Source organism: Hordeum vulgare, chromosome 5H, assembly GCF_904849725.1.
Source record: "Hordeum vulgare subsp. vulgare chromosome 5H, MorexV3_pseudomolecules_assembly, whole genome shotgun sequence".
Classification (NCBI taxonomy): Eukaryota; Viridiplantae; Streptophyta; class Magnoliopsida; order Poales; family Poaceae; genus Hordeum; species Hordeum vulgare.
In genome coordinates, this window is record NC_058522.1 from 514,825,540 (window position 1) to 514,897,628 (window position 72,089).

Sequence of the window (72,089 nt, forward strand, 5' to 3'; positions counted from 1 at the left end):
CCAAATCATCCAACTAGCATCAACTACAAAGAGTAATCAACACTACTAGCAACCTTACAAGTACCAATCGGAGTCACGAGACGGAGATTGATTACAAGTGATGAACTAGGGTTTGGAAATGAGATGGTGCTGAGGAAGATGTTGATGGTGACGAGTCCCCTCCGATGAGAGGAGTGTTGGTGATGACGATGGCGACGATTTCCCCCCTCCGGGAGGGAAGTTTCCCCGTCAGGATCGTCCTGCCGGAGCTCTAGATTGGTTCTGCTCAAGTTCTGCCTCGTGAGGGCGGCGAATCCACGAAAAAGCTCCTCCCTGATTTTTTCCTGGACGAAACCATTCATATAGCAGAAGAGGGGGGCAAGTGGGCCAGCAGGTTTCCCACAAGCCCTCATGGCGCGGCCTGGGGGGTGACCGCTGTCACGCCCAAGATGCGACCATGTCCTCAATTTCGCACGAAGGCCTTGTTGGGGATATAAGCGCATCTCGTCGTGTCGCAAGAATGGATATCGTTACAAGTACATGTACTGAAAAGAAGAGATATATATATATATAGAATTGGCTTACACTCGCCACAAGCTACATCAGAGTCACATCAGTACATTACATAATCATCAAGAGTAAGAGCAGGGTCCGACTACGGACGAAAACAAACGAGAAAAGAAGAACGATGTCCATCCTTGCTATCCCAGGCTGCCGGCCTGGAACCCATCCTAGATCGTTGAAGAATAAGAAGAAGAAGAAGCAACTCCAAATGAACAATCAACGCGCTCACGTCAAGTAACCTTTACCTGTACCTGCAACTGGTGTTGTAGTAATCTGTGAGCCACACGGGACTCAGCAATCTCATTTCCAAAGGTATCAAAACTATCAAATCTTATTAGGTGAGGTTGCAGCAGCGGCTAAGCATATGTTTGGTGGCTAAACTTACGAGTACAAGAAATAAGAGGGGGAAGATCTACGCATAACGGACGTGAGCTACTGATGATCAAGTGAATGATCCTGAACACCTACCTACATCATACATAACCCCACCGTGTCCTCGATCAGAGAAGGAACTCACGAAAGAGACAGTCACGGTTACGCACACAGTTGGCATATTTTAATTAATTTAACTTCAAGTTATCTAGAACCAGTGTTAAACAAAGTTTCCACGTTGCCACATAACCGCGGGCACGGCTTTCCAAAAATATTTAACCCTGCAGGGGTGCTCCAACTAGTCCATCACAAATTACCACAAGACGCATAGAAATCCTCAATTACGAAGCTCGCGATCTCGTCGGATTCCCTAGTGGTGAGATTACCCAAAGCATCACCGGAATCCCGATGCACAAGATATTCCGTCAAAGGTAAAACTAATCCAGCAAGGCCGCCCGACGTGTCGACGAACCCGATAGGAGCCGCGTATCTCGTTCTCAGGACACGACGGATGAGCTAGACGTCGGGATCTCTAAACCTCTGGGTGACCAGAGGGGCGCCGGACATCGCTCAGGTGGGACCAACACTCATGAGGAGCATTGGCCCGGGGCTTGATTAAATTATCCTCGGGTTAATTACTCCCTATGCAGTTCATTAGTTATTAGGCAAATGTAGTACCAAAGTTGGGCCTTGCCAGACCAGCTTTAATCTAAAACGAATTATCAAGGGGGTCCCCATAACAACCCCGATCGTGTTAGGAGCGCTCATTTATGGAACATAACACCGGTAGCCGAAACTAAAGGGGCAAAGGTGGAACAAAACACCAGGCAAGAAAGGTCGAGCCTTCCACCTTTTACCAAGTATATAGGTGCATTAAATTAAATAGCATTAATATATGGTGATATGACAAGGGACCCATGTTATCACATGGAAGCAACTACACCTGCAACTAGCAACGCTAACAACAGGGTTAAGCAAGCACTAACATAGCCAAACATTGGTTTTTTAGGTCGAACAGGTTGAAGGTTATCATGGCATTGTTGAGAGGCTGATATTTAACATGTGGTAGGCATCGTAACATAAATGGTAGTAGCGGTAAAACTAGCATGGCAATGATAGTAATTGTATCTAGGGAAATGGTCATCTTGCCTGAGATCCCGCTTGGAAGAAGAACAACTCCGTGAAGTCGGCGAACCAACGCAGTCGAACGGGTCCTCACATTCCGACATGCTTGCGGAACTCTATCGAGACGGAGCAAACCGAAAACAACATCAACACAGATATTCACCACACGATGCACAACATGATGCACAACCTAATATGATGCATGATTAGTTCAACATGCAAGGGATGGCATGGCAATTCACCTCACACAAACACTACACATTAAATGAAGCTCGATATGCAATGCGTTGCATATCGACGAAACTCCACATTTACTTGTTTAGCTCACTCCCGGTTATTTACACGGCAATATTAAATTGTTGTTAACATGGCAAGGGGTGAAGCGGTGATCCTACAAGGCATTCTAGAGGGTTAACATGCGGAGCATAGATCGGAGCTACGTCACAAGAAACATGCAACACAAGATTATATGCCATGTATGCGTCATGCATGCGAGTTCAAACAACACGGGCAAGAAGAGAAAGAAACAGGTGTCGCCACGGCGAGAGAAAGGGAACCATGGCGGCAAGAATGGAAACGAAGCCACGGCAACATTCCTATCACGAAGCTCAACGAGAGGTCGGCGCCAACGAATAGGGAGCATGTGCGGGAACGCAAAATAAAGATGGGGTGATCCCGCTACCGGGTTCCCATGTGTCGAGGGCACGACGAAAGAGGAAGGCAACATGCAACAGGCAAATATACGGCGCAAACATACATACACCTCATACAACACATGCATTCGGTACACGACACGTTCCAACGGTATACCTTCGAAGCATGCATATCGGAGCGGTTCGGTTCGGTGAAGGAGTACAACGGTCGTCGTGGAAGTAGTTGTCGTCGTGGTAGTAGTGGTACTCGGGTCTCGTCGACGGCAGTCGTACTCTCGGCGTCGGTTCACGGGTCTTCGACATCGGTAGTTGAACACGTTCCGAAGATGGTCGGGGTCGTCGAGGATGTCGTGGTTCCCGCGAACTTGTCGGTTCCATGAAGGAGGGGTTGGTGCACGCGGCGATGGCAGGCGACACAACAACAACAGCAAACGTGCATCGGCGGCACAACGAAAAGTAGCAACATCTAGCAGCAGCAGGCTTCGACTAGCATCGGCAGCAAGCTTCTACAGCAAGCAACAGCTACGGCATGCATCGGCAACAGCTATAACTACAGGCAAGCAACAGCTTGGCAGCAGCATAGCAAGCAGCAGCGGCAACAAGGCACGGCACAGCTACAGCAGCTCAAACAGCAACAACAAGGCACCAGCGGCAGATGCAACAGCAACTCGGCAGCAGGCAAGATTCAGCTAGCAGCAAGAGCAGCGGCACAACAAACCGCAAGCAGCAATACATGGCAGCAACAACGGCATCAAGCGACATCAGGCAACAAAGCAGCAGTACATCAGGCAAGCTAGCAGCAGCGGCTACAGCTACGGCCGCGGTAGGCAAAGCAGCAGCAACATGCAGCGACACAGCAAGGCAACAGAACAGCAGGCAACAACATCTCCATGGCGGCGCGGCACTGGCGAGCGGACGACGGCCAACGAGGTTGAGGAGAGTCTCGGGACGAGGCCGGCGGGCGAAGCCGAGCACCGGCGAGCACGGCTGACGAGAATGGCGGGGGCGAGCAGCGAGGCGCGCGCGGGTGAATCGGCGGGGCACGGGCGGTGCAGGGACTCGGCATGGCGAGGGCGAGGCCGAGGGGTGACGTGGGGCAGAGGCGGCGCGCGGGGAACAACGAGGCGGATGGCGCAGGGTGCGGGGCTCCTGCCAGGACGAGGGGAGGCATGCGGGACCTGACGACCAGCTCAAGGAGAGACCATGGCGCGGCGACCGTGGCGGGCGCGGCGACGGGGAGGCGCGGGCGACGGCCTAGGGCGAGGGGATCGGGGAAGACGGCGTTGCGCGAGAGGGGGAGAAGGGGATCGGGGCAGAGAGGGAGCCACGAGGAGGACGAGGGGGAGCGTCACTAGGGCACGGGGAGCTGCCTGGGCCTTGCCGGCTGGGCCTGGGCAGGCTCCTCCTCTCTCCCATTTGTTTTTTTCCTTTTTAAAAACAGAACAACTTAAACAAAGAAAAACCTTTAACAAAAATTAAAAAAATGCTTTTGGCTCTTTTAAAAATTATACCCCAACTATAAAAATAGGTTGGGCATCTTTTAAAACGAATAAAAAATAAAACCTTTTGAAGAAATAAATAAACCCTTTTAACAAGAGAATAAAATAAAACCCCTTTTTATAAATAAAATGGGTCTCTCGTTTTAAAATAAAACAACAAGAGAAAATAAAGAAAACCCAAGGGGTTGCCCCCACCTTTTAACAAAAGGAGTTTTAAAAGAACACGATTTTTAAAAGGGGTTAAAACGGAAACTTTTACGCAACCCCAAAACAAATAAAAGAGAAGAGAGGAGGGGAGGGGAGTTACTATCGCACTAAGACTCGGAAAGCCTCGAAGCACACACGCTCAAAACACCACACGCAACAGACGATGCAAGATGCGATGCATGATGTGATGATGCAAACTAAATGACGATGCAACAAAATAAAACAACCACATGACGAAAATGGAAATAAAGGGGAATCTTCTGGGGCGTCGGGCTCGGGCTTTCACAACCGCGCCGTGCAGGCTTGTGGCCAACCCCTGGCGCCCCTCTAGCGCTTCTTTGGCCCAGTATTTTTTATAAATCCAGAAAAAAATCCTCGTTTATTTTTACGACGTTTGGAGTTGCGCAGCATAGGTATCTCAACTTTGCTCCACTTTCAGGCCAGAATTCTAGTTGCCGGCATTCTCCCTCTTCATGTAAACCTTGCAAAATAAGAGATAAAAGGCATAAGAATTGTACCGTGAAGTGAAATAACAGCCCAAGAAGCGATAAATATCAATGTGAAAACATGATGCAAAATGGACGTATCAGCTCCCCCAAGCTTAGACCTCGCTTGTCCTCAAGCAAAAGCCTAGCTCAATAAATATGTCCACATGTTTAGGGAGAGAGGTGTCGACAAAACAAGATACAAACATGCATGCATCATGATCATGATCAGAACAGCAATACCAACATATAATCTCTCATGCTAAAGTGATAATTCCTTCACAAAGTAAAGCATGGATCAAGAACCTTACCGAGAAGTAACAACCGATAGCCTTTAGTCATTGAAGCAATTGCAATTTATCACAACATCAGAAAGAGTCAAATAAGAGCTTGTAAAGCAAATCCACATACTCAATCATTCTTTCGTTCTCTACAATTGCTACAATTCACATGGTACTCATGAGATCAAAGTTTCAGCTGGACACAGAGAAAGATAGGATCTTATAGTTTTGCCTCCCAACTGCTTACCTCAAGGGTAATATCAACAATAATAATTCATGAATACTTACTTCCAAGCTGACATATGAATATAGATCTTTCCCAAGCATATGACGTTAGCCAAGATAAAGGCGAGATAAGGAATTGGTGAAGATCACCATGACTCTTTCAAGGACAAAAAGTAAAGGTACAAGATAGGCCCGTCGCACAGGGAAGCAAAGGTTGTCATGCGCTTTTGAGGTTTGGATGTGTGTCCTCTTAGTGCGGAGGAACGTCACTTTATATTGCCTCATGTGATAAAGAAATTTATTATGCAGTCTGTCGCTTTTATGTCTTCCTCGTCACAGATTCGTACAAAGCTTATTTTCCACACACTAATAGATCATACATATTAGAGATCAATTTTTATTTCTTGCACCAATGTCAACTTACTTGAGGGATCTTATTCAATCCATAGGTAGGTATGGTGGACACTCATGGCAAAACTGGGTTGATGGTTTATGAATGCACAAGTAGTATCTCTACTTAGTGCGGGAGGTTTGGCTAATATGAGGTGGAAGCAATCGTCACATGCTAAGGGATCTCTAATCATATAACATTGTTCGGAGCCAAGAAAACACATTTCGTTATGATGTCTTCCTTGTCCAACATCTACTTCTAGGCATGCAATAGTTTAGTGAGTGTTCACAATCATAGATGGTGTCAGAGATGATATATTTATATGTGAACCTCTCCTTCTTTATCACTTCCTATTAATTGCAACCATGACCAAGGTCTACATTTGCCTACCCTCAACAAGTTTCAATCCTCAATCTTTTTATATGTGAAGCCATCACTTCCCATAAGATCATTACATGATCTTTCATGCTTTTTTTCTATTCTCACTCTTTTGATCATGGCAAGAGGCAAAGCCCTTCAACAAAGACACTCTTTATTGTATGGCTCACGAGCTCGAATACATGGGGGGTGACACAAAGCAAAACTCAAGACTAAAACACTAAGACTTTTAAAATCTACTAGAGAAAGAGAAAACTGAAAAGGAAAACTAAAACAAAGGTAGAGGCAAAAGATGTGATGGTGATACGATACCGGGGCAACTCCCCCAAGCTTGGCACAAGCCAAGGGGATTGCCCATACAAATGCTCAGTTGTCTTCCTTTGGTAGTGATGGTGGTGGAGTTGTTGCAACATGGGTTTGATCCTCCGTCTTCCAAGGCATAGGTGCTCCATCATGTAAAGATGAACAAGTCTCCGGGATCCTCATATCTGTAACCAACTATATTGATTTAAATCTATACTCATACAGTTTTGGTTCTGCAGGTCATAGATCTGGGCCTGGAGTTGATTAATCCTGTCATAGAGCCTGGAGAGGTGCTTCCCGATGTCATTGGCATCAATCCTGTGCTTGTTGGTGAACTCTGTGATCATCATGTGGTTGGAGTTGAGTCCATGCTCCACCATCCCTTGGCACTTGATGACTTGTTGCTCCATTGCTTCGAGCCTCGTCTCCACGCTTCCGGTCTTCTTGGGCCCCTCAACATCACGGATGTGCAACATCCACTCACGCATCTCAATAGATTGAGGGTGTTGCAGCACTCCTGTGAGGTAGGGATTGATGACCTTCTCGAAGATCTTGTCCTTCGAAGCTTTTGGGAATTCATAGCAATCTAGATCTGCAACAGAAACAAGCTCGAAACAAAAAAACAGAGGAAATCTGCGTGATGCAGGGGTTAGACCAAACGGGAGTATATATAATGATTTTTTTTCAGACCAGAAGGAGTACCCCGCACGAAAACGGAGTTCGGGAGGCGCACGAGGTGGCCACAAGCCCTCCCGACGTGGCCAGGGGGTGGGCCACGCTGGGCAGGCTTGTCGCCTCCTCGCGCACTTTCCGGACTACTTCCAATTTTTGTATTTTTTTCAAATATTCCAAAACGGAGAAAATTTCCTACTGGAAGATTTGGATTCTGTTTTCTTACCGAATCACATACCTCTTCGGTCTCGGAGTCTGAAATAGGCTGATAAATATCCCTTATGTATTCTTCTGGAGTTATGGTATTGATAATATTGCTTTCAACATTTATGGGAGTACGTGAGATATAATGCTTGATTCTCTGCCCATTTACAACTCTCAGACAATTACCTTCCGTGTTGTTGATCTTGATAGCACCGGAACGATATACGTCCTCAACAACATGGGGACCTTCCCATTTAGAGAGTAGCTTGCCTGCAAAGAATCTTAAACGAGAGTTATATACCAAGACATAAACACCTACATTGAACTCACACTTTTGTATCCTCTTATCATGCCACCTCTTAACCTTCTCTTTGAACAACTTGGCATTCTCATATGCCTGAGTTCTCCATTCATCAAGCGAGCTAATATCAAATAACCTCTTCTCACCGGCAAGTTTGAAATCACAGTTGAGCTCTTTGATTGCCCAATAATTAAGCTTTATGCTCTAGCTCAAGAGGTAAATGACATGCTTTACCGTACACCATTTTGTACGGAGACATGCCCATGGGATTCTTATAGGCAGTTCTATAAGCCCACAGTGCATCATCGAGCTTCTTAGACCAATTCTTTCTAGAGTTGTTGACAGTCTTTTGCAGAATTAGTTTAATCTCTCTATTGCTTAGCTCTACTTGACCACTAGACTGAGGGTGGTAGGGAGATGCAATTCTATGGTTGACATTGTACTTAGCAAGCGTTTTATGGAAAGCACCATGAACAAAGTGTGAACCATCGTCGGTCATTAGATATCTAGGGACTCCAAATCTAGGGAAGATAACTTCTTTTAGCATCCTGATAGAGGTGTTGTGATCAGCACTACTAGTGGGGATAGCTTCTACCCACTTAGTGATGTAATCAACAGCAACTAGGATATGAGTATACCCATTGGATTTGGGAAAAGGTCCCATATAATCAAAGCCCCACACATCAAATGGTTCAATGACAAGTGAATAGTTCATAGGCATTTCCTGACATTTGCTAATATTACCTATTCTTTGACATTCGTCATAAGACAAGACAAACTTACGGGCATCCTTGAAGAGCGTGGGCCAATAGAAACCTGATTGCAATACCTTGTGTGCAGTTCTATCTCCCACATGGTGTCCTCCGTAGGCCTCGGAGTGACACTTCTATAGGATCTGTCCCTGTTCATGTTTAGGCACACAACGTCTAATAACGCCATCTAGTCCTTCCTTATAAAGGTGAGGACCATCGCAAAAATAGTGTCTCAAGTCAAAGAAGAATTTCTTCTTTTGCTGGTACGTGAAACTAGGTGGTATATATTTGGCAACGATATAGTTTGCATAATCAGCATACCACGGTGCACTACATGAAGCATTGATGAAATTCAATTGCTCACCGGGAAAGCTATCATCAATAGGTTGTCGGTCATCAAGAACGTTCTCCAACCTAGACAAGTTATCTGCTACTGGTTATCAGCACCCTTCCTGTCAACAACGTGCAAATAAAATTCTTGTAGCAAGAGAACCCATCTGATAAGTCTAGGTTTAGCGTCCTTCTTCTCCATGAGGTACTTAATAGCAGCATGATCAGTGTGAATAGTGACTTTGGAATCAACTATGTAAGACCTGAACTTTTCACATGCAAACACGACTGCTAAAAATTCCTTCTCCATGGTAGCATAGTTTCTTTGGGCACTGTCTAGGGTTTTACTAGCATAGTGAATGATATTCAACTTCTTATCAACTCTTTGCCCTAGAACAACACCAACAGCATAATCGCTAGCATCACACATGATCTCAAAAGGTAGGTTCCAATCAGGTGGTTGAACAATAGGTGCAGTTATCAAAGCCCTCTTAAGTATTTCGAAGGCTTCCTCACAATCATCGTCAAAAACAAAAGGAATATCCTTTTGCAAGAGATTGCTAAGAGGCCTAGAAATCTTAGAGAAGTCTTTAATGAACCTTCTATAGAAACCAACATGACCAAGGAAACTTCTTATACCTTTGATATCTATGGGGTATGGCATTTTCTCGATTGCATCAACCTTAGCCTTATCGACTTCAATGCCTCTTTCAGAAATTTTATGTCCTAAGACGATGCCTTCATTAACCATAAAGTGCCACTTCTCCCAATTCAAGACAAGATTAGTGTCTTTACATCTCTGTAAGACTCGATCAAGGTTGTTGAGGCAATCATCGAAGGAAGACCCGTAAACGGAGAAGTCATCCATGAAATCCTCAACAATCTTTTCACAAAAGTCACAGAATATAGCCATCATACATCTTTGAAAGGTGGCAGGTGCATTACATATGCCAAAAGGCATACGTCTATAAGCAAAGGTACCGAAAGGGCAGGTGAAAGTGGTTTTCTCCTGATCAGATTGTGCAACTGGTATTTGGGAGAAACCAGAATAATCGTCTAGAAAGGAGAAGTGTGTGTGTTTAGACATTCTTTCTAGCATTTGGTCGACAAAAGGCAAAGGGTAATGATCTTTCCTAGTGGCTTTATTCAATTTCCTGAAATCGATCACCATCCTATAGCCAGTAATAATCCTCTGTGGGATCAATTCATCCTTATCATTAGGGACAATGGTAATGCCTCCCTTCTTAGGGACGCAATGCACCGGACTCACCCAAATGCTATGAGCAACAAGATAGATAATACCCGCTTCCAGGAGCTTCCTCAGAGTTTTTAGTAACTTCTTTTCTTCATGCTCTGAGAGGCTAGCACTAATTATAGCAGGATATATCTCTTTTTCATCAAGATAGGCATACTTAAGAGTATCAGGCAACTGTTTAAGCTCGAACACAGGATCACCCTTTGGTGGGGGTGGATCTCCAAGCAGTTCAACAGGCAAATTATTCTTAAGGATAGGATATTGTTCTAAGACAACTCTATCTATTTCATCCCTTTCATCCATATGCATATCATTTTCATGCTCAAGAAAGTATTGCTCTAAGGGATCAGTAGGAGGCACGACAATAGAAGCTAAGGCAATAGTTTCATCCATACTAGACGACTCTTTTTCATGAGGTTGTCTACCAAACTTGGATAAATTGAACTCATGTGACACACCTTCAAAGCCAACAGTGACAGTTTGCTTCTCACAATCAATATGAGCATTGACGGTATTGAGGAAGGGTCTGCCAAATATGATGGGACAAAAGCTATCTTGTGCGATAGAAAGAACGAGGAAATCAGCATCATACTTCGTTTTACCACACAAGACTTCAACATCCCTAACAACTCCCATAGGGCAGATAGTCTCTCTATTGGCAAGCTGAATAGTGGCATCTATAGGTTCTATCTCAACAGGTGCAATCTCGTCTTTAATTTCATCGTATAAGGATTGAGGTATTGCACTAACACTAGCACCCACGTCACATAAACCATGATAACAATGATCTCCTATCTTAACAGAAACCACAGGCATGCCAACAATAGGCCTATGTTTGTCTCTAGCGTGAGGTTTAGCAATTCTAGCAGCATCTTCACAGAAGTGAATATTATGTCCCTCAACATCGTCGGACAGAAGATCTTTGATAATAGCAACACTAGGTTCAACTCTAATTTTCTCAGGGGGTGTAGGTGTTCTAATATAGCCTCTACGTATCAGAGTTGAAGCTTTAGAATGATCCTTTATCCTAATAGGGAAAGGTGGTTTCTCAATGTAGGCACTGGGAACCACAGGATCATTATAGGCAATGACTTTCTCTTCAACTGGAGTGGTTTAACTGCATTGACTTCTAAAGGAGGATGATATTTAAACCACTTCTCTTTGGGGAGATCAATATGAGCAGCAAATGATTCACACAGTGAAGCTACTATCTCAGAGTCAAGTCCATACTTAGCGCTAAAGTCACAAAAAGTATTTGTCTCAACAAAGGATTTAACGCAATCAAAAGTGAAATTCATACCTGACTCCTTACCTTCTTCAAGCTCCCATTCTTCAGAGTTGCGTTTAATTCTCTCCAATAAATTCCATTTGAAGTCAATATCTCTCTTCATAAAAGAATCGGTACAAGAAGTGTCAAGCATGGTGCGATCTTCATGAGAAAGCCGAGCATAGAAGTTCTGAATGATAATTTCTCTCGAGAGCTCATGATTGGGGCATGAATATAGCATTGATTTAAGCCTCCCCCAAGCTTGAGCGATGCTTTCTCTGTCACGAGGCCAAAAATTATAAATATAATTCCAACCACGATGTACTAAATGCATAGGATAAAACTTTTGATGAAATTCCAATTTCAACCGATTGTAGTCCCATGATCCAGTATCATCACATAGCCTATACCATGTCAACGCCTTATCCTTCAAAGATAAAGGAAATACCTGCAAGCTTAAATAAACCACAAACCTCATCTACATAGATTAGATGCAAGTCTGGATGTGATGTTCCATCTCCTGTAAAAGGATTAGCGAGCAGTTTCTCAAGCATACCCGAAGGATATTCAAAGAAAATATTTTCAGTAGTTGCAGCAGGTTGAGGAGCAACTCTTTGTGCTTCCGTTCGAGGTGAAGATACCCCGAACAAGCCCCTCAAAGGATTAGTATCCATAGTGACAAGTGACAACAAATTTCAGCACACTATATGAATGTTTCCTTACCAAGTTCCACTTACCAAAGGCGCTTCACTCCCCGACAACGGCGCCAGAAAAGAGTCTTGATGACCCACAAGTATAGGGGATCAATCGTAGTCCTTTCGATAAGTAAGAGTGTCGAACCCAACAAGGAGCAGAAGGGTCTGACAAGTGGTTTTCAGCAAGGTAAAATCTGCAGGCACTGAAATTGTCGGTAACAAGTGATTCTGTGGTGAGATGATTCGTAGAAAGCAACAAGTAACAAAAGTAGCAACGATGCAGCAAAGTGGACCAATCCCTTTTGTAGCAAGGGACAAGCCTGGACAAAGTCTTATAGGAGGAAAAACACTCCCGAGGACAGACGGGAATTTCTGTCATGCTAGTTTCATCATGTTCATATGATTCACGTTCGTTACTTTGATAGTTTGATATGTGGATGGACCGGCACTTGCGTACTGCCCTTACTTGGACAAGCATCCCACTTATGATTAACCCCTCTCGCAAGCATCCACAACTATGAAAGAAGAATTAAGACAAAGTCTAACCATAGCATTAAACTAGTGGATCCAAATCAGCCCCTTACGAAGCAACGCATAAACTAGGGTTTAAGCTTCTGTCACTCTAGCAACCCATCATCTACTTACTACTTCCCAATGCTTTCCTCTAGGCCCAAATAATGGTGAAGTGTTATGTAGTTGACGTTCACATAACACCACTAGAGGAAAAACAACATACAACATATCAAATTACCGAACGAATGCCAAATTCACATGACTACTATTAGCATGACTTATCCCATGTCCTCGGGAACAAAAGTAACTACTCATAAAGCATAATCATAATCATGATCAGAGAGGTAATGAGTAGCATCAAGGAACTGAACATAAACTCTTCCACCAAACAATCCAACTAGCATCAACTACAAAGAGTAATCAACACTACTAGAGATGAACTAGGGTTTGGAGATGAGATGGTGCTGATGAAGATGTTGATGGTGACGAGTCCCCTCCGATGAGAGGAGTCTTGGTGATGACGATGGCGATGATTTCCCCCTCCGGGAGGGAAGTTTCCCCGGCAAGATCGTCCTGCCGGAGCTCTAGATTGGTTCTGCTCAAGTTTCGCCTCGTGGCGGCGGCGAAACCACGAAAAAGCTCCTCTCTGATTTTTTTTCTGGACGAAACCCTTCATATAGCAAAAGAGGGGGGCAAGTGGGCCTGCAGGGTGCCCACAAGCCCTCATGGCGCGGCCTGGGGGATGACCGCACCGTGCACGCTTGTGGCCACCTGCACGCCCCCTCTGGCACTTCTTCGGCCCAGTATTTTTGATAAATCAGGAAAAAAATCCTCGTTGATTTGTACGGCGTTTGGAGTTGCCCAGAATAGGTATCTCAGACTTGCCCCACTTTCAGGCCAGAATTCCAGTTGCTGGTATTCTCCCTCTTCATGTAAACCTTGCAAAATAAGAGAGAAAAGGCATAAGAATTGTACCATGAAGTGAAATAACAGCCCAAGAAGCGATAAATAACAACATGAAAACATGATGCAAAATGGACGTATCAAGGTTCCTCGCCCGGGCAGGACCCATGTCTCCGGTTCGCGAGGTGGCTCTCCTCTCCCTGCTCAGATCCGCGCTCGCACTCCCCAGGGCGACCAGGACGCACGCAGGCGTCTCATCGTTCTGGCCGAGTCAGCCCTCCTGGAGGAGAATGGTCCCATCGGTCCGGCCTGCTTCAGCCCCCGGATCCGAGGGGAGCCATTCCCCCGAGGCTTCACTTTGCCTCGGAACACGCCCAAGTACAATGGCACTGCCAACCCAGAGGACTGGCTGGTCGACTACACCATAACCGTTGGCATTGCCAGGGCAACAAGAGTGTAGCGGTTCGTTACGTGCCACTCATGTTGGCCGGCTTGGCTCGGACTTGGCTTAACAGCCTTCCGGCCGGCAGCGTCAACTCCTGGGTGTACTTCGAGGAGGCGTTCGTCCGCAACTTCACTGGCACCTACAAGCGCCCTGGCCGGCCCCGCGAGCTGGCCATGTGCGTCCAGAGGCCTGACGAACCCCTTCCCTACTACATCACCCGATGGACGGAGCTCCGCAACTCCTGTGAGGGGGTGCATGAGGTACAAGTCATCCAGTACTTCATCGACGGTTGCCGAGACGGCACCCTCCTCAAGCACAAGCTCATGTGCTCCGAGCCCACCTCTCTGGCAGTGCTCATGGCCAAGGAGGACAAGTACGCCATGGCCGACTCGGCGATGCACGTCAAGGTAACCGCCTCGGACAAGGTTGTCCCCACGCCGGCTACTCCCAAGCCGGCTGGAGACAGTCGAGGCGGCTAGAACAACAACAAGCGCAAGGCGGATCAAATGGATTCGCACTCCAACAGCAAGTTGGTAGCCAGCGTGGAAGGCGAGACGTCGGCTCCCCAAGCCGGCCCTCCGCGGAAGCATTCCAACAGGAACAATGCCAACTGGCTGCCCAAGCAGTCCTTCGAGCAACTGTTTGACGCCCCCTGCAAGATACATTCTGGGGTGCAGCCGTCCAACCACACCCTTCGACAGTGCATCTTCGCGCGCCGGCTGTCGCAAGGGATGGCCAACCGGCTCCCCCACGTGTGCAGGCTGCACCTCATGCACTGGCTCCTGGTCCTGCTCCGGCTCCACCACCGCCACCTCACGACGACGGCCACCTCCACGACGACTACCCTGATCAAGACGGAGCATTCGTCGTTTTCACCAGTGAAGGCGACGACAAGCATAGCCTGCGCCAAAGACGGTGCGGGGTGAATGCTACGGTTCCGCCGGTTCCCCAGTACATGCATTGGTCTGACAAACCAATCACATGGAGCCGGGTAGATCACCCTGCGGTGATGCCCAACCTGAGATCATACGCGCTCGTCCTCGACCCCACCTTTGCCTCCAAGAGGCTCACCTGCCGGTTCTCCCGGGTGCTAGTCGACGGCGGCAATAGCATCAACATCCTCTACCTCGACACTCTCCTCAAGCTCGGGCTCAAGGAGACGGACGTCCTACCGACTAGCACTGTCTTCCATGGCATCGTGCCTGGGCAGTCCTGCTCGCTTGTCGGCAAAATCCAGCTGGACGTCCTCTTCGGTGATAAGGCTCACTTCCGCCGAGAGTCCATATGGAGCCTCCGCACCACGCCCAATCGGTCGACCGGCTTCACTCCGTTCTTGCTCGTATACGGGTCCGAGGCTATTATTCCTACGGATATCGAGTTCGACTCACCTCGGGTCACCCTATACACGGAAATGGAGGCGAAGGAGGCAAGAGAAGATGGTGTGGATCTCCTCGAAGAAGCAAGGGACTTGGCCTTGAGCCGGACGGCCATCTATCAACAGAAGCTGAGATACTACCACAGCAAGAAGATCAAGCCCCTCTCTTTCAGAGAGGGAGACTTGGTCCTCAGAAGAATCAAGCGCACTGCCGGCCAGCACAAGCTCTCATCCCCATGGGAGGGGGCCTTCATCATCAGTAGGGCGTTGCACAACAACTCTTACTACTTGATCGATGCCCAAAAGCCAAGGAAGCGGAAGAGGAATGACTCCGTCCAGGAGACGGAGCGTCCATGGAACGCGTCGTTGCTTCGCCCGTTCTACTGCTAGAAGGCAAGTATCAAACACGGAAAGAGCATGCACATATGTATCTTTCTCCCTCTTCAGGGATCCTCAATGAATGCAATAGAAAGAGCATGCCTCATGCTTCTTTTTAGAATTCATATCTAGAGTGCTCACTTTGCGACGCCGCTTGCCGGGTCCAAAAAGCTCGAAGGCTCGCTAGCCGCCCGGACGCCTTCCTTATGTTGTAGAAGAACACATAGTGTACGCTGGACCGATCCGTGGTCACCTCGTATCAGCTTGCAGACCGGCTCCGGCCGTCTGGCTAGCGAGGCGACGCCACGTAAGGCCGGATGCATGCAAAGTTCGACTACAAAAAGGTTGCCAGCTCGGGTTGGCTTGATCAATTTTACGATCTCATTCAGGTCGGCCTCTGCTGGTTTATGTCTGAATCTTTAAGTCTTCATGGCTTTGAAAAATCTAAGTCTTGTGTTCTAAGGCCAGAAACCTCGACCAGTCACAGACCGGCTCCCGGCTATCGGGCTGCCGAGGTGGAAACTTGGGAATACAGGGATTGGAGAAAAAGAAGTCAACCAGGAATCAAAAGATAAAGATATAAAACAACACGCATGGCAATACGAATATAATGCTGAATACATACATTCAAAATGCATTGGCCCACGAACGAGGTTCATTACACCCCCCCCCCCAGTGGGTGGAACTGTTGGACTGATAAGAAAATTGCAGACAACAAAGAAAAAACAGGACACCGGCTACAGGGTTGCGGCCTCATCGGTCGCCCCGGCTGCTGCTCCTGAAGTGGTGGCTTCACCACCCCCGGCTGCTCCCGAAGCGGTTGCGCCGTCTCCTTCGCGAGGGCTCCTGGCTCCATCCGCACCGGAGTCGGCGTACGCTGAACCGCTGGAGGCGGCAGCAGTATCCACACCATGGGTCGTCTCGTCGGAGCTGCCATCGGGGCCATAGGGCTGAAGGCCGTGTAGATCTTCAGGGATCACATCGCCGCCTTCATCCCGCTCTAAAACGAGCTCGTCCCAAGCGGCGTACTCAGCGATGCCGCTGGCCCTCACGCGCAGCGCCTCCTCCACAGCCTGCAGCTCCGCCTCGAGCCGTCGCGCTAAGCGACGAGCTTGCCCAAGTCCAGGTTTTGATACCAGGACTTGGCCAAGCGCAGGGCCACGTAGGCTCCGGCGCGCGCAGCCGAGGCGCGCCAGGCATCAAGACGATCTTCGCCTGCGGCAAGCCAGCGGGCGAGCCGGCTCATCGACGCTGGCTCCATGCCTTCCGGCCACAGAGCCTCCACCATCGACGAGCCTGCGACCTGGAGCCGAGCCACAGACTCGCCCAGGGCGCGCAGGCGGGCCCTGAGGCCCACTCCGATCTCCTCCACGCTCCAGCCGGAGGTAGCATCTACCTCCTGCCCAGCCGCGCGGCGCTCCTCACGGCTCACCTCGACGACCGTGTCGGATGCGCCCTGGGTCTCAGGGAAGAGGACTGAGACAGGAAAAGGGGTGCAAAACGAGTAAGAAGAGGAGATGGCCAAGAAAGCTCAAGACAAAACGGAAAAGAAAGACTCGCGATGGAAGGCGCCATCGGTCTCATGGGCGCTCTCGAGGACCTCAAGCTCCCGCACCTTGCTCGCTTGAGTAAGGCGGGCAACTTTCTCCTGGAGAGTCACCGCAGATTCCAGGGCCTTGACCAGCTGCATCTGCTTCTGGAGAAGGGCCTCCTCCTTCTCCCTCAAGGCGGCGTCCTTGAGCTTCATCTCCTCGAGATGAACCGACGCGAGGCGTTCCACGTCGGCAGAATGGGAGGCGTCCTTCTCCTGCAGCATACCACGCAGCTGCTCTAGCTCGACCCGGCTGGCCGCCTCGAGCTCCTTCTTCTCCGTCTGGAGAAGAGCCAGTTGATCCTGGAGCCGGTCGCCAGCGTCCCGCTCCACGGCGACTTCACCCAGCCAGGCTTGGAGCCCGGCAACCTGGCAATCGTCCGCCTGATGCTGAGCCCGCAGCTTGTTGTAAGCCTGCACCTAGGCATCATAAATATCCTGCAAAAAGCAAAGAAGAAGGAGGAGTAAGATTCGGCTTGGTTAAGTCATAACCAGCCCAATTCTCGGGAGCTACACCCAGTGGGTGCGCTAGCGCGCCCCCACTAAAGAAGCAAAACAAGAAAAGAGGCTCAAAGAGATTCGGCCCGGCCGATGATCGGCGAGCCCGATTCTCGGGGGCTACACCAATTGGGTGCGCTGGCGCGCCTCCACTGAAGCAAGAGGAAAAAATTCAAGACCAAGATGAGGAACTTACCCTGGTGCGCTCCTCCAAGCGCTCCAAATCACTGGCCACCATGCGAGCCGACTGCTCCACCTTGGACCGGCTGCTGGAAAACAGCGACACTAGCTCCGGGACACCGGTGAGCGCGGTGCCGGCGGGCAGTCGCACGCGCGTCGAATTGGCCGCCCGCCACGACTTCATGGGCCGTCTCCCGACCAGGCCACCAGCTCCTGGCGCAGCTGGACCGTGGTGGGGGACGATGATGGCGCTGGCTCCAGGTGCCGGCGCGGCGGCCGGCTCCGCCGATGTCACGGCCGGCGCGGCCTCCTCGATGGGAGGTGGATGGGCCGCATCCGGCGCATCCATGGTCACCTCTGGCGCATCTGGGCCGCGTCTGGCGCGTCCAGGATCAGTTCCTGGGCGTCAGGCGCCGCCTCGGCCCTCGGGGAGTCAGGGATCATCTCCAGGTCCACCGGTGCGGAAGCGTCCGGCTCGGAGGGTTGGGCCCCCTCAACCCTCGGGGCCGCCTCGCTAGCTGGCTCCTCCGTGCGAGCATGCGCGGAGGGGTCATGTCTAGACTTTGTACGCTTCTCCACCGGCTTCTCAGCCCGGCTAGGGCGAGACTGGCCCTCGGCCGTCTTCCCCGCGTCCGTGTCCCACCGGCGCTTGGACTGCTCCTCAAGCTCCCTCTAGGCAGCATCAGCTGGTGCCGAGCCGGCCCGCCTTGTTGGAATTATGCCCTAGAGGCAATAATAAATATAGTTATTATTATAATTCCTGTATCAAGATAATCGTTTATTATCCATGCTATAATTGTATTGAATGAAGACTTATATACATGTGTGGATACATAGACAAAACACTGTCCCTAGCAAGCCTCTAGTTGGCTAGCCAGTTGATCAAAGATAGTCAGTGTCTTCTGATTATAAACAAGGTGCTGTTGCTTGGTAACTGGATCACGTCATTAGGAGAATCACGTGATGGACTAGACCCAAACTAATAGACGTAGCATGTTGATCGTGTCATTTTGTTGCTACTGTTTTCTGCGTGTCAAGTATTTGTTCCTATGACCATGAGATCATATAACTCACTGACACCGAAGGAATACTTTGTGCGTATCAAACGTCGCAACGTAACTGGGTGACTATAAAGATGCTCTACAGGTATCTCCGAAGGTGTTCGTTGAGTTAGTATGGATCGAGACTAGGATTTGTCACTCCGTGTGACGGAGAGGTATCTCGGGGCCCACTCGGTAATACAACATCACATACAAGCCTTGCAAGCAATGTGACTTAGTGTAAGTTGCGGGATCTTGTATTACGGAACGAGTAAAGAGACTTGCCGGTAAACGAGATTGAAATAGGTATGCGGATACTGACGATCGAATCTCGGGCAAGTAACATACCGAAGGACAAAGGGAATGACATACGGGATTATATGAATCCTTGGCACTGAGGTTGAAACGATAAGATCTTCGTAGAATATGTAGGATCCAATATGGGCATCCAGGTCCCGCTATTGGATATTGACCGAGGAGTCTCTCGGGTCATGTCTACATAATTCTCGAACCCGCAGGGTCTGCACACTTAAGTTTCGACGTTGTTTTATGCGTATTTGAGTTATATGGTTGGTTACCGAATGTTGTTTGGAGTCCCGGATGAGATCACGGATGTCACGAGGGTTTCCGGAATGGTCCAGAAACGAATATTGATATATAGGATGACCTCATTTGATTACCGGAAGGTTTTCGAAGTTACCGAGAATGTACCGGGAATGACGAATGGGTTTCGGATGTTCACCGAGGGGGAGGGGAACCCACCCCGGGGAAGCCCATAGGCCTTGGGGTGGCGCACCAGCCCTTAGTGGGCTGGTGGGACAGCCCAATAAGGCCCTATGCGCCATAGGAAGAAAATCAAAGAGAAAAGAAAAAAAAAGGGGAGGTGGGAAAAGGGGGAAGGACTCCTCCTTCCAAACCTAGGTTGACTCGGTTTGGAAGGGGAGGGTTGCCCCCCTTGGCTTGGCCGAACTCCTTGGGGGTCCTTGGACCCCAAGGCAAGGCTCCCCCTCTTCCCCCTATATATACGGAGGTTTTAGGGCTGATTTGACACAACTTTGCCACGGCAGCCCGACCACATATCTCCACGGTTTTACCTCTAGATCGCGTTTCTGCGGAGCTCGGGCGGAGCCCTGCTGAGATAAGATCACCACCAACCTCCGGAGCGCCGTCACGCTGCCGGCGAACTCATCTACCTCCCCGTCTCTCTTGCTGGATCAAGAAGGCCGAGATCATCGTCGAGCTGTACATTTGCTGAACGCGGAGGTGCCGTCCGTTCGGCACTAGATCGTGGGACTGATCGCGGGACGGTTCGCGGGGCGGATCGAGGGACGTGAGGACGTTCCACTACATCAACCACATTCACTAACGCTTTTGCTGTGCAATCTACAAGGGTACGTAGATCGGATATCCCCTCTCGTAGATGGACATCACCATGATAGGTCTTCGTGCGCGTAGGAAATTTTTTGTTTCCCATGCGACGTTCCCCAACAGTGGCATCATGAGGTAGGTTCATGCATAGATGTCTTCTCGAGTAGAACACAAACGTTTTTGTGGGCGGTGATGTGCGTTTTTCTGCCCTCCTTAGTCTTTTCTTGATTCCGCGGTATTGTTGGATCGAAGCGGCTTGGACCGACATTACTCGTACGCTTATGAGAGACTGGTTTCATCGCTACGAGTAACCCCGTTGCTCAAAGACGACTGGCAAGTGTTAGTTTCTCCAACTTTAGTTGAATTGGATTTGATCGAGGAGGTCCTTGGATGAGGTTAAATAGCAATTCATATATCTCCGTTGTGGTGTTTGCGTAAGTAAGATGCGATCCTACTAGATACCCATGGTCACCACGTAAAACATGCAACAACAAAATTAGAGGACGTCTAACTTGTTTTTGCAGGGTATGCTTGTGATCTGATATGGCCAACGATGTGATGTGATATATTGGATGTATGAGATGATCATGTTGTAATAGATAAATTCGACTTGCACGTCGATGGTACGGCAACCGGCAGGAGCCATAGGGTTGTCTTTAAACTAACGTTTGTGCTTGCAGATGTGTTTACTATTTTGCTAGGATGTAGCTTTAGTAGTAATAGCATGAGTAGCACGACAACCCCGATGGCGACACGTTGATGGAGATCATGGTGTGGCGCCGGTGACAAGAAGATCGTGCCGGTGCTTTGGTGATGGAGATCAAGGAGCACGTAATGATGGCCATATCATGTCACTTATGAATTGCATGTGATGTTAATCCTTTTATGCACCTTATTTCGCTTAGAACGACGGTAGCATTATGAGGTGATCTCTCACTAAAATTTCAAGACGAAATTATGTTCTCCCCGACTGTGCACCGTTGCTACAGTTCGTCGTTTCGAGACACCACGTGATGATCGGGTGTGATAGACTCAACGTTCACATACAACGGGTGCAAAACAGTTGCCCACACGGAACACTCGGGTTAAGCTTGACGAGCCTAGCATGTGCAGACATGGCCTCGGAACACATGATACCGAAAGGTCGATCATGAATCATATAGATGATATGATTAGCATAGGGATGCTTACCACTGAAACTATACTCAACTCACGTGATGATCGGACTTGAGCTAGTGTAAGTGGATCATGAACCAGGATGTTAAGAACGCTTGGTTAACACGTAAGGAGGACTACTCAGTAGTTCAATGTGCATTCTTGTATGGCTTAGAACCGGGACTTCAACGTTGCTTTGAGCGTCATGGAGCATTTGAGATGTTCCAGGAGTTGAAGTTTATCTTTCAGAAGAACGCCCGGATCGAGAGGTATGAGACCTCCGATAAATTCTATGCTTGCAAGATGGAGGAGAACTCGTCTGTCAGTGAACATGTGCTCAAAATGTCTGGGTACTCAAACCGTCTAGCTGAGCTGGGGATTGAACTCCCGCAAGAGGCTATCACTGACAGAATCCTTCAATCACTGCCGCCAAGCTATAAAGGATTTGTGTTGAACTACAACATGCAAGGGATGAACAAGTCACCCGGCGAGTTGTTTGCGATGCTGAAAGTCGCAGAGTCTGAACTCCGTAAAGAGCATCAAGTGTTGATGGTGAATAAGACCACTAGTTTCAAGAGAAACGGCAAAGGCAAGAAGGGTAATTCAAAGAAGAGAGGCAAACCTGTTTTGCCAATCTGACGAAGAAACCCAAAGCTGGACATAAGCCTGAAACAGAGTGTTACTATTGCAAGGGTATGGGTCACTGGAAGCGCAACTGCCCCAAGTATCTGGCAGATAAGAAGGCGGCCAAAGAAAAATCAGGTATATTGGATATACATGTTATTGATGTGTACTTAACCGGCTCTCGTAGTAGTGCCTGGGTATTCGATACCGGTTCTGTTGCTCATATTTGCAACTCGAAACAGGAACTGCGGAATAGACGAAGGCTGGCGAAAGATGAAGTGAAGATGCGCGTAGGAAATGGTTCCAAGGTTGATGCAATCGCCGTCGGCACAGTTTCACTTCAGTTACCATCAGGATTAGTTATGAACTTGAATCATTGTTATTTAGTGCCTGCGTTGAGCATGAACATTATATCTGGATCTTGTTTATTGCGAGACGGTTACTCTTTTACGTCAGAGAATAATGGTTGTTCTATTTCTATGAGTAACATCTTTTATGGTCATGCACCCAGTGTGAGAGGATTGTTCATATTGAATCTTGATAGTGATACACACATACATAACATTGAGACCAAAAGAGTTAGAGTTAACAATGATAGCGCCATATTTTTGTGGCACTGCCGCTTAGGTCATATTGGTGTAAAGCGCATGAAGAAACTCCATGCCGATGGACTTTTGGAGTCACTTGACTTTGATTCACTTGACACGTGTGAACCATGCCTCATGGGCAAGATGACTAAAACTCCGTTCTCCGGAACAATGGAGCGTGCAAGTGACTTGTTGGAAATCATACATACCGATGTGTGCGGTCCGATGAGCGTGGAGGCACGCGGCGGATGTCGTTATTTTCTCACCTTCACTGACGATTTGAGTAGATATGGTTATGTCTACTTAATGAAGCACAAGTCTGAAACATTTGAAAAGTTCAAGCAATTTCAGAGTGAAGTTGAAAATCATCGTAACAAGAAGATCAAGTTCCTACGGTCTGATCGTGGGGATGAATATCTGAGTTTCGAGTTTGGTGCTCACTTAAGACAATGTGGAATTGTTTCACAGTTAACACCGCCTGGAACACCACAGCGTAATGGTGTGTCAGAACGTCGTAATCGTACTTTATTAGAGATGGTGCGATCTATGATGTCTCTTACCGATTTGCCGTTATCGTTTTGGGGTTATGCATTAGAAACAGCTGCATTCACTTTAAATAGGGCACCATCAAAATCCGTTGAGACGACACCATACGAACTATGGTATGGCAAAAGGCCAAAGTTGTCGTTTCTTAAAGTTTGGGGATGTGATGCTTATGTCAAAAAGCTTCAGCCTGAAAAGCTGGAACCCAAAGCGGAAAAGTGCATCTTCATAGGTTACCCAAAAGAGACAGTTGGGTACACCTTCTATCTCAAATCCGAGGGCAAAGTGTTTGTTGCTAAAAATGGAGCTTTTCTCGAGAAGGAGTTTCTCTCGAGAGAATTGAGTGGGCGGAAGATAGAACTTGATGAGGTTGTCGAACCTCTCATCCCTCTAGATGGTGGTGTAGGGCAAGGGGAAACCTCTGTCGTTGCGACACCGGTTGAGGAGGAAGTTAATGATGATGATCATGAAACTCTGGTTCAAGTTTGTGTCAAACCATGCAGGTCGACGAGACCACGTGCTGCTCCAGAGTGGTACGGTAATCCCGTCTTGTCAATCATGTTGTTAGACAACAATGAACCTGCAAATTATGAAGAAGCAATGGTGGGCCCAGATTCCAACAAATGGCTAGAAGCCATGAAGTCCGAGATAGGATCCATGTATAAGAACAAAGTGTGGACTTTGGAAGTACTACCTGAGGGCCGCAAGGCTATTCAGAACAAATGGATCTGTAAGAGGAAGACGGACGCTGACGGCAATGTGACCGTTTATAAAGCTCGACTTGTGGCAAAGGGTTTTTCACAAGTTCAAGGAGTTGACTACGATGAGACATTCTCACCCGTAGCGATGCTTAAGTCCGTCAGAATCATGTTAGCAATGGCTGCATTTTTCGATTATGAAATCTGACAGATGGATGTCAAAACGGCGTTCTTAACGGTTTCCTTAAGGAAGAGTTGTATATGATGCAACTCGAAGGTTTTGTCGATCCTAAGAATGCTAACAAGGTGTGCAAGCTCCAGCGATCCATTTATGAACTGGTGCAAGCATCTCGGAGTTGGAACAAACGCTTTGATGAGGTGATCAAAGCATTTGGGTTTATACAAGTGGTTGGAGAATCTTGTATTTACAAGAAAGTGAGTGGGAGCTCTGTGGCGTTTCTAATATTATATGTGGATGACATATTGCTGATTGGAAACAACGTAGAGTTTTTGGAGAGCATAAAGGATTACTTGAATACAAGTTTCTCTATGAAGGACCTAGGAGAAGCTGCTTACATTCTAGGCATTAAGATCTACAGGGATAGATCAAAACGCCTTATAGGACTTTCACAAAGCACATACCTTGATAAAGTTTTGAAGAGGTTCAAAATGGAACAGTCCAAGAAAGGGTTCTTGCCAGTTTTACAAGGTACGAGATTGAGTAAGACTCGGTGCCCAGCAACTGATGAGGATAGAGAGCATATGCGCACCGTCCCCTATGCTTCAGCCATAGGTTCTATCATGTATGCAATGCTGTGCACTAGACCGGACGTTAGCCTGGCCATAAGTATGGCAGGTAGGTTCCAGAGTAATCCAGGAGTGGATCACTGGACGGCGGTCAAGAATATCCTCAAGTACCTGAAAAGGACTAAGGAGATGTTTCTCGTGTATGGAGGTGACGAAGAGCTCGTCGTAAAAGGTTACGTCGATGCAAGCTTTGACATAGATCCGGACGACTCTAAGTCGCAGACCGGATACGTATTTATTCTTAACGGGGGTGCAGTAAGCTGGTGCAGTTCCAAGCAGAGCGTCGCAGCAGATTCTACATGTGAAGCGGAGTACATGGTTGCCTCGGAGGCGGCTAAGGAGGGTGTCTGGATGAAGCAGTTCATGACGGATCTTGGAGTGGTGCCAAGCGCACTGAATCCAATAACCTTGTTCTGTGACAACACGGGTGCCATTGCCCTAGCAAAGGAACCACGGTTTCACAAGAAGTCCAGACACATCAAACGACGCTTCAACCTCATCCGCGACTACGTCGAAGGGGAGGACGTAAATATATGCAAAGTGCACACGGATCTGAATGTAGCAGACCCGCTGACTAAACCTCTTCCACGGGCAAAGCATGATCAACACCATAACTGTATGGGTGTTAGATTTATTACAATGTAATTCGCATGATGATGTGAGGGCTAGATTATTGACTCTAGTGCAAGTGGGAGACTGTTGGAATTATGCCCTAGAGGCAATAATAAATATAGTTATTATTATAATTCATGTATCAAGATAATCGTTTATTATCCATGTTATAATTGTATTGAATGAAGACTTATATACATGTGTGGATACATAGACAAAACATTGTCCCTAGCAAGCCTCTAGTTGGCTAGCCAGTTGATCAAAGATAGTCAGTGTCTTCTGATTATAAACAAGGTGTTGTTGCTTGGTAACTGGATCACGTCATTAGGAGAATCACGTGATGGACTAGACCCAAACTAATAGACATAGCATGTTGATCGTGTCATTTTGTTGCTACTGTTTTCTGTGTGTCAAGTATTTGTTCCTATGACCATGAGATCATATAACTCACTGACACCGGAGGAATACTTTGTGTGTATCAAACGTCACAACGTAACAGGGTGACTATAAAGATGCTCTACAGGTATCTCCGAAGGTGTTCGTTGAGTTAGTATGGATCGAGACTGGAATTTGTCACTCCGTGTGACGGAGAGGTATCTCGGGGCCCACTCGGTAATACAACATCACATACAAGCCTTGCAAGCAATGTGACTTAGTGTAAGTTGCGGGATCTTGTATTACGGAACGAGTAAAGAGACTTGCCGGTAAACGATATTGAAATAGGTATGCGGATAGTGATGATCGAATCTCGGGCAAGTAACATACCGAAGGACAAAGGGAATGACATACGGAATTATATGAATCCTTGGCATTGAGGTTCAAACGATAAGATCTTCGTAGAATATGTGGGATCCAATATGGGCATCCAGGTCCCGCTATTGGATATTGACCGAGGAGTCACTCGGGTCATGTCTATATAGTTCTCGAACCCGCAGGGTCTGCACACTTAAGGTTCGACGTTGTTTTATGCGTATTTGAGTTATATGGTTGGTTACCGAATGTTGTTCGGAGTCCCGGATGAGATCACGGACGTCACGAGGGTTTCCGGAATGGTCCAGAAACGAAGATTGCTATATAGGATGACCTCATTTGATTACCGGAAGGTTTTCGGAGTAACCGGGAATGTACCGGGAATGACGAATGGGTTCCGGATGTTCACCGGGGGGGCAACCCACCCCGGGGAAGCCCATAGGCCTTGGGGGTGGCGCACCAGCCCTTAGTGGGCTGGTGGGACAGCCCAAGAAGGCCCTATGCGCCGTAGGAAGAAAATCAAAGAGAAAAGAAAAAAAAAGGAGGTGGGAAAAGGGGGAAGGACTCCTCCTTCCAAACCTAGTTGGACTCGGTTTGGAAGGGGAGGGTTGCCTCCCTTGGCTCGGCCGAACTCCTTGGGGGTCCTTGGACCCCAAGGCAAGGCTCCCCCTCTTCCCCCTATATATACGGAGGTTTTATGGCTGATTTGACACAACTTTGCCACGGCAGCCCGACCACATATCTCCACGGTTTTACCTCTAGATCGCGTTTCTGCGGAGCTCGGGCGAGGCCCTGCTGAGATAAGATCACCACCAACCTCTGGAGCGCCGTCACGCTGCTGGAGAACTCATCTACCTCTCCGTCTCTCTTGCTGGATCAAGAAGGCCGAGATCATCGTCGAGCTGTACGTGTGCTGAACGCGGAGGTGCCGTCCGTTCGGCACTAGATCATGGGACGGTTCGCGGGGCGGATCGAGGTACGTGAGGACGTTCCACTACATCAACCGCGTTCACTAAGACTTCTGCTATGCGATCTACAAGGGTACGTAGATCGAATATCCCCTCTCGTAGATGGACATCACCATGATAGGTCTTCGTGCGCGTAGGAAAATTTTTGTTTCCCATGCGACGTTCCCCAACACGCCTAGCTGCGGAGGTAGTATCTTCCTCCACTTCCTCCACCTCCCTGCCGGGCGACGTTCTTAAGGAACAAATCTTTACACCGGACAAATGAAGAAAAGGGGGAGGAAAGCTTGCCCTGCGACCATGGGTACCTGCCTTCTGCCGGCACCACGGCGCTTTTTGGCACCGCCTGCCCGTGCTCCGGCTGGAGGACCCGGCGCCGGGCGCTTAGGAGCCGGCCTGGAAGCTGTGGCACCCTTGCCCTTCTTCCCGTCCGACTCGTCAGCGACGGTTGCCCCGGCCCTTTGACGCCGACCGTGCGTCAGCGGTGGGCTGGTAACCTCCTCCACCCCGTCGGAGTCTTCCTCGAAGGCTGCATCACATAGGAATGAGGAAGTCTCATCGTCATCCGTCCAGTCTGCGACAGAGGGCCGCAGATACTCACCAGACAGCTCTATCCCTTCCGACTCCAATGCATTCTCCGAGCCTGCGGAGGAATCCGAGCCGGACTCGATCACGCCCTCGTCCGCGATCTCCGAGGCGTCGGACGCAGCCACGTCGGGAGCGGGCGGGCGGAGGGCCGCCTGCAGCTTCTCGAACATCTGCGCAAAAGATTTGACAGACAGCTCAGCGAGACGGCCTGTCGCGAGACAAGCAGCAAAGAACCAAAAATAATACTCACCACCGGAGGCGGCCGGGACCTATTGTAGGGGATCATCCCCCATGTCCAGCTCCCGCTGTCGTCCATGCGGGCGGTGGAGATTAGGTTCACCCCTCGCGCCACCGCGCTGGGGGTGAATCTCTTGGTGGAGGTCCTGCAGGGGTCATACCGGCCGCTCATCTGGTAGACCAGATGTGGCCGCCTCTGCAGCGGCGGGATCCTGCGGGTCACCATGGTGGTGAGCAGGTCGCGGTCGAGGAGACCGCCTTTCTCCAAGACGTCGAGGTAGGCGCCGATCTGCGCTACCTCAGGAATCGGATTGGGGGACTTCGCCGTCCAGTTCAACTTCATCAGAGGATTGATGTTGAACGTGGGCATGTTGAGGGCGTCCTTGGCAGGGTCGGCGCTCTTCACGTAGAAGAAACCCCTCTGCCACTTCTTGATGGACTCTTGCAGCGGCAGCTGGGGGAAACCGGACTTCAAGCGATGATGCACCAGTGCGGCTCCGCACGGTGTCATCGGGCGCGGTCCGGCGAGCTTCTCCACCTCGGCCTTCTCCATGGTGATGGACTGCTGCTTGAAGAAGAACAAGCTCCACCAGAGATCGAGGCGGGGCTCGATCCCCAGGAAACCCTCGCACAAGACCACGAAGGCGGATAGCTGCAATATGGTGTTCGACGCCAGGTGATGCGGTTGCAGGCCGAAGAAGTGAAGCCACTCGGAGAAGAAGGAGCTCGTCGGGAGCCCGAAGCCCCGGTAGAAGTGCTCATTAAAGACGATGACCTCCCCCGCGGCAGGTGTTGGGGCGGTCTCAGTGCTAGGGATTCGCACCAGCACTTGGGAGGCCGGGGGCAGCAGCCGATGATGGCGGAGCACATCGATATGCCCCTGGCAGATCTCACTGCCCAACCAGGCTCCCTGCGACGAAGACTTCTTCGAGGAAGAATGGCCGGCTATGGCTGCGGGTGGCTGGAGCTCGAAGGGGGTTGGTAGCTCGGTGGCGACGAAGGCGACGAAGACGAAGAGGACGGACTTTTTCTCTCTGGGCTGAGGGAGGAAGAGAGCGTCGATGCGGGGCGAGAAGGGGGCGAATGGCCTCCTCGGAACCCCCGCATCCTATTTAAACCCCACGAAGCATTGTGGGGAGGGGATCTGGTGCGCGCGGAGCCCCACTAACCCCGTGTATTACGGACGGTAACGCTTCCCTAAGCCCAACCATCGCGGAGTAAATCCGCTGAGAATCTCTCACGCAGAGGCCGAGGGGGCGTCGTGGCGGGACCCAGGGCCCAGGCCCGGTCCCGTCACCAGTAATCACCATCATTACGTCAGGCGGGGCCTGGCACGTGGCGCGTCATGAGCGACCTGCAATGAAGCCGAGGCGTCGCTTCGAAGCCAACCGGCTTCGGAGCCGGTGTCCCCTATCGCGGATGGTGGAAGGAATACCAACACCAAATATTAAGCCGGTGAGGCCGCCTATCCGTAGACGGCGGACCTCTCCAGCTTCGGGGACTACTGTCGGGGGGATAACCCCGGGGTACGCTCATCAAGCCTGCTCCTTCATTTCCTGTCCAAAGGGAATGACCAAGTACAGTTCCCCAAGGCCCAAGTCTTCTGGCCGGCTGGAAGACGAGGCGGCCAACTCTCTGGCCGGCTAGGCAGCCCCTACCGGCTAGAAGCGAATCGGCTACCTCTTCCTAGCTGTCTTGGCCAAGCCAGCCGGCTAGGGACGAGGCGGCCGTGCCCAAGCCGGCTAGCCAAGCAGGCTAGCCGGTCGGGGATCTCAAGTCACATCAGATCGTAGGTCATGACGAGACCTTACGATTAAAGGTAGCTACGCGTCAGCAAAGGTACTGGATCGGAGTGTCCGGCAGGTACGAGTGTCGGCGGCCACGCCGCTGACCTACCCCGGCTGTGATCCATCACCTAACATAGTGTCGGACCGTCAAACTCGCACTCCATTACTGCACTCGGCGTGGGGAACAGTGGAGGCGGTCGTACTATCTGCCCATGACGAATCTCGCTGGACGACGCTCGACGTACAGCGCGTGCTCGGCGTCAACCTTACAGGAGAGCTTCATTGGCCAGCCGGCGGGTCCCACTGCCAGACGAGACCATGCAGCCGGCGGGCCCCTCAAGCGAAAATACAAGACCCCTCGTAGGCCGGCGGGTTCGTCTATAAAACCCCCCGGTCACCCTTCATGCAGAGGGTCGGTCGAACAACACTTCACATCCACCAACCACATAGAGAGAGGCAGAGACGAGCCGGCTGCTCCCCTCTTCCTCCTCCCAACACAGCTCCAGTAGCAACCTTGTAATCCATCCATATACATCATACACTCCGGCAGGACTAGGGGTCTTATCTCTACGGAGAGCCCTGAACCTGGGTACATTGTGCGTTACATGCTAGTACCAACCTTGTTCCCAGCGCCCTCCTTTGTCCCTTCGGTTCTCACCGACTTTAGCCTACCTATGGCATATGTTGTGAGTATTCACCGACACATGGATAATAAACGATTATCTTGAAACAGGAAATATAATAATAACTATTTTATCATTGCCTCTAGGGCATATTTCCAACATATTAATAAAGTTCTCTACAAATTTGATCAAATTTGAAGAGCTTTGACTTTTTAAAGATCTAATACACCTATATTTTAAAAACAAATAGGCTAATTTATTTTACAAAAATACAACAAAACCAATGGCGCAGCAACGCACACTTAGTCCTTCTAGTATATGCTATGTTTTAAGGAGTGCCATGGAGCTTGGGCATATAGGAAAATAATGGGGGATTCAGTTAAATGGTTTTTGTTCTCCTCTCTCCTATATGTTGGAAATATGCCATAAAGACAATAATATTGTATTTACTATATTTGTATATCCATAATTAAGAGTTTATATTCTATGCTAAAACTGTTATGATCCTAGAACATGCGATCCAGTGGAAAACTCATATGCATGTGTGGAATGATAAACAATAAAATCTCTAAGATGAGCTTTCAAAAGAATAATATCAATAGTATACTAGTGCGCCTGTGAACCAAGATGATGAATTACCGATACTCATGGTGTTTGAAGGTATATTGGGATTCTTATTGAGAGCGGAAACCCTAAAGTCATTCAATGATAATGAACTTGAAGAGTGTTGTCCAAAATTTGCATAAACTTTGTCTCTTGATGGTTCATCTGATGTTAAGGTATATGATTTTATTTTGCAATTAAAGGTTATAAAATTCACTTTGCGAGATGGTGTAATGTCTGATACGAAGATTTTCGAGCTTGTGATAGAGTTTGATTATTATCGAAATGTTTCCATTGCTTATCACATGATTTTTACCGCGCATGTGACTATCATATCGATTGGAAGCAACTTTTCAAAGTTGCATAGTTAAAGAACTATTTGAGTTCACTAATGACACAAGAGAAATTGAATGATTTGGCAATGTTATGCATAGAGATGGCATTATTGCAGGAGGCTAACATTGATCATAAGTCAATTCATATCGAGGAATATTAAACATTACTGTTATGTTCCTGTGAACGACATGTAATGCAAATGCTTTTAAATCAGAACCAGACCGCATGGAGCACCATTTTGGCTCCCAAGTCCAGCTGATCCTCTTATCTTATCCGTCAAACTATGCACAAGGAACTGTGCCAAAACCATTTACACGGTAGATATAGTTGTGTAGAAAATGAAGTATTGCTGATAGAGAATGGGGCAATGTGGTACGATGGGTCCACCTGGCGACGGAAGTTTTTGAATATGAATGTTAGACACAAGGATGTAGACATCTGGTTTCACGTTTTCAGACGTGTACCTATGGCACACAGACCGACCCGCCTTCTTCTATCATCTTCATTTCTGTCACTGTTGTGTCTCCCCGACTCTCTCGCTCCCAACACGCGCTCGTCATTGTGGTGCAGGGTGCTGCAGCAAGGCTGCAGCCAACGTGGTCTCAGCTGCTCATCACCGTGGTGCAGGGTGCCGTAATCGAGGTTCCATTCAGTGAGTTCTTCCCCACATGCAATCTTTCTGCCGTGCCACCATACCTGTGCTCAAATGAATCACGCGAGCTCACCATGGATTTTGGTTCTCTTTACGTCCTAGTGCTAGCTCTTATAGACAGATCGATAAACTTGGGTGTACTATCGATTCTGAAGTTTCAATGCTCTTTACGTGCTACGCTGCTAATGCTAGCTCATATCGAGACATACAAAATTTGGGTGTATTCTAGATTTCTGAACTGAAGATTGCTTGACGACATATTTATTTCCTATGTGTCTGAACTCTGAAGTGAAGTAATCGATTGAAATTTGAAAATATGTGCTAATTACATTGTTAATCTAGCTAGTGATTGTTAATGACACATTATTTTCGTTTGAAGGGGTGAGAACAATAAATTGTTGTGTTGGACGCCTGGACATGTTGCAGATCCATTAACATGTCTTTCACTTTGTACCGACTAAGCATAACGGAGCAAGGGTCATTTAATGTGGACAACTTGTGGGCCAAGGTTACTGTTCATAATAGGAATTGCATAGGAAATACAGTAGGCAAATACAACCAGAAGTGCACATCTCTTTGAAGGTTGGCTCAGATTCCAGGTTCATGGACCTGGGAGCCAATACGAATGTTCGAACCAAACCTAGCTTCGTATGTCACATTCACCTAGATGTGTGTCACCTATGAATGCAATATTGTGTGAGCAGAACCAAACCAATTATGCTCATTGTTGCTATCGACAAACAACTTAATTGTTCTACATGTGCTTTGGATCTTCATTGTGCGGCCCATGCCTGAGAGTATGAGTTGTGTATTTTAGTAGCGTGTTCTAATTATCAAGTGCAAATTGTAAGAAAATGATGATTTAATCGATGGCTGGTTCATCACATGTTCGATGAAATAGGCTCTTCAATCTAGCATCACTTTCCTTATGGCGTGTCACTTAAAATGCAGTGTTGTATTTTTTCATATTTGGTTGCCCCTACCTTACTATATATGAACAACAAAACTCTAAAATAAACATACAATTTGTAATGAATTTCTACTTCTGATGCGGTGATTGTGCCATTAATTGTTGCAAGTGTCACCTTCATGTTACATCCCGTGGTACAGTCTGAGCTTGGTTCAAACTTCCATTTTTTTTTACTTTTGTCAAGCCGTTGTTGTAAATTAGTGAATTTCGTAAAAATAACTTACCATTTATCACGGGGTGACTCATTTGCTTTAAAAAGCTAGTATGCGATCCAAACAGATTATTTGCTACTTTTGTTATGACTGGTTGCATTGCCCTTTGGCATTGCTTGGACGAAATGCTATATATAAATGCAATGCCATGCTCTGTAGTAAATATGATGCACTGAACCCATCATTTTCAGCAATCACTAATGCATTGCCATGCTTTTGTTGTAAATTTGATTTGTTGAATCGATCCATTTTCACCAACACTCTCACAACAATATGTCTAACACCAGTAGACACATGTGAATTGCGATCGTTCGAAGAGCAGCTTCCATCCCGAGTGAGGCTCGTTACTGAACCATAAAACCAAGCAACACATATTTGATCACACAACACTATTACACAAGTAAAACCAGCAATGCCAATATATGTCGACAAACTACCCACAAAACACTTTGCATATTAAAGAGTTTTTCTTATATATTTGATCATGCACTGGAAACTACTATCGTGATATTTTTTATATCACGCAATTGAGAGCTCTCTACAACCTTTTAAAATGTTTAGTGCACATGTGACACACACACACACACACACACACACACACACATATATATATATATTGGACTGTATTTCTTAGTAGATGTTGCTTCTTTATCCGGCAATTAATTCAGTTATAACTTTTTTTAAACAACAATCAGTTAAGTGACCGCACATACTACAACTTATGTGTCACTCCCCCAAAAATAAAACACTTATGTTTAACTTTAGATTTATAGATATCATTTCTAGAGTTAAAGTTGCACAAAATCGTATAATTATAGTAATGATCATGTGCAACTCGTTCAAATACACACACTACAATTATGCTGTCTTTATTTTATTTATCACATTGAAGGATTTTATTTTCAACAAATGGTAAACTTTAAGGAGTATTATCTATAAATTTACCAAAAAATACTACTAAAACACATTAAATTCCAGAGTTTTCTAAAATTTGAAAATAAGTAAATAAATACATTCTAATTTGGGGAAATTACTATGTTATTATGTTATCTTGGCAATAGAAAAATATTTTAATTACATTGTGATTGGATAAAAAATGGAATTGAAAAGGTAAAAATGTTTACTATAAAATAACCAAGTAGAACGACAAATCATTAAGTTTTGTGGAAAATGGTGACAAATAATTCATGTCAATGAGCATAAAGGTCAATTCTTAAAATCACAAATTATTATGTCAGAAAAAATCGAATCATTGATTAGAGAGGAATGTTTTGTTGCGCGTGTGGAAGTTTTTGAGTGCAATGAAACTCGGTGATTTGAGATGGGCTTGAAAATGTTACTAACCCTGTGAGAGCGTTCTGTGAGACTTAACAATAGGAACATAAACAATTTTACTGAGAATCAGCTCTATCAACTCATATCCCCTAACACATTTTTATAAGAGCTGGCAATAGGTGCAGACCTCTTTTTGTTAAGTCAAAGAATCGTGTACCAATGAAATCACCTGAAACAAACTAGTTGCATGTGCAGATTTTATAGGATCATGTAGCAATGCCTCCACACTTCTTCTGCTGATGATCGTAAGTTCTAGGCAGTCTTTGGTTGATCATAGGTTCAACCCAATTCTTGCCAACGATCAATCCTGTCAGGAAAGCAATCTGTACTTTGCTGGTCTTAGTTGTTTCCGGTTTGCAATTTTAATATTGTACTTTTTGTTTTTCACCATCATGGCCACCGCCCAGATTATCATCATAAATGTCAAATGATCTAGATGCACACATGTTTAATTTCTTGTCCTTTGAAGGCCCAAACAGTCCCAAACTTGATCGAGGTGTTTTTCGCTCTTGGTCATCACCGCAAGATGATCCAGGATCCTCTAATCCTTTGCCATCATCACTAGGTGCCGTGGATCTATTCTCAATAGCTCCAGGGCCCTTCGAGTTGAGAACCAGATTAAGCATCGCAATTGCTTCATGTGTAAATCGCAGGACGATCTTAGACACTACACTGACGTGAAACTCAGTATCGTCCTCACCATTCTTTACCTTGTTGGACATCTTCTTCCAATGCATCATGTACTGAAGCATGAGTACTGTCGGGCCGGAACGCAACTCCTTCCAGCTAAAACCACAACATTCCGAGCTAATGCCTGTAGCACTTCTTTAATAACCCTTAGTTTTTCAATTTCACTCTTAGTTCTGAGAATATTATGGTCAAAGCTTGCGAGCACTTCAATACCATGTAAAAAATTATTCATGTTTAGAGTTATTACCAACATCCTCTCTTTAGTTGCACCTCGTGGAAGAGGTGCTGGTCATTCATAGTTCATGAGGCTTGGATAGTCTCTGCCGAATCCAAGTACATGAGAACCTTTGATCGTTCGCATACTTTCATCCTTCACAAGCTCATAAATTTGACCGCTCTGGTTACTGAAAGGAGATAGGTAACAATTATCATGACTAGTTTATCATCTTTGATTGGAGGAACATCTTTCAACACGTTAATCAACATCCATATGGGTGGCTATTCATTTGGCCTTTGATACTCTAATAAACGACAAGAGTCTTCTCCATGTTGAAATGTTAACCTTTGCGCATGATCACACAGTCTATCATAGAAGTAGCTGACAAAGTTCTGTGCACGATGATGAGCGGGCCTGAGCCGATGGGCTCAGACCAAGATGCATCGACGAAAGTAGTTTTTTGGGCCAGTAGCCTAGCGTCACCCCTAAGTAGACTCCAAGTGAAACTTAGGATCCGTGTCGGCTAAACATTCTCTACATCACTGTGAGAACCAGACCAACACTATGCGCGTGAATCCGATACCAATCGACCTGCAGGAAAGGAACCGGCCTTCAAATGGTATCTGCCCCTTATGTTGTGTTGAACCTGAGACATGCTCTCATCTCTTTGTGCACTCCTATTTCATAAGGCATGTCTGGTTGCAGTTTAGATCTTGGGAAAGAGCCAACTTCCTAATCCCAAGCGATAGCTTCGACACTACTGAGGATTGGTGGCTGAAGGCGAGGGAGGTAATCCCAAAGCCAATGAGACGGAACATCGACACAATTGCCATTCTTATTCATTGGAGGATTTGAAGGGAAAGAAATGCGAGGATTTTTTAATAACGAGGCAGGTTCTCCGCACAAGGTTCGAGACTTGATCGTGGAAGATATAAATGTTTGGAGGGCCACATGATGTATCAGCAACCTGACGGTCTATGCTTGTCCTCACTTGTACAACACTTGCCTCTTGTTTTAATATCCTCAATACCGAGGTTCTAAGGTTGGTGGTGTTTACTGCTCCATTTCTCCTAGATTGTAACCTTGTTCTTCTCTCTTTTCCCATCTAATAAAGTTCGGCCAATGGCCCTTCGAGATACCAATAGACCTAATAAAAGTATAAAACAATGTTTTCATGATTTATAACCATTTCCATACAAGTCGTCGGAGTATCTCGACAACAATCAAAAGTCAAGAGTTACTACACCGTGGAGACGGTGCCAGTGTCCAATTCGGCGTGCATTTGTGTGTGCAGAAAGGAGCGTGGAGTTTGACATCCTGACCTTGACCCCATCTGGCAGCGTAAGGGATTCTTGGCCGTGTGGGCGCCCCGTGTGGCCCGAGCTTTGGGCAGACACTCCCACGGACGAACAGGCAGCCGTCGTTCTGGTCCGCTCGGTCCAACCTCTCCTCTCCCGGAAAGAAAAAAAGGAAAAGCGAACGAACTGCAAAGGGAGCAGCCTTTCTCCACCGAATCGCCAGCCCCGCGCGCGCGAGCTCGTCTTGGCATGCCGGCGATCCGCGGCCGGCAGCAGCGTCGCCGCGCTCTCCGGGCCCCTCTCCCCTGACCCGCCGCGGAGGAGCAGCGGCGGCGGCGGACGCCATGTTTGGGTCCAGGGCCCAGGATGGGGTGGAGATGCAGCAGCGGCGGACGACCAACAGGTGCGTGCCCGCGATCCCCCGGCGCTCTCGTGTGGATGGATTTAGCGGCACGGGCCCTCTGCTCGTGAGGGGAGGGTCGGCGACAGTCGGGGATGCCGCGCTAGATTACATTTGCTTGGATTATTGGGTGTGTTGACTTCGGGGGAGAAAGGAGGATCTGCCCATGGTTTAGGTCGGAGTAAGTTGGCGTTGCCAGGATTTAGCTTGGGCGTCTGCTTCGTTGCTGCCTCGGGGGATCGAACCGGCCTGAATTCGAGTTTTGGTTGCTTCGGCTTTGACAAGGCGTACAGTACGTTGGGGGAGTGGTGGTAGTTTTGGAATTGGGAATACAAACTTTAGAGCTCATTTTGCTTCCTCGTGTTCAAGCATAGTAGAATAAGCACGTTCATCAGTGATTCCTATACATCGAGAAATGACCAAAAAATGAAATAAGATTTATTTTGACTCAGCGTAGCTCATTTATCAACCGCTTTCCGTGCATCAAGGAGTTAAGGATGACATTTTGATGCAGCGTGATTACAGGAGAGCGCAGATGAGAACGACTCCTGTTGTTACCAGGAGCTCTCAGTATCCATTCGCATATGCGCCTAGCGTGGTTTGGTACGCCATTTCGACGTCTCACAGTTTATCACTTTTCTAAGTAAGCTGTTCTGTCTGCAGGATCTTTCCCGACGAGAGGCAAGACCAATCCAAGATGCCGTTTCAAGCCGGACGGGTCGACAGGTTCGCTGCCAACAGGATAGACGCGAAGACCCTCGAGAAGCTCAAACTGATGAACGAGGGCAACGTACCGTGGCACAGTCGCATCCTGGACCCCAGAAGCAGCGTGCTGCTGACATGGAACAGGGTGTACCTGGTAGCCTGTCTCTTCGCCCTCTTCATCGACCCTTTCTTCTATTACCTGCCGTTTGTCAGAGTCATGGACAAAGCCAATCTTTTTTCGTGTGTTGCCGAGGACCAAAGATTGAGAAATACTATGACCGTTCTGCGGACACTCGCAGACTTGTTTTATGTGCTCAACATCGCGATCAAGTTCCATACAGCATATGTAGACCCAAAGTCCAGAGTCCTTGGGAAGGGAGAGCTTATTGTGGATCTAAAGAAGATTCAGAAAAGATATATCAGATCAGATCTCTGTATAGACATACTTGCAGCCATACCACTTCCACAGGTAAATAGCTCGAAATGTGCAATTATTGCGGCACTTGTCGCATATTTCATGGCAATTGCCTTAAGTATATTGCACTTGTCCATTTTCAGTGTAATACTCCTATTCTTTTGTACTTGAATTGATTCATTATCATCCGTGTGGCAAAGATTGGTATGCTTCATTGTGTGTGCAGCGAGCCTTATATTGGATTATTTCCCTTTGACTGGCTTTCCAAAGGAAGACATCTGAACAGTGCCTTTTAAAATTTATCCAGCGAATTGTGACTTTTAAAAGGTGGACCCAACTAGGTTTCCTCCGCGAAGAGCCAACAGATACCCAAAAGATTTTTTTTCTGTTTTCACATTTCATCTGTTAACTGCCACTTATACTCCACATATCTTTTTTCTTTTCATATTTCATCTGTTAATCGTCACTTAAATATTATGTAAATGTTGGGAATTTATGAATTCTAGAATGGCAACTTATTTCAGCCAAAGTGTATTTGTATAACTGAATTATTTGACAACTAGTTATCCCAAATACTGAATATCTATTACTCGATTGTTATGTCCACAGTGATGATATGAATCTTCTGGTTTTTTTGCAGGTTACTGTTTGGTTAATCATGCCTGGGATTAAACGCTCAGATTATAACATCCAAAACACTACATATGCTCTTATTATTTTGGTTCAGTATGTCTTAAGAATGTATCTCGTTGTACCTTTAAGCAATCAAATCATCAAAGCTGCTGGAGTAGTTGCAAAGTCAGCGTGGGGAGGAGCAGCATACAATCTTCTGCTCTACATGCTTGCAAGCCATGTATGGCCATCTCAACCATCACTTCAGCCTCATAATAAATTCCTAGTCACTTACTCAGAATAAGGTTCTAGGGAATTTGCAGCTCATGTAGTTCGTAAGAGAGATGCATAACTCTATTTAAAACTTAAAGCTAAGTAGAAATCGTCTCTGCTAAATATGGAACCTAAAATATCAGCTCATTAGGTTTTTCATACCTTATCTTGTAACCAGAATAGGCCAAAAGGGAAAATAATTCATGTGTGTTTGTTTTCCTGGAATGCATTATTATTTTTTAAACTCTGAAGATATAAACAAAACTATTTGGTGGTAGATATGTATGTGAGCTAGAAGCAGAATACTCTCACTATCGTCTTGCATTTCTTGGCTCACTTTTGTGCAATAAATACTTGTGTCACTTATGAACTGTGTGCATCACTGCAGATTACTGGGGCAATATACTATCTTCTGTCCATTGAACGGCAGATTACATGTTGGAATCAGCAGTGCCTTGCTGAGTCGAGCAATACGTCTTGTAACATTGGGTTTATAAGTTGCGAGAATACTGGTTCGAGAGGTTATCTTGATTGGCAAAGTAAAACACAGATATTTAGCAACTGTAATGCCAATAATCAAAGCATACCTTTTAAATACGGAATGTTTGAAAATGCATTGACTAAGGGCGCTGTCTCAACTTCATTTCAAGAGAAGTACTTCTATTGTCTGTGGTGGGGCTTGCTGCAACTTAGGTAGTGATCCATCATTACATTCTGTTACATGAGTTATTTCCTTGTGTATGCGGGCATCGGTTTATATGTCTTGAACACAGTTAATCAGGTGTTTGCTATCACCTTTTCAGTTCAAGCGGAAATCCTCTTCAAACAAGTGCATTTATTGTCGAGAACATATTTGCTATAGCAATTGGTGCTATCAGTCTCATACTCTTTGCTCAGCTGATTGGCAAAATGCAGGTAATATTACGGAATTCTCTGCTCTAAACTAGAAATGGGTGTACCTACATTGATGGTTCTTATTTATTTATTATCCTTTTCTTACTTAGGTACCTTGAGAATCAGCTAAGCATCACACTTATTGCACTATTTGACAACTTGCTAGTAGATTTTTCTTAAGAACATTAGGTCAGCAAGTTTGTTGCGCTTTAAGTTTTGCCGTGTGCTATTTTCTGTAGTGCTATTGTTCAATTAATGGATTCATCAGGCATGTGATGTATGACCATGGATTTAATAGTTTGAACTGATTAAAATAACATAAAGCTACTTCTGTAAGCCATTTCCACTTTGACTCCTACTTTTCTCCTTTCATCTTTTAGACATACCTGCAATCTGTTAGCAAAAGGCTCGAAGAGTGGAGGTTGAGGCAGCGGGACATGGAGGAGTGGATGAGACATCACCGGCTCCCGCCCGACCTTCAAGAACGTGTCCAGCGGTTTGTTCAAGTTAAATGGCTTGCAACGCGCGGAGTAGAAGAAGAATCCATCTTGCAAGCTTTGCCTGCTGATATACGTCGGGATGTACAGCGCCATCTTTGTTTGGATCTTGTTCGACGTGTAAGTTGGAGTTATACCAGCAGTGTGTCGCCACCGCATGCACTTCTAGTTCAAGTTCTGTCTCTGTTCCTAGGCGGGTTTCTGATCTCTCTTTGTAAAATGCAGGTCCCGTTCTTTGCCGAGATGGATGACCAACTCCTGGACGCCATCTGCGAGCGTCTGGTGTCGTTCCTGTGCCCGGAGGGCACATACATTTCCCGCGAGGGCGATCCTGTGAGCGAGATGCTTTTCATCATCCGTGGCAAGCTGGAGAGCTCCACGACCAACGGAGGCCGGAGCAACTTCTTCAACTCTATCCTCCTACGCCCTGGTGAATTTGCCGGTGAGGAGCTGCTCACCTGGGCCCTGCTGCCAAAGACCAACATCCACTTTCCACTTTCCACAAGGACCGTTCGGAGCCTGACGGAGGTGGAAGCCTTCGCCCTGCGGGCCGAGGACCTGAAGTTTGTCGCGAACCAGTTCCGGAGGCTCCACAGCAAGAAGCTCCAGCACACGTTCCGGTTCTACTCCCACCACTGGAGGACATGGGGCGCCTGCTTCATCCAGGCGGCATGGCGGCAGCACCAGCGGAGGAAGCTGTCGGAGAGCCTGAGCCGGTGGGAGTCGTACTCGTGGTGGTCGGAGGAGCACCCAGCTGCCGATAAGCCTAAGCAGGAGGGCACCTCGAGGACCGCCGCCGAGATGAACAAGTTCGCCTCGGCGTCCAGGAGGTTCCGCGCCGACGACACCATGATCCGCAGGCTGCAGAAACCCGACGAGCCGGATTTCTCCGCCGACCATTTCGACTGAAGCCATCTCTCTCTCTCCGATGCCGCAACACATTGTTCCGTATACCTGTTTTTGTTGTAAATCTATAGTACATATAAGAAGAAATATAGTTGTTGTCAGTGCCATAGATCATGCATACCCCTACTAATGTATGAATACATGCCCCTTTGTGTACCACTACCAGCCACTGTAACATTATGAAGTTGAGTTCTGACTGGATCTGAAGCTTCAACTTTTCCCCTTTTCGGGCGGGGATTCGACAGTTTTTTTGCGTGAAATTCATGTCAAATTAGTACTGTACTTAGCAGCAGCAGCAGCAGGTACAAATTATTTGCCTTTTTGATTCCGGTTTCAGTTACGTCTTATTTTCTTCTTCAGTTACCGAGTGAGTGAGTGGCCACGTATCAGTCTCCGAAAAGCTCCCACATCCAGGACCAGGAGGCACGATGAGGGCGGCGGGGCGGCCCAAGATCGGCGACAGGGCGACGAGCGACGTGGTGGTGCGGCTGCGGACGCCGGACTCGGGCCGGGACGAGTGGCTCTACTGCCACTCCGGCGTGCTCGCCGCCGGGAGCGGCTACTTCGCCGACCGCCTCTCCGACGCCTGGCCGACGTGCCAGATCCTCGATTCCCGCTACTGCGTCGAGGTCCACTGCCGCGACGCCGACCTCAGCTCCCACGTCACCGCGCTCCGCCTCCTCTACGCCGCCGAGCCCGTCTCCCGCTTCGGCGTCCGCGGCGCGCTCGGCCTGCTCGAGGCCGCCGCGCACCTCGCCTGCGCCCGCACCGCCGCCGCCTGCGCCGACTACCTCGAGTCCGCCCCCTGGGACGAGGCCGACGAGGAGGAGATCCTCGCCGCCGCCCCGCGCCTCGGCGCCCACCGCGACCGCGTCCTCGCGCGCCTCCGCCCCGCCGATCCGGGCCCCGCCACCGCCATCTTCCTCTCCGCGTTCCGCCACGCGACGGCCGCCGCCGACCGCTCGCGGGAGCTCAAGTCCGCCGCCCAGGAGCAGCTGGAGTACATGCTCACCGAGGACGACGACGCGCCGCTGCTCACCTTCGACGCCGTCAAGTCTCAGGTCAAGGGCTGCGTCACAGGATTACTGAACAGGTTCAGTGATTTCACGAGCTCCGCACTGACGAAGCAGACGGAGGCCCCTTGCTCTGGCCCCGGCGAGCTTCAGCAGGAGCTGCATTCCTTCGTCTCCGACATCGCCTGGGTCTGCCAGGTCCTCGGCAAGCTGGAGATGATGAAATGCCTCGCAGCATACTGGGTGGAAGCGTCGTCCGCCGTCGTCGCAGCCGTCGAGGCCGCGGCGGCGGAGTGCCACCCGGGGCCTGAATGCCTGAAGACCAGGCTGAAGGTCGTGGAGATATCTGCGAAGGTGCTGGAGGCGGTCGCGTTCGGCAACGTCGTGCTCCCGGCGGAGAAGCGGCGCCACGCCGTCAACATTTGGATCAGATTTGCCGGGACAACGAGGCATCTGGTGGATGAAGCTGACCGTGGCAGCAACGACGGCGATGACGGTGATGATGGTGATGGAGACACCGAAGCCGAAGCCGAAGCAGCGGCGGCGGCGGCCGCAAAGATCGGCCTGGACGGCGAGGTCTGGCAGGGGCTGGAGTCGGCCATCACCTCGATCGTGACGACGCTGCCGTCGAACACCCAGGCCGAGGTACTGTCGGAGTGGCTTCAGTCGGAGCACGCCGCGTTCCCGGACCTGTCGGAGGCGTTCGACGCCTGGTGCTACCGGTCCAAGGTCGCGCGGAGGAGGCTGTCTTTCCTCAACAGCGCCAATGCGGCGTCCTGATCCCCGGCCGGCAGCATTGCCAAACTCCAGCGGCCCGGTCGTCGCTTGCAGTGGCAGCTGCTGCCGCGCTGGCGCCGGAGTCACCGGAGAACATCAGCAAACACCTAACCTGCGATGTTTACCGATTTCGCATACCGGGAATGGAACTTGATGTAACCCATTGGCCCCAGAATGTCTCATCAAGGAGCCAAACTTCCATGTTGTGAACTTGTTGGCTTAGCTTGATTGCTGTCAAGTCATGAAAGGGACATAGATCAAGGTGTAGATGTTGCTCTCATGTTTCTTGCCTTGTTCGTTTCTTTGGGCAGGATGCACCCATGGATGCTTTCTTGACGCGGTATGTATGTTCCAGGCAGGCCTTCCAGCAATTGTTAACCAGCCCTACTGGACTACTGGTTGTTCTCCGCGAAATTACTGTTGCACAGTGTATCGTATTTTACCGTTGGTTTTATTTACTGTGCATAGAAGTCCCCTACTGGTTGCTCTATGTGAAATTACTGTTGCAGCAAGCATCGTATTTTAGCACTGGTTTTATTTACTGTGCATAGCAGCGCCCATGGCCTAATGGATAAGGCGTCTGACTTCTAATCAGGCGATTGTGGGTTCGAGTCCCACTGGGCGTGCTCCTTTTTTCTTTTCTTTGCCTTTCCCTTCTCCTTCTAATATTAATTTATTATTGTTTTCTTTTCAAATGTACCATATAAATGGCTAATCACCATTTAATTATGAGTAATATTTATTATTATCTTGCCGTGGTGGTGCAACATGCATGTTTTTGGTGGTGCATCTTGATTTCTAATTCTCATTTTATACATTTGATCTCAGAATTGTCCCTCTGTAAAGAAATTTAAAAAATCTTATATTTCTTTGCAGAGGGAGTACATAGCAAAAGATCTCCATGACTATTTTTCATGTTTTTGGTGGTGCATCTGGTTTTCTAATTTTCATTTTATACATTTGATCTCAGAATAGTCCCTCTGTAAAGAAATTTAAAAATCTTATATTTCTTTGCAGAGGGAGTACATAGCAAAAGATCTCCATGACTATTGGAACATCTTCAATGCATTGGCTCATCATTCCATGAAACTTCTACATAGATGTAACCATCGATGAATAGTATGTTTGGTTTTCTCCATGTCATATTTTTGGCGCCGAAGATTTGTCTCCGCGCTATTCCCAAGTTGGGAAAGATGTATTTGTATGAGTGTATCTCTTCCTTCAGCTTGGATGCGAAATAGTACTAATCAACATGTTTCATAGTAATTTTATTTGCATTATTCTTACTTGCTAGCCCTGATCACTCAGTCCATTTTGTACTAGTTAGCGGATTCTCCTTTTTCTTTCTGGTGACTGATTTCAAGAATGGTTTGTTTCTGAATCCACGTGTTGCTAAGATTCCAGCTTTCATCCATGCTATAGTAGTATCTTTCAACACAAACCCTGAACCTGAAAGCTCAAGATGTTGCTTGTTTTGACATGGTAGACACTAGTGGGGACGGGGCCTTTAGCCCCGGCCCGTAAGGGGCTTTAGTCCCGGTTCACCAACCGAGACTAAAGGGGCTGGACTAAAGGCCTAACCTTTAGTCCCGGCCCTGTTCCAAGCCGGGACTAAAGGTGCTCCACGTGGGCGCCTCGTAGCGCCCCAGGGGCAGGCCCTTTAGTCCCGGTTCGTTACACGGACCGGGACTAACGAGTTTCAGATTTTGTTTATTTTTGGTTTTTTTTTGAATGAAATTATTTTTGGGTTTTAGGGTTTTAGGGTTTAGGTGTTCGGGAGATTAACGTGATGCCTCGTTTGGTGTTCGGGAATTAGTTTTCATATAATTTAAATAGAAATAATTATGCATATATATATATATATATATATAAGATTAACTTATCTTACAAGCGAGCATATATATACAATTATATGGAGATCTGAATTATCGGGACTAGAGCCCGTCTATTCGATTACATGGACGAACATCGGTAATGGCCCCTAGCTACACTAAATCGTCCTTTGTCATCTATAGCTTCCGTCCTCAGAAAGGTCGCAAGCTCCTCTGCAACAGCAATCGCGCGTTGCTCTGGTAGGACCTTCGTCCTCATGGCCGTGTACTATATAAGAAGAGGAGATGAATATGAATATCAATCATGATAACAAAGAATGACGGGTAAAAATAGAGGTGTGAATGTTCATTGCTTACGTCGAATCTGTGATCCTTGTGCTCAGAGGTAAACGTGCGAATGGTCTCGCAAACATAGTATCCGCCTAGATGCGTTCCCCGTGGCTGCTGGTCGCACTTTACGAGAATAGAATATATATAATCAAAATAATAATCTAGCATCATAAATGTATTGAAAATGTATTGAAAATAGAAGTATATCATACTATTACTTACCTGAGCCGCTCTAAAGGCCAGCTTCTCAGGCTCGATACCGGGAGTCACGCACTTGAACCGCTTCCAAACCCTGCCCGACAAGGATAATGATTTGCTAAGTTTTCCATTAATTGATATATTAGAAAATCATTGAAAGAGACCGATATAGCGCAAGAATGATTGAAATTACCCTTGGAGCATGTCCTGCAGGCTTTGGAACTGTTCCAAGGGCCTCGATAATGGGTCGAAGGCATCAACTCTTCCCTTATCAATTTGAGCATAGTATTCAAAGTAGGAGTACTTTTCCAATTTGAGCATTCAATAAGCAAAGCATTCAATAAGCAAAACCAAATCGTAAAATAAAGTAGTATTCAAATTAGCATGCATTCAATTATAAGCAAATACATCATCTCTTTTGTCCGTACATCGTCGAATATTATCACTAATACTCCACGAATACTATCATACATATAGCATCACTGATACATCTAGAACCGTAGTGCCCGACGGGTATCGGCGCGGGCGGTGGACACCCAAAGAGAAGGAACCATCACAGGATCATAGCTCCAGTGAGATCCCCGAAGAACCTGCCAGGTATGCTCGAACCTGCCCTCCAACGCAACCATGTAGCGACGGACGTGCTCATCCTCCTCGCTGACACGGTGACGTACCACCTCCGCGGTGTCCGGAAGCCTCGGCACCCTCACTGGCCCACGCGACCGCCACCAAACAAGGATCGGGTCAACGACGGGCTGGCTCCTCACCAACCTACGCCCCCCGGAAGGTAGCACCTCCCAATACCAGCCGAGCGGAGCCCAGTCCCGGACAGGGCCCCTCTGATCAAGCAGGTGTCCTCCGCCGAGTCGATGACGAGGATGCGGGATAGGCATCGTAAAATGAACTAAAAAATAAACTAGTTATATTAATTTTCTTGCTAAAAATAAACTATTAACACTTAAGCATATACAATAGCAAAATTAAACTATTAACACTTAAGCATATACAATAGCAAAATTAAGCAATAATCTAAGAAACACTATTAACACTTAAGCATATACACTATACAATAGCAAAATTAAATGACAAAAAAATATATTTCTTCTTCTTGTAACCCTAAACTAATTTTTCCTCTTCTTCTATTTCTCCTTTTCTTCTACTTCTTCTTCTACTTCTACTTCTCCTCTTCTTCTACTACTTCTCCTCTTCTCTTATTCTACTTCTCCTCTCCTCCTCTTCTAATTTTTTCTCTTCTTCTACTTCTCCTCTTCTTCTATTTTTCCTCTTCTTCTCCTCTCCTCCTCTTCTTATTCTCCTTTTTCTTCTTTTCTTCTCCTCCTCTTCTTATTTTCCTTTTTCCTAATTCTAAATATTACTAACCCTAATAATCTAGCACAAACCTAATAACAATAGGAATTAAATGACAAAAAAAATATTTTTCTTCTTTTCTTTCCTTTTTCTTCCTTTCTTCTCCTTTTTCTTCCTTTCTTCTCCTTTTTCTTCTTTTCTTCTCCTTTTTCTTCTTTTCTTCTACTGGCCGGAGTGTTGGGGAGGAGGGGGCGGGGGGCTTACCGGCCGGAGGTGTCGACGGCGCGCGGCGAGGAGGAGGGCGGCGCGCGGCGAGGAGGGCGGTGCGCGGCGAGGACGACGACGGCGACGGCAGGCGGCGGCGAGCAGCCTGACGGCGTCGTCGAGTTCGTCATTGTGCCGCGTCGGGCAGGAGAACGAGGAAGAAGGAGAGAAGGAAATGCGATTTGGGTTGGAAATTTTCTAACTCCCGCTTATATAGGTGGATCTTTTGTCCCGGTTCGGGGCTCGCTCCGGGACTAACGACCCCCTTTAGTCCCGAGTGGAGCCACGACCCGGGACTAAAGGCCCTTTTTCGGCAGACCAGAAGGCGGGAAGCAAGGGCCTTTAGTCACGGGGCGTGGCTCCACCCATGACTAAAGCCCCTCCTCGGCTGCACGATAAGTTTAGTCCCACCTCGCCCAGCGAGGGGAGCTAACACTTATTTATAAGCCCGTCGCAGCTTCTCCATCGAGCTCCTCTCTAAAGCAGGCTTACGGGCCTAAACTCACTGAAAATTGAAACTATATTCGAAATTATGGAGGAAATTCAACCTCAATTCAAAGTGATTTCAATTTGAATTTAGATTGAATTTTCTCTATAAATTCTCATATAGTTTCAAATTTTTTCTATTTTCATAATTAATAATTTTGACTATCCAAACTATTATCTATTTTGTTATTTTCAATTAAAAACTATGTTTATTAAAAATTTCTTTTTGCATATTTGAGAATTTGACAAAACTATGATAATGAAAAGTGTTTGAAATTGAATAAATAATGCAAAACTATTTTCTATTTTCAAAAGTAATTATTTTCACTATCCAAACTATTATCTATTTTGTTATTTTCAATTAAAAACTATGTTTATTAAAAATTCTTTTTGCATATTTGAGAATTTGACAAAACTATCATAATGAAAAGTGTTTGAAATTGAATAAATAATGCAAAACTATTTTATATTTTCAAAAGTAATTATTTTGACTATCCAAACTATTAACTATTTTGTTATTTTCAATTAAAAACTATGTTTATTAAAATTCTTTTTGCATATTTGAGAATTTGACAAAACTATGATAATGAAAAGTGTTTGAAATTGAATAAATAATGCAAAACTATTTTCTATTTTTAAAAGTAATTATTTTGACTATCCAAACTATTAACTATTTTGTTATTTTTAATTAAAAACTATGTTTATTAAAATTATTTTTGCATATTTGAGAATTTGACAAAACTATGATAATGAAAAGTGTTTGAAATTGAATAAATAATGCAAAACTATTTTCTATTTTCAAAAGTAATTATTTTGACTATCCAAACTATTAACTATTTTGTTAGTTTCAATTAAAAACTATGTTTATTGAAATTCTTTTTGCATATTTGAGAATTTGACAAAACTATGATAATGAAAAGTGTTTGAAATTGAATAAATAATGCAAAACTATTTTCTATTTTTAAAAGTAATTATTTTGACTATCCAAACTATTAACTATTTTGTTATTTTCAATTAAAAACTATGTTTATTAAAATTCTTTTTGCATATTTGAGAATTTGACAAAACTATGATAATGAAAAGTGTTTGAAATTGAATAAATAATCCAAAACTATTTTCTATTTTCAAAAGTAATTATTTTGAGTATCCAAACTATTAACTTATTTTTTTAAGCTAGTTGACCCTGAAATTGAAAAGCACTACAAATGAACTCTGAAAATGTTGAAAGTTGGCATGCTATCATCATTTCACCCACATAGCACGTGTTAAAAAGTTGAGAGGGCTACGACAAAAACTGGATGCACTTCGTGTACAAAACGGACAATCTCTCTCGAAGTATCAGCTTTTCGAACGAGAACTCATCTCTTACAAAGGGATTTCATTTTTTTGAACTTATTTGAACTCCATACTTTTTGTGTGTTAAAATGCACCATTCAAAGGCACATCAGAAAATTTCAACAATTTCTGACTTCATTTGGTATTCTTCGTGCATTTACTTATTATTTTTTTTGAGCTAGTTGACCCTGAAATTGAAAAGCACTACAAATGAACTCTGAAAATGTTGAAAGTTGGCATGCTATCATCATTTCACCCACATAGCATGTGTTAAAAAGTTGAGAGGGCTACGACAAAAACTGGATGCAGTTCGTATACAAAACTGACAATCTCTCTCGAAGTAGCAGGGTTTCCAACGAGAACTCATCTCTTACAAAGGGATTTCATTTTTTTGAACTTATTTGAACTCCATTCTTTTTGTGTGTTCAAAATGCACCATTCAAAGGCACATCACAAAATTTCAACAATTTCTGACTTCATTTGGTATTCTTCGTGCATTTACTTTTTTTTTGAGCTAGTTGACCCTGAAATTGAAAAGCACTACAAATGAACTCTGAAAATGTTGAAAGTTGGCATGCTATCATCATTTCACACACATAGCATGTGTTAAAAAGTTGAGAGGGCTACGACAAAAACTGGATGCACTTCGTGTACAAAACGGACAATCTCTCTCGAAGTATCAGCGTTTCGAACGAGAACTCATCTCTTACAAAGGGATTTCATTTTTTTGAACTTATTTGAACTCCATACTTTTTGTGTGTTCAAAATGCACCATTCAAAGGCACATCAGAAAATGGCAACAATTTCTGACTTCATTTGGTATATTTCGTGCATTTACTTATTTTTTGAGCTAGTTGACCCTGAAATTGAAAAGCACTACAAATGAACTCTGAAAATGTTGAAAGTTGGCATGCTATCATGATTTCACCCACATAGCATGTGTTAAAAAGTTGAGAGGGCTATGACAAAAAATGGATGCACTTCGTGTACAAAACAGACAATCTCTCTCGAAGTATCAGCTTTTCGAACGAGAACTCATCTCTTACAAAGGGATTTCATTTTTTTGAACTTATTTGAACTCCATACTTTTTGTGTGTTAAAAATGCACCATTCAAAGGCACATCACAAAATTTCAACAATTTCTGACTTCATTTGGTATTCTTCGTGCATTTACTTTTTTTTGAGCTAGTTGACCCTAAAATTGAAAAGCACTACAAATGAACTCTGAAAATGTTGAAAGTTGGCATGCTATCATCATTTCACCCACATAGCATGTGTTAAAAAGTTGAGAGGGCTATGACAAAAACTGGATGCACTTCGTGTACAAAACGGACAATCTCTCTCGAAGTATCAGCGTTTCGAACGAGAACTCATCTCTTACAAAGGGATTTCATTTTTTGAACTTATTTGAACTCCATACTTTTTGTGTGTTCAAAATGCACCATTCAAAGGCACATCACAAAATTTCAACAATTTCTGACTTCATTTGGTATTCTTCGTGCATTTACTTTTTTTTTGAGCTAGTTGACCCTGAAATTGAAAAGCACTACAAATGAACTCTGAAAATGTTGAAAGTTGGCATGCTAGCATCATTTCACCCACATAGCATGTGTTAAAAAGTTGAGAGGGCTACGAAAAAAATTGGATGCACTTCGTGTACAAAATGGACAATCTCTTTGGAAGTAGAAGCGACCCCCACAATAAGAGACGACATTCTTCTTCTCTCATATATGGTGGACACTAGCTCACCTAATTTTTCAACCGTCGATGATGGTCGCTACTCCTACTTCCCTAGTGCATAACCAATATCTAGCACAAGGAGAAGAAGGAGAAACGACCCCCCACAGCAAAAGTCGACATTCTTCTTCTCTCATGTATGGTGGACACTCCCTCACCTGATTTTTCGACCGTCGATGATGGTCGCTATTCCTTCTTCCCCTAGTGCATAACAAATATCTAGCACAAAGAGAAGAAGGAGAAGCAACCCCCACAACAACAGTCGGCATTCTTCTTCTCTCATGTATGGTGGACACTCCCTCACCTGATTTTTTGACCGTCGATGATGGTCGCTATTCCTTCTTTCCCTAATGCATAACAAATATCTAGCACAAGGAGAAGAAGGAAAAGCGACCCCCACAACAAAAGTGGTTCCGCGGCACGCCACGTGGTTCCGCTGCACGCCATGTGGGACTAATGGTCTTTCATTTTTAAATGACTGTTTTAATCAAAAACAGATCTGTTACAAAAGGGATTTCATTTTTTGAACTTATTTAAACTGAAGACTTTTTGTATATATATGTGGTCGAAATGCATGATACCATGAAGTTAGAAAGGGCTAAACCATTCAAAAGTAGCAAATGAAGTTAGAAAGGGCTAAACCATTCAAATTTGGAAACTATAATGGCACAAACAGAAACTAGACATATATAAATTGGTCCAAGCAGCACATGATACTAGTCCAAACAGTACATAATAATAGCTATCATAGATATATATATTCGAGGTGACGCTGGCCATAGTTGACGACTCGAATCAGAATGTCCACCTTATTCGAGGTGACGCTCGCCATAGTTGACGACTCGAATCTTGCGGTACAACTCGTATGAAACGTATGCATCTTCTGCTGCATACTCAATGTTGATACGATCAAGTGGGGCCTTCTCCCAAAGTTTGTGCTGAGACTTTGGGAAATTGGTCTTCATATTACCATATTCCTCGTCGATCAAGGCAACTGCCATATGAGCCATCGAAGTCCTGACATGTCGAAGCCTGAATACCGTTTGGAGATCAATGAGGCAACCATTTGGTATCTCAATACCGAAGCTGTACCTCATCTTCAGCTTGTCGTTCGTTATGTCAACGGTAGCAAAAGTGATGCCCCTGCGAAGGAAGTCCATGAGTTCTGGACAATGCTTGTCACTACTGCAACAGAAATAAATTAAAATGGAACAAATGTTACATACTGCTGCAATAAGGAAACATGTTTCACTACAACTAAAGAGAAAATTATCTTTAGGATTCAAATAGAACATATTGCTATCCTATGCAATTTTCATATCCTACGAATTGATCAAGAAACCGTAAATTAACTATGACATATATATATATATATATATATATATATATATATATATATATATATATATATATATATATATATATATTCTCCCACGGTTTTGCAAATATTCAATAAGCTAGACATGTTGCATATTGCTATCCAATGGAACCTAGAGAGATCACTATATCTTTACCTAATAATAAAGAGGCTATCGTTTCCGTCGGAAAACCCACCGATGTGATTTTATAAAAAAAGCCCTTACTGTTTATGACATTAAACTCCTAGTATATATTAAATATATTTTTTAATACTCATATCTTTTAAACCGTAACTCCAAATTTAACATATTATACATTGAATTTGATTAGAAAAATATGTAGAATTTAAATATGATATTATTTTATCTGTTAAACGTTTAATAAAAATACTATCTAGGGTGCAATCTTAATAAATAAGTCATTATTCGTCTTTCCTTCATACCGGTACTCATCCGGGTTGGGAATGAACACGTCAACAAAATCAGGATTAGAGATGAAACTGAAGGTCACTTGACTGATTCTTTGTACGTATTAAATCTACATGCAAGCCGTGTTAAAATAGAAGACCAGTGAAATTTTGAACTGCATTTTTGTAGGATAAGACCATCTTTATTTGTATCGTAACTATAAATTCTCAAATTATAGACATTTTTTATAAATTAAGAGCGTGTGCCGTGTGGTATTTCTTTCTCCCGTTGCAACGCATGGGCCCTTTTGCTAGTCTATCAATGGAACCTAGAGAGATCACTAGCTATATGCAATTTTCATGACTATGACATATCATATTGCTATCCAATGGAACCTAGAGAGATCACTAGCTATATGCAATTTTCATAACCTTGGATCAAAGAACACCGCATAAAATTGTATCACTACAACTATGATTTCAATGGAACATATTGAACCAATCAGATTTTTCAGATTGTGGAACACTATTCCAATGGAACATATTAAACACTAGTCCCTTGAACTATCACTACAACTATTCCCTTCAACTAATCAAAATTGTTTCACTACAACTATTTGAAACGAACCAACTATGATTCCAATGAAACATATTAAACACTAGTTGATTCTAATACGATTTTTCAGATTATGGAACACTATTCCAATCAGATTGTGTTCCCCTTCAACTAATCAAAATTGTTTCACTACAACTATTTGAAGGGAACCAACTATGATTGAAACAAATAAACTTACAATGTCATTACCTTGGATCAAAGAAAGCCGCAAAACTTACCTCGCCCATTGGAAGATCAAGACATGGTGTGCGAAACATAGTTGGATGACGGCAACACCGCGTTGATCGGCCGTGTACTCCAGATCAAGCCCCAAGAACCTCTCATGATCCACTGCGGCGTCAAGTCATCGTTCCTTCAACTGTCTAAGAAAATGCGGCACCTCCCTGCTCTCGTTTGTGTACACGACATCGAGCTTGGTCTTGCCATGTGCGAGCACCTCTCCAAAGCGAGTTGGCATGGTGGAAGAAGAGAAGGAAGAAGAGAGGAGAAGAACAGAGCGAGAGCGAGAGAGGAAGAAGAACAGAGAAAGAAGGGCGACGCGACACAGACTCTGCTTCGGTTGTGGTTTTGTGAAGCGGGATGCAAACCGTTTTGGGCCTTTAGTCCCGATTTGAGCCACCAACCGGGACTAAAGAGGCATACCAACGGTTGCCACCACTACGGCAGGCCACGTGTTAGGCCTTTAGTCCCGGGTTGAGCCACCAACCGGGACTAAAGGGGGATACGAACGGTTGCCACCACCACTGCCCACCGCGTAGCCCTTTAGTCCCGGTTTGGGACACGAACCGGGACTAAAGGCTCCTTACGGGCCGGGACTAAAGCCTCGAGGGAGGCATTGAGAATTGGGGCGACGTGGCCGGGCCTTTAGTCCCGGCCCAGAGGCAGGCCGGGACTAAAGGGTCCCGGCCAAAGGCCCGTTTTCCACTAGTGAGAGTAATCTTCTTCATTCAAGAGAATTTGGGTATATAAACATCAAAGTCATCCTGCAAGTAACAAATTCAGGCATATACAAAAATACTAACGAGTGAACATGCAACAACAACTGAAAAATATACCCAAAAAACATGTCACTCGAAGAAGACTTTCAGTTTTGGTGTAATGGCAACTGTCAGCCTACCCACAACAATCACGTTCAAATAAAGGGGCTGGATAAATTCAACCAATTAGTGAATGTGCGCTAACAGTTATGAGCTAATGGGGGTGTTTCTTTCCAGGGACTTTTTGGTGTAGGGACTAAAAGGGACTTTGGGACTAAAGGAAGAAGTCCCTACGGGAGGGACTTTTTGGGACTTTTTTGGCTCTTTTCCCAACAATGCCCCTACTTTTAGCATGTCATTTAATAACTTCTAGTATATTACTAGGGGTAACATGATCTTTTTGTATGTCATTTAATGACCTCTAATCCATGTTTAGTCCTTGAAAAGAAACGGGTAGGGACTAGAGACTTTTTAGTTGAGACTAAAAAAAAGTCCTAAGACTTTTTAAAAAAACAGGGCCAATAAGAGCATGCGAGACCATGAAATCCTCAATAGCAAATGCTAGACGCTCACATACATCATTAATTAATTCCACTATTTCAGTCACCAAAACAAATCAAATGCTACTGCTAGGGGGTGGAGACTAGAGGATCCCGTTTCAATTATAACAGTTCGAGAACCTGAGAGAGGCACATGAAAGCCTACGATTGGTGCGCATCATCATGGTGGCGCCACAAAATGGACTAACCTAAAGTCTAATTTCAGGCGACTTACATATACATAAATTTAATTATTGTGTATATGGATAGCCCGGAACTAATATTATAGCTATGCTCTATAAACCTAACATATAAATACAATATTGTATCGACTCATTTAACATACGATAAAAAATTGACATTACGCATGGATACTTGTCGGTTTTTTTGTATCGTGTTACATGTCCCCACATCTAGATGCTATCAATACCACGAAGCTATACCGTTCTTGTGCAAGGTTTTGCTACTTCTTGGCATGCGGTTGATACTAAGTAGGCTTGTCGTATACAAACTCATTGTTTACATCTCTATTATTAAAAGCATGAGAGGGCAGATTCAACTCTCAATCTAAACCGTTTAATTACATCATCAAGGGTCTACAAACGTCGTTAACAAAACTGACAGTTTTCGTTAGCGGTAATTGCCACCCCACGCCGTCCTGCCTCGCCCCGCTCGCCTGCCTCCCCCCCCCCCCCCCCCCGCGCTCGCCACGCCGCGTCCGCCTCCCCCCCCCCCCCCCGCTCGCCCAACTCCCCCCACTCGCCTCCCTCGCGCCGCTCGCCTCGCAGGACGCCGCGCCTCGCCGCTCGCCCTGCCTCTCCTTCAAGCCGCCGTCATCACCCGTCGTTCATCCCCACATTCCCTTCTCGAAGCCGACTGCTCGGCCCACCCGCACCCCTCCGCCCTTCTTCGGATGGGAGTTGCGCCGGCCAACTCTTCCTCAATTGGCAATGACTCAGCCATACCAAGGTCAACGGGGCCTCGTCCGTGGTGTTAGTGGAGCAAGGTAATGGGATTTTCGGCTGCTGGGTGTGATTAGTGGAGGAAGGTAATGTGATTTTCCCAATTCGACCAACCTCATATTCAACACAGATCTCATCTTTTTGAAGTCCTGTTAGATCGTTCGCTTCATGAAGTTAATCCTCATACGTCTATCTTTCTCACACTTCAGTTTCTTGCATTGACTGAGATTAGGAATGGGAAAATAAATTTTCTGTTCGTGCCTCATAAGCTACATCAAAAGGTTGCAATTTCTAAATTAAGAGATTTCCTAGCCATCCAGGTACCTTTGTTTCTTGCCTTTCTTAAACTTTTTTATTTAATTAGCAGTGTTCTTAATATCTTGTACTATCATATACTTGCGTGATAATTATCAAGATTGTTATTAATTTGGTAAAATTGTATTTGTAAAGTATTCATCTCACAATGAGAAAAAAAACATGCACATGAGCTGATTGAGTCTGTGAGAGGAGATATTGACATTTTTATACCACATGCAAGTACAGTATTTATAATGCTTAAGAATTCTATGGAATTAGTATTATTTACTGTTGAAGATCAACCTAGCGAAGGATTATAGGATGTTACAAATTTGAGTACGCCTGGAAGTGTTACTAATTCACCTAACAAAAGAAAATATAAGTAACCCCAAGCACAGGGCATGGAAGTGTTACTATTTCACCTGATGTGCTTGGGGCTGCTGGCTGCCCTGCACAATCATGATTAATTTTTAAACCTGCTTAATAGTATAGTGTTTTCTGCTTTATGGCTTCATTTAGTCAAAATTTGGATGATCATTGAGCAAAACTAAGAATATTAGACCTCTGCAGGGCAGCACCAAAACCAGTATACTTCAAATGGTGGACGGATCGTGAATATAATTTGACTTCCTGAAATATATTTTTTCATTTGTTTGTGCGAGAATTATCTTATGTCTTGATTTCCTGTATATTTCATACTTGAAGATTGTGAGTTAATCACGTTGTCATGTAGGATTAGGAAAGAAAGCCAAACCGAGTCCTAGTAGTATTAGGATTCCTAGTCCTAGTCTATTTCCATAGTCCCTTGTGGACGTGTATAAAAGACATCCTAGGGGTGTTGATTGTAACACCAGAAAAACGAAAAGCAATACAAAGCAAAGGCTCGACACGGGCCTTTAGCCATCAAATCTATCGATCAGTTTTATTCGTGTCGCTAGTTACGCAAGTTCCGTCAAGTAGCCGGCCGAAGCAAGAATCGCGTAGGCACGCCTGTACAGCTGCATACGCACGTTCAAAAGCCAACAATTGGTATCTAGAGCCTCGACGATCTACGATCTACGATGACGGACAGCGACGCTGAGTCGGTCAAGTCCGGCAGCGGCGGTGCCAAGGCGAACAAGAATGGCGACAAGGTGAAGAAGGGCGTCAAGTCAGCAACCAGTGGTGGAGGAACGAGCGGCGCTAACGTCCAGGCGCATCGCAACATCCCCATCCAGTACCCGATGCTCACCGACGCCAACTACGGCGTGTGGGCGGTGAAGATGAAGATTATTCTTCGATCCCTTCGAGTGTGGGAGGCCATCACGGACGACGACGTCGACGAGGAGCGCGACGAAGGTGCCATGGCCGCCATAGCCCAGTCTGTGCCGGATTCCGTGCTGATGACATTGGCGGAGTTCGAGACGGCAAGAGAGGCGTGGAACGCACTCAAGGAGATGAGGATCGGAGAAGATCGCGTCACCAAGGCTCGGGCACAAGTGCTGAAGCGCCAATTTCACAAGTTGCAGATGGAGGAAACTGAATCTGTGAATGACTACGCCATGCGTCTTACTACTTTGGTGGGAGAGATCCGCGCGCTTGGTGCAAAGCTCGAGGAGACCGAGATCGTGGAGAAGTTTTTCAGTTCAGTGACTGATAAATTCACGTACATCATCGGCACGCTCGAGCAGCTTTACGACATCGACGACATGACCATAACGGAGGCGATCGGACGATTGCGGACATGGGAAGAGAATGCTCGTGGCTGTCGGAAAGGCAAAGGAGGAGGTAGTGACCAACTCATGTACTCGCGCACAGATTGGGAGGCCCCAAGTAGCAAAGGAAGGCGTGACGGTGGCGAAGGCTCAAGCAACACGAAGGGCGATGGACAAAATGGAAAAGGCAAAGGAAAAGGCAAACCACAAGGTCGTGGTAAGGCGGGCCAATCTAAAGAGCAGAAACCACGGAACTTGGACTTGTCCAAGGTCAAGTGCTATAACTGCAATAAGATGGGTCACTTTGCGAAGGATTGTCCAAAGCCTAACAAGCGGGAGATCAAGGCAAATTTGGCAAAGCAGGAAGACGAAGGTCCAGGTCTTCTGATGGCCGAAGTTTGTGATCTCGCTGAAACGGTGGTTGTGAAACCAAGCCGGAAGGTGCTACTTCATGAGGAAAAAGTGACACCAAAGTTATCCGGTGATCAGAACGTGTTGTGGTATCTCGACACAGGTGCCAGTAACCACATGACGGGGTGCAAGGAGAAATTCCTCGAGCTGGAATACGATGTTGAAGGCTCGGTCAAGTTCGGTGATGGTTCAGCTGTGGAGATTTGCGGGCAAGGATCTGTCCTCTTTGAGGGTCTCACAGGCGAACATCGCATACTCACCGGAGTGTACTACATCCCACGGCTGCGCAACAACATCATCTCTATTGGAAAGCTTGACGAGAATGGATGCAAGGTGAATATAGAGAGCGGAGTGATGACGATCTTCGACAACCTCCGAAACGTGCTAGCTCGTGTTAATCGCACACGGAATAGGCTCTATATCCTCAACCTTCATCAATCTCAACCGGAGTGTTGGCTTGCCAAGAGTGATGATGATTCGTGGTTATGGCATGCTAGATTTGGACACGTTAACTTCTACGCCTTGAAGAAGATGTCAAAGATGCAGATGGTATCCGGGATGCCAGTTATCGACCATGTTGATCGAGTATGTGACGGGTGCTTGGTTGGAAAACAGCACCGCAGGCCATTCCCTGCTCAGTCTACCTATCGTGCAAGTGATGCACTCGAGCTGCTCCATGGTGATCTATGTGGCCCTATCACCCCGGCAACTCACGCTGGAAAGAAGTATTTCTTCCTTGTGGTAGACGACTACTCGAGATATATGTGGGTCATTCTCCTACGATCTAAAGATGAGGCGTTTGAAGCGTTCAAGAAATTGAAGGCTGCAACAGAGATGGAACACAAGCTGAAGGTTCGCGCTCTACGGACAGATCGCGGCGGAGAGTTTACGTCGAATGAGTTCAACGACTACTGCGAGAAGATTGGCATAAAGAGGTTCCTCACGGCACCTTACACGCCGCAGCAGAATGGGGTCGTTGAAAGGCGCAATCGAACCGTCGTTGACATGGCAAGGAGTTTACTCAAGAGCAAGAACCTGCCAGGGACTTTTTGGGGAGAAGCTGTCTCGACGGCGGTCTATCTTCTCAATCGGGCTCCAACGAAGGCGGTGATCGGCAAGACTCCGTATGAAGCAATTTACGGACGTAAGTCGAATGTGTCTCATCTACGGACATTCGGGTGCGTGGCACATGTGAAGACGGCGGAGCCGCACCTCCCAAAGCTTGCCGATCGTAGCACCAAGATGGTGTTCATCGGATACGAGAGCAGTTCTGGCACCAAGGCATACCGTTTCTACGATCCACAAACCAAGCGTCTACGGATTTCACGCGACGTCGTGTTTGAAGAAAACCAAGCGTGGAATTGGAGCGCCGCAGCCGACGATGCTCCAAACAGTAACATATTTGCAGTTGAATTTCCAACTGATGATGATGCAGGGGAGGATGTCCAGGTGATTGGCAAGACGCCCAACCAAGGTGACCACAATGGTAGTGATCATCATGGTGCCGACACCGACGACGACGCGCATAGGTCGCAAGGAGATAGCGACAACGCCGCGCACGACACAGGCGGAGATCTCGACGACAACACCGACAACGAGGCGCATAGTGACGACGACAATCAAGATGATGGTCACGGTCATGACGACTACGCCGACGACACGGATGTCGATGACACACCAAGGTCTCAGCCGTCTTCCTCAAGTGCATCAACACCGACACAATTTGTGTCGCCTCCTTCGCAAGCCACAACGGACTCCTCAGGGCCTCGTCGCTACAAGACCCTCAAGAAAGTCTACAAGTACACAAAGCCAGTTACGCTCGAGTACTCCGGACTATGTCTGCTCGGAGTTGAGGAGCCGGCGAACTTCGTAGAGGCGAGCAAAAGTCCTAGCTGGACGCACGCCATGGATGAGGAGATGAAGGCAATTGAGAGCAATGGCACATGGACTTTGGTAACCCGACCTCCAAACCAAAAGACGATAGGTTTGAAGTGGGTTTACAAGTTAAAGAAGGACACGGAGGGTGCCATTGTGAAGTACAAGGCAAGCCTCATTGCAAAGGGCTACGTTCAACGTCAAGGAGTTGACTATGATGAGGTGTTTGCACCGGTTGCTCGAATCGAGACGGTGAGAGTGCTCCTAGCTTTGGCAGCACAAGAGGATTGGAAGGTTCATCATATGGATGTTAAATCCGCTTTCCTCAACGACGATCTCACAGAAGAAGTGTACGTGGAACAACCCCTCGGCTACGAGAAGAAAGACGAACAAGCGGAAGTTGACAAACTCAAGAAGGCACTTTACGGGCTGATGCAAGCGCCAAGAGCTTGGAATTCAAAGTTAGACCAAAGTATGGTCACGCTCGGGTTCAAAAGATGTGCCCTCGATGATCCGAAGGACAGTCTACAAAGCACCGAAGAAGAGGTGAAGATTGAAGACACGACCAAAAAGGAGTGTTGTCATCGAGCTACGGACGAGCCAACGACAGTAAAGACGGTCCATAAAATGTTGCAAGGGACGACAAAGGCCATGCCGATGATAACAGTTATGAGAAGCAGCAATCGTGTTTGGGACCCAGGTCGAAAGTAAGGACATCGTGATTAGGGGGTGAATGTGAGTTAATCACGTTGTCATGTAGGATTAGGAAAGAAAGCCAAACCGAGTCCTAGTAGTATTAGGATTCCTAGTCCTAGTCTATTTCCATAGTCCCTTGTGGACGTGTATAAAAGACATCATAGGGGTGTTGATTGTAACACCAGAAAAACGAAAAGCAATACAAAGCAAAGGCTCGACACGGGCCTTTAGCCATCAAATCTATCGATCAGTTTTATTCGTGTCGCTAGTTACGCAAGTTCCGTCAAGTAGCCGGCCGAAGCAAGAATCGCGTAGGCACGCCTGTACAGCTGCATACGCACGTTCAAAAGCCAACAAAGATGATAAGACCGATCATGTAAGCGCAGCTGCCATCTTCTGATGATGTTCTAATCATGAAAGTACGGACAACTATAATTGAGAGTTTATCCAGACCGTCAAACCTCGAGCAAGCGGTCATCGCCCACATCGACTGACCTCGAGCGAGCGGCTACCGCCGACATCGAACTAGAGTGCAAGACGACCGTAACGTCCAGCCGCGGCCACGAGTATTTTTGTCACCCACTGCTGGTAATTTTCAGGTGTTTCGCTTCCATTTGTCCGATGAAAGTTAATTGTTTCTTCAAAATGCTCATGTTACACTGGTCTCTTTCAGAACATATTACATTACATCTAATAGCATTAGTCAGATTGGAGAAGAACTAGCGCATTGATTTTTTTTTGAGGATCAACCTGCTTGAGGACCTGGGTGCAGCACACTGATATTCCCATTGATTATGTAGTGTGCGTTATTCAGGAAAGTGAGTACCGCTGCAGTTTTGGCCTCACTTGTACTAGCTAATTTGGATGTGAGTGATATTCATGGAGGCCATTCTATGTGTCCGGCGAACTGCCCCGTCTATATAATTCACGATTTAGTTGTGGAATGCGAACGTGAGCGAATAAAAAAATATGGTGGGGTGCTATTTTGAGGTATCACTGCAATGATTGAAACTGCATGTCAATGTACACGGTGTCCATTTTTTTGTCTGATGCTTAGTTCATGTATACCACATGCTCTCCAAGTGATAACTTTCTTGTGCTTTTTCTTGCCACAGAAGGATAGAATAAGGATGAATAAGGTGTTTTATTTTTATTGACCAACCCCGTTTTTATCAATTTTCATGCTAATTAATAGGTCTTTGGTTTCCCTCTATGAATCTCCATTGACCATCCTCTAATATTTTGTACAACCTTTACTAGACATTGTTGAAACTACATTGCTGTTTCCAACTCCGAAAACTGCAGGCCATGTTTGATTAAAGTAGGAGCTTGAGCGATGGAGTATGAAGGCACCGTCGTACTGTACGTTTCTACTGATGTATCAACATGTTGGCATTCACATCAATCATGTATATAATCAGATGTGCATGTTACATTCAGACTGAAGTTTACCTTACCCATGTGTAGACATATGAAACATTGAATCCGGAAGTCATGTGATCAAAGTAGGTTATGGCTGTCTACTTTTGGAAATCACAGCATTTATCATTTTGTTTTTCAATTATTTTAGATTGTGATGATTAGGTTGCCGTCATGATTCATAGAGGATAAGCACCAGCGACGAGGAACTGGGAAGGAGAGGTTGTTACTTGAGATGGATGGTGGTAGCGGCTTGATAAAGATATACATTTTATATTGAAAGAAAATATGTTATAGAGCCTTCTATGTTAAAAGTCCTATTCTGCTCCCGAGCTCATATGCTCCCACATGAACGGTAAGATTAAAATAGTAAAAAAAATCAAAAAAATCTGATTTTCTTTTGTGACAAACTTTGATAAATGTTCTGTATGCTTGTAAAACTTCATCACAAAATGACACTCGTGAGAGGCGTGGCAAAAAACAAAAACAACACCAAAATGTATTCAAAACTAGCATTTTGTGAGTATAACTTGATTTTGCTATGTGGTTCTTCACTGTTTTCCCTGGCACAAACAACAAACACTATTCATATGTCTTACTTAGAAGCAACGGTGCATTAATTACAAACTCGTTAATGTATGTTGCATGCTGGGTGGCGTAGAAAACAAAGGTTCTAAGGCGTTAGATGTTTTGTTACTAGATAAAGAAGCATTAGAATTTAGAAGTATTGTTTCAAAGAAAAAGAAGCTGTCTGTAGAACTATACTGTTCACTTCCGTCATTCATTTCAAGTTAAGGCAAGTCATATCGACATGTAACTTGTGCTCCTGCAGAGTTTTTTGTTTCTTTTGCTTTTCTGCAATGCTAAAGGTGTCTTGACTAATGCAATTGCTACAATTATGATCCCTAGGCCCGACAAAAAATCAGACAAGATTAATCGGTGGTGGCAAGTATTGGTCCGAAGATTCGGAGGTAAACCGAGTGGTAGTCTTAGTATCTTAACAAACAACTGTAAGCTATGGGAATTGCATTTCTGTTGTTATAAGAACTATGGAGTTATGATCTAAAAGAAGTAAAAAACGATGAAGTTATGATCTAAAAATAACTATGGAGTTGTGTGCAAAGATAGAGAAGGACATATTGTTTCTCAATCTCCCCTTTGCATTTGTATGTTTCACATTATATCAAAGGCACAATTAATTGAGTTCTCAAGCCAAGCTTTTCCAGCATTATTACAGTTACACCATGTCTACATTTGATTAGGATGTTCAAACTGACTATGGGAGTTCGTGGCAATGCGGAGTTCAAATTGACTATGGGGAGTTCATATTGACTATTAAGACTATGCATTTCTATAGCCATTTTTCTCCTCTTGCTATCAGAGTTGTGGCAGTCTAGAGATACCTAAAGTTTGATGTCCTTTAGATCTAGATTATGATGATTGATGAGCCATACTGATCATAGGAATACGTTCATATTTTAAGAGCTTGATTTTTCTATAAGTATAGATACTTGTGAGCATGAAAAATGATGGTCTGCATGTATATTTGATGGTTTAATCTCCTTCTTGCATTGTGATGCGTGACATCTCAGCCATTTTCAGTTTGTAGCTGATGCTCACACGCTGTTGTGCAATGTTTCTATTGCTATGGATCTCGGGAACGACCAGTTTAAACCTTTCTAATTTCAGTATTGCTTGTGAATGTCTCCTCTTGATGCTTACATGCTGTTGGACACATCCGAGCCACGAAAGGACAAAATCCTTGAACATAGCTACTGAATTTTCTTATGATGATCAAATGAGTTATCTGTCCAAATTTTTATGTTTAGAACATGGTTTCCTAAGTCGTCTGGTTCATGTTGAGTAAATAGGCAATTTTTCGAATAGATTAATCCAAGAATAAATCATGAACATGATATAAACAGTAGTAAACACATACTGATGTTTGTTCATATTATCGCGTACTAGACAGATAGTAGAAGGATCTACGCATATTACTAAATCATGGAAGGAGTACATAGTCGCTTGATTACAAAATCATGGTGGGCATTAGATGATTTCCTCACTAATTTCTGTACTAATTTACAATGTTCACGTTCTGACCTCATTCATCGTGTTGTTTGGATTTTTCAGTTTGGACGAGGAAAATACTCAAGGAACGATACCCCCAAACTTTGATATATTGGTTGTCGAATCATAGTGTTGATTGCATATTTTATTGACTATTTGCAGACGCATATACATTGTTCAGGACTTGAGGCTCAGATTTCACTTTCTGGGTTTTTCTTTTAAAGAAAAAAAATACTTAATATTGGTATATCCTAGACCTATTCATTTGAACTCCATGCTGCCCCCATAGATATAACAATTATCTTGTTTCAGTAAGGAGAAAAAAATGAATTTGTTTGTCTAACCTTACATAATCTCTAAATATTGCAGCCGTGTCTTGTATCCTATCTTTTAGTTTCTCTTTGCCACTTCGCACAACATTTTTTGTAGGCAACCAAGCACTGTCATACTACTTATAATTAATCTTCCTATCTAATTATGCAACAGGTGAATCTGTACTCATTAAACTTTGTTAAATAGTAGGTCCTCCTAGCAGTATGCCTAAAACTAATTGTTTCTCTGTGCCTATAGTATGTTAGTCCAGCAGAATGGATGTTCTTGACTAGGAAATTTTGCTGGCTGATTAAGATTTGATGTATAGTTATTAGTAGCATTTTAGTTAGGTGTAGTACTTGCTAAGTTTTTTTTACACGATTCTGAATTGATATTAGACTACAACTATTGTATATAATGACTCATGTTATGATAATGCAAGATAGATTAGAAAGAGAGTACATGAATCATTGCCATGGAATATTGAAAACTTACATATGCACGTGTTCATATGATGGTAAACACACCGACATGCCTTGTGTGTGTATGTGTGTGTGTGTGTGAACGGGTCACTGATAGTATCAGCATGCAGGTTTGATTCCATTCTGAGTTGCCTTCGGGTTCTTATTCAACATGCAGGCGCGCCTTATTCTGGAGCCCAACAAGAAGATCGTCGGGAGCTTCGGGTCATTTGACACGTCCGTTCTCCATGTGGCCAATCCAGCCAGCTGCAGGCATTGCGCCGGCCTCGGCTGGGGTTGGTCAAGCCCAATGTATTTACTAATCTTCTTACATTAGAGTGTCGCAATTAATTGATTTACTTATTATCATACCAATATGCTTGGATGGTAGTAATTCATGACGGGATTATCAGAGGGCAAGGAAAGATGGAGAAGCATAAGCATTGCCTACGACGAGTTGATGGGGTCGACAGTGCACATCAACAAGTGTTGTCTGCTGTCTGCCTTCGCCTACTTTAAAGAGGACGACAGAGGGTACATCACCGCTGACCCGTTGGAAGAGGTGTGCTGGGAGTACACCACAAGTTGACGTCGGTATCACAACATCATCAGGGACATATTTGATTGACATCATAACACTAGCAAGATGAATAACGATGTTAAATTATCTTTTTGATTAGTTCATCCATTCAACTTTTGTTTGATATGACTCGCATGTTATTTGGATAGGAAATTTATTTGTTAACTTTGTGTCATTTTTATGTGTAAGCTAATAATTATGCACTATGCATTTGCCCGAAATTTTCTAGAAGTTCTCCATACTTTTCAAAGAAATTGTTTTGTGAAGTACAATTCCTGAAGAAAAAAAAACTTGCTTGAAGTGATTTTTTCCTAAAGTTTTGTCATCTTGTAAAATGATTGACAATGGGCTCCCAGTAAAAAAATACGATAGGAGAAGTTGATAGTTGAAGTTAGTATAACTGTGAGTTAGCATTGTTTTCATTCAGTAGGATTGGCATTGCAGCTGAGGAAATATTTGATATGGAGTAATTTGGTCAATAATGAGATATTTCACTTTTAAAGTATTCTGACACATTTTGCAAAAATGAATGAGGATGGAATATTATACTATTTTTCAATGTATCTCATGATAATAACGCACACGTTTACTAGTTATACAAAATCCAATAATGAATGCGTTACTTAGCTATTTTCATAGCTTTATATTAAACATTTTCACCTTTTTGTATAACAATCGTAATCATTTTTCTAATGATGCAACCATTATTATTAAACATTAGCCGGTACTTGTTTCTATTAGATTAATAAGCTAATCACAAGTAATATTAAAACTCAAAGTTTATTATGGTGCATTTTAAATTAAAATGTGTGATTACAAATTCATATTATTTTAAGTACAACTATATTTCACATGGTAATTATGTTATTTGTCTAAACTCTATGCAATTTACTTAACTGAAGCCCTTCACAAAAGCAAGGGATAAAAGAATGATAAAGTCACATTCATCTAGAGAATATTTGTGCCACTTAGTTACACTATATAAGATGTAACATTTGTTTCTATTTTATTTTCTCTGAATACCTTGATAGGTATTTTACGATCAGCGAATGTAAGAAATATCACAAAGAGGTGTGTAGAGCATGGCCATTTAGCTTAGGTGTAACGAAATAAAAATTGTAGACTAGAGGTATTAGCAAGTGGCTTGTCCTCGAGGGAGCAAAATGTGCAGAGCCACCACAATAGCGGCGTCATTAGCGGAAAATTACCATTTTACAAAAGATTGCAATAATAACTAGATTGAAATTCTGATAGTGACAGAAAATACTAATGATAAATTATAATGGCTTTAGTGACATCACAAATTGTTCCGGCCCGCCCTTTGACTGAGTTGGCAAAAAAACAATGTCATCTTGGCACTTGGACTTGGTATTCTTCCTCAGAAAGTTATGTTCTGTTCCTCAGCTCATTTGAGCTTAGGATAAACAGTAAATTCGAAAATAAATGGAAAATATTTCAAAAAATTCTGATTTTTTTGGATGCAACCATTGACAAAAGTTCTCAGTGATTGTAAAATTTCAGCAAAAAAATAACATTCTTAGAAGTCATGGGAGAAAAATCAACACTCCAAAATGTTATCGAAAATAACACTTTTGGAGCATCAATTTTGTTATTTTTACTACAACTTCTATAAATGTTATTTTTCACAACTATTTGTGAACACTGAACACTTTTGTCAGTGTTTGCATAAAAAAATTAAAAATATTTTAAACATTTTTTAACAGTAATGTTCTGAGCTCGGGCACAAAAACAACACGTCTTTCTTCCTGCTCTGTTATTTCCTTGTAGTATTTCATCAAACATGTTATGTGTAGTCTCCAAGCCAGTGCGCTTGTGTCCCCGGTGTTTGATGTGCCGGCTCGATGGGGTGGAGCATGACGACGATAGATGTTTAGGTCAGATTTGTCCATTTTGCCATCACGACGACGGGTGATGTTATCTTCACATGAACTCGCACGTGGAACATGTCGTCGATGAAGTGTGTGTCCTTGCGAGCAATGAACTTTGACCAAGGAATCATGCATCCAACACCTCGTCTAAGAGAAACTCCAACGCGTCGACCCATTTCATTCACACGCATCCGTTTGAATCGCGACGGACAAAAATGTCGGCCCAACACGACGACCCAAACGGACACGTGTCCGCTTTTGGTCCGCGTGGCGACTCATTCCCAGCCCATTTTTAGGCTGATTTGCGTCGGCGTAGACACGAGACGAACGCGCGCAGCGCCCGACTACTCCTCCCCTTGGCTCGCTAGTCAGTGGCATATTGGTCATTCTCTTTCACCCATATCGACAACAAACCCTCACCCGCCTCCGCCGTGTCGTTGTCGCCGCTCATTTGCCGGTGTCGACACACCTTCCCCCAATGTTGTCGCCTCGCCGCCACCATTGTCGCCGCTGCCAGGACTTCTCCAGGCCAGCCACCTGATCCAAGGGAGGCGCACGTCTCTTCACCGGCCAGCTCCTTCGACGATGCTCACAAGGTGTTCGACAGTTTGCCAAGGTACAAAATGAACTCCGCCCACGAGTTCTTTTTCCATAATTTCCTTTGCGACTCCAACGATTCCTCGTCCGATGATGACGAGGAGATCTTGACTGCCGTGTTGGTCCATCACCACCTTACTAGCCAGTGGCCGTTGTTCCATGGCTCCATCCTGGAACACCTTCCGGCGTTGAATCGTCACCGAGAGAGTGGTCATTTCCTATTTTGGAAGGACTACTTTGACACAACCAATCCGTTATTCAAACATCAGAAATTCCGGCGGCGTTTCCGTATGGCTAGGCATGTTTTTAACTGTATTAGAGAGGGGATGGTCGGATACAATAACTATTTCGAATGCAAAGAGGACGCCCTTGGAAAGATTGGCTTCTCATCTTATCAGAAATGCACTGCAGTCATCCAGATACTTCATACGGAGTACCCGGTGATCTCATTGATGAGTACGTTCGTATGAGCGAGTCTACATGCCTAGAGTCCATGTACATGTTTTCCAAGGTTGTGATTGTTGTGTTTGGCCCTGAGTACTTGAGAGGGCCGACTCCACAAGATACAACCTGCTTGTTGGCGATGGATGCCAGAAGGGGCTTCCCAGGGATGGTTGGAAGCATAGACTACATGCACCAGGAATGGAAGAACTGCCCTACCGCTTGGCAAGGGCAGTATAAGGGCCATGTCAGGGCTTGCACTGTCATACTTGAGGCCTTGGCCTCACAAGATCTATGGATCTGGCACTCTTTTTTCAGCATGATCGAATCACATGATGATATCAACGTGCTTCAACGCTCGCCGGTGTTTGCAAGGCTTGCGGAAGGCAACAACCCACCGGTGAATGTTACCATCAACGACCACCACTATGACAAAGGATACTACTTGGATGATGATATCTATCCTCAGTGGACCATTATTGTGAAGACAATCTCCGACCCTGATGACGAGAAGAGAAAAATATTTGCCCAAGAGCAAGAGAGTGTGAGGAAGGACGTCGAGCGTGCCTTTGGTGTTCTGCAATCTCGATGGGGCATCGCTCGGTGTCCTGCTAGGACTTGGAGCACCAAGAAGCCAACGGAGGTGATGACAACTTGTGTGATTATAGACAATATGATCGTAGAGGATGAGCGTTCGGAATGTATCTACGATCAAGGGTTTCAGTTTCAGGGTGAGAATATTGTGGCTGAGCATGGAGAAGTGGCAACGTTTGAACAATTCACTCAATTTCGTTATTAAACGCGTCATTAGAAAACTCACATGCAGCTGCAAAATGATTTGATTGAGCATATGTGGGCTCATGTTGACAATAAATACATGTATTTTTTCCATGTGTATTCGAGACAATTTATTTTTTATCTGGTTTGTAAAACTATATTATTTATTTGATAACTATGTTTTATTTAGTTGTGAAACTATGCTATTTTTACATGTCTCTTGTCAGATAATACAAAACATGTGCATATTTGTTGAAAAATGATGGCGTTGGGCGCATTGCCGTCTAAAATCTTAAACTGGGCGACCGACATAAATAGATAAAAAGGATAAAAGCGTCGTCCGTTTGGATCGATGCGTTGGAGTTACTCTAACACCACAGTTGGTGGCTCCGCCAGTTTACAGCGTGACAAGAGGAGGAAGCTACGCCCCGCGCAATGGAATGACTGCAAACGCATCACTCCTGATGGTGACGGAAAGAGCGGATGATCGATCAGAACGCCATCGATCGCACCAACCGCTCGTGGCACCAGTGGAAGCATGGGCGGATTAGGGCCCCAAGCAGCCCAGGCCACTGCGTGGGGCGTGCAAAACTTACCGGGCCTATTTAAAAAAACGGCCTGGGGCGTAGCCCACTTGAAGCCCAAGCAGGCAAGCCTGCCTGTCTTGACCTACTTCCCCGAAAGGCGAGAGGCGAGAGCAGAGCGAGCGAAGCCATCTCACATCTCGCCTCGGCTGCGCAAACCCTAGCTTCTAGCTCGTCCCCGCCACTTCATCGCCCGCCGCCTTCCGCCGGTCGTCGATCGCCGCCTCACCTGGACTGCATCGCCCCCCCCCCCCCCCCCGCTAGTCCGCCACCCCAGTCCCCGCCGCTCACGCGCCCCTGACGGTTGAGGTTGCAGCTCGATTTGATTCGCCCCCACCGCTTGTTGCCTGTCCCACCCTAAATTTTTGATACTACAAGCTCTTGCTTTTCGTGGTCATGATGAGTCTAATAGCTCAATGAATAAGGGCAACTGTAAAGAATTGTTGGGCTTGTTCATAAAGAAAGACCCAAAGGTGGCAAAATTATTTGAGGATGCAGGAGATAACCATAAGTTGACTTCACATAAGATACAAAAGGATTTATGCAAGGCTTGTGCAAATGAGACCACCAACATCATTATTGAGGAGATTGGGGGTAGTAAATTTTCATTACTTGTTGATGAGTCCACACATGCATCAATGAAGGAGCAAATGACTATGTGTTTGAGGTATCTTTGCTCGCATTGTATGTGTGTGTTATTAAAGTATTTATATATCAATCATCCTCCTTTGTATATTGTAGGTATCTCGGCAAACGAGGGGAAGTTATAGAGAGATCCATGGCAATTGAGCATGTTTGTGACACCAGAACAACTTCATTGAAGACAGCTTTAGATGGTATGTTTGGCAATCTTGGCTTATCTATGTCTAATTTGAGAGGACGGGGTTATGATGGGGCTTCAAACATGAGAGGGGAATTTCGTGGGTTGCAGAGATTAATCTTGGAGGAAAATCCTTATGCTCATTATATACATTGTTTTTCCCATCAGTTACATTTAGTGGTTGTTGCTGTTGCCAAGTGTTGATCATTAGTAAGGGATTTTTTTGAAGTACACAAGCATGGTTGTTAACATTGTTAATGCTTCTTGTAAAAGACATGATCAGTTAGCCCAAGAGCAACATGATGAAATAGTGCGCCAAATAGAGGTTGGGGAACTTCTTGAGGGAAGAGGAAAAAACCAAATAACTAACCTTGCAAGACCTGGTGATGCACAATGGGGATCACATCATAAAACATTGTATCGTCTTGTTGAGATGTGGAAACCAGTTCTAAAGGTGTTAGAAAATTTACACAACGATGCAGATAATGTTTCCCAAAGAACCACAATCGTGGATTGATAAAGCACATGGAGTCCTTTGAATATGTTCTCATCTTGCAGCTTATGATTAGATTATTGGGCAATACCCACAATTTGTCACAATGCTTGCAAATAAAAAATCAACATATTGTACGTGTTGTTGGATTGATTAAGACCACGTTGGAGGATAATCTAGTGATAAGACAAAATGGTTGGGATGAACTCTTTAAAGAGGTATGTGACTTTTGTGTCAAAATGGTTGGAGGATATAAAGAAGTATTATATTGTAGTGCCAAGTATGGAAGATACAAGAACTACTAATGGGCGTTCAAGGTCTTGGGGTGGGCAATTGGTAACTTACATCCATCACTTCAAAATTGAAATATTCAATGTGTTGCATGATCAACTTATGGTGGAGTTAAACAATTGCTTTGCTGAAAGGTCTACTCAATTGCTGAGAAGCATTGCCTGTCTTGATCCCAAGAATTCATTTGCCAATTATAGTGAAGACAAGCTAGTAGATCTTGCTAATATGTATGATGATGACTTCTCTACATATGAAGTTACTTTTGTCCTTGGGAACCAACTAGATTCTTCATTCGGGAAGCAAGAGTTGATCCACATTTGATGAATTGCAATGATCTTGGTCATCTTGCCGTTAATATGGTTAAAACTGATATGCACACAACTTTTCCCTTGGTTTATCATCTTGTTGAGTTATCATTGATTTTCCCTGTTGCAACCGCAACAGTGGAAAGATCATTTCTTAGCAATGAGCATTATCAAGAATGGATTGAGGAACAAAATGGGTGATGATTGGATGAATCATAAAATGGTATGTTACATTGAGCGAGATGTATTTGTTACTATTGAAGAATCAAAGGTCATCGAGCGATTTCAAGGTTATCGCACACGTAAAGTCATTTTGCCTCGTCCTAGAAGTAAGTTTTCACATTTTGTATCTATTATTAACTATTTTACCAGCTATATTATGCACTGATTTGCATTTTGAAATTGATGATTGAAGGTTTAGTTTCTGCTATTGAAGATGTGGTCATGGGAAGCTCAGGTCAACCAATCCTTTGATTTGGTATAAATCTTTTGTATCATCTATCTATGCTACATATTGTCTTTTGATTTGTATTGCTTTATTGTCGACCCATCATGAAATAAATGCTGCCATTGAATATTATGTTTGGTTTCTTATTAGTTATGCAACATAGATTGAATTTAGCATGCCTTGAAACTAGAGTTTTTTTAGATAGTTTTTAGCCCTTTGTTTCTCGTCCGGCGCGTCAAACTTTCCTGGGTCCGCCACTGAGTGGAAGCG

The 72,089-nt window shown here is 45.3% G+C and overlaps 2 protein-coding genes and 1 non-coding gene across 3 annotated transcripts; all 3 read left to right on the forward strand.

Annotated features, from left to right (window-relative positions):
- The first annotated feature begins 36,616 nt into the window (after window positions 1–36,616).
- LOC123451967 (cyclic nucleotide-gated ion channel 17-like) lies at window positions 36,617–41,480 on the forward strand. Its single transcript, XM_045128538.1, has 7 exons — window positions 36,617–36,921; window positions 37,582–38,092; window positions 38,679–38,891; window positions 39,312–39,616; window positions 39,727–39,838; window positions 40,198–40,434; window positions 40,540–41,480. The coding sequence occupies exons 1-7, from the start codon at window positions 36,863–36,865 to the stop codon at window positions 41,221–41,223; spliced, it is 2,121 nt and encodes a 706-aa protein (XP_044984473.1). The 5' UTR covers window positions 36,617–36,862; the 3' UTR covers window positions 41,224–41,480.
- An 80-nt stretch (window positions 41,481–41,560) lies between these two features.
- Window positions 41,561–43,424, forward strand: LOC123451969 (BTB/POZ domain-containing protein At3g05675). The gene has a single exon (XM_045128539.1). The coding sequence runs from the start codon at window positions 41,649–41,651 to the stop codon at window positions 43,011–43,013; it is 1,365 nt and encodes a 454-aa protein (XP_044984474.1). The 5' UTR covers window positions 41,561–41,648; the 3' UTR covers window positions 43,014–43,424.
- Window positions 43,425–43,563: 139 nt separating this feature from the next.
- Window positions 43,564–43,636, forward strand: TRNAR-UCU. Its single transcript has one exon. It is a non-coding gene; the product is annotated as a tRNA-Arg (tRNA).
- Window positions 43,637–72,089: the final 28,453 nt, after the last annotated feature.

Bases quoted from the DNA above. Each gene is read 5' to 3' on its own strand.
- LOC123451967 (XM_045128538.1), top strand. From the start codon at position 36,863: ATGTTTGGGTCCAGGGCCCAGGATGGGGTGGAGATGCAGCAGCGGCGG. The intron at 38,892-39,311 runs GTATGGCCATCT...GCATCACTGCAG, and splicing joins TCTACATGCTTGCAAGCCAT to ATTACTGGGGCAATATACTA. The intron at 40,435-40,539 runs GTAAGTTGGAGT...TGTAAAATGCAG, and splicing joins GTTTGGATCTTGTTCGACGT to GTCCCGTTCTTTGCCGAGAT.
- LOC123451969 (XM_045128539.1), top strand. From the start codon at position 41,649: ATGAGGGCGGCGGGGCGGCCCAAGATCGGCGACAGGGCGACGAGCGAC.